The sequence below is a fragment of the Coregonus lavaretus genome (assembly GCF_964263955.1).
Source record: "Coregonus lavaretus genome assembly, chromosome: 27".
NCBI lineage: Eukaryota > Metazoa > Chordata > Actinopteri > Salmoniformes > Salmonidae > Coregonus > Coregonus lavaretus.
In genome coordinates this window covers 40,244,922-40,317,010 of record NC_140014.1, presented here as the reverse complement: position 1 = coordinate 40,317,010, position 72,089 = coordinate 40,244,922, and the positions used below count along the sequence as shown (strand labels likewise).

The 72,089-nt window shown below is 43.4% G+C and overlaps 1 protein-coding gene and 1 long non-coding RNA gene across 2 annotated transcripts; both read left to right on the top strand.

Annotated features, from left to right (window-relative positions):
* Positions 1-18,138: 18,138 nt before the first annotated feature.
* LOC311102335 (complement component C1q receptor-like) lies at positions 18,139-19,872 on the top strand (the record flags this gene model as incomplete). Its single annotated transcript, XM_084143643.1, has 1 exon — positions 18,139-19,872. One exon carries the CDS (start codon positions 18,139-18,141, stop codon positions 19,852-19,854), a length of 1,716 nt encoding a protein of 571 aa, XP_083999769.1. The 3' UTR covers positions 19,855-19,872.
* Positions 19,873-42,516: 22,644 nt separating this feature from the next.
* Positions 42,517-46,214, top strand: LOC311102485. The gene is made up of 3 exons (XR_014610016.1): positions 42,517-42,650; positions 43,476-43,589; positions 45,099-46,214. It is a non-coding gene; the product is annotated as an uncharacterized lncRNA (long non-coding RNA).
* Positions 46,215-72,089: the final 25,875 nt, after the last annotated feature.

Sequence of the window (72,089 nt, the reverse complement as noted above, 5' to 3'; positions counted from 1 at the left end):
GACTGTATAGAAACCTCTGTTACAGTCTCAGACAGTAACCTTCAGTGCAGTCAGCTAAACACCATGTCAGTAACCACCTAGCCTAGCCACTCCCTTCCAACCTCATGTCAGGAACCACCTAGCCTAGCCACACCATTCCAACACCATGTCAGGAACCACCTAGCCAAGCCACTCCCTTCCAACCTCATGTCAGGAACCACCTAGCCTAGCCACTCCCTTCCAACACCATGTCAGGAACCACCTAGCCTAGCCACACCATTCCAACACCATGTCAGGAACCACCTAGCCTAGCCACACCATTCCAACACCATGTCAGGAACCACCTAGCCAAGCCACACCATTCCAACACCATGTCAGGAACCACCTAGCCAAGCCACTCCCTTCCAACCCCATAAACCCCAATGTGCCCCAGGTTACATTTTCTCTCACTGCGTGTGGAGACATTTCGGCTCTACAGACCAGGGGTTACGAGCCACGTGTGTTGACATTTAGGCTCTACAGACCAGGGTTACGAGCTGTGGGTTATTTGTTTTATAGTTCTGAAAGAAACGGTTTCCTTCCCTCCCCCTAAGGATAAATAATCACAGTAATACACTTGGCAAATTGCAATATTAGTGGCTTGACTTGCAGCCACACAGGGAAACATTGTATTACATGCATAATGGATGAGAGAGAGCCCTATCTTACTGTGTAGTGTGGCTAGCAGCTTGCTTAGTGTAGTAGCTATAATACTATAATCTATGGTAGTTATCGGCCAAGTGGGTTTAGCTAGTGTGTTAGGCTCTTAATATCTCAAAGAGCTCCTTGGTTACCTTCTGTATAGCAGAACTGTGAGGGGAGTAGAATGGGGAAGTGGTTAACTGTGAGGAGAGTAGAATGAAGAAGTGGTTAACTGTGAGGAGAGTTAACAGCGAGAGGAAATGTTGTTCTCCGCTAACATCAAGGCGGTGACCCGATCCTGTAGGTTCATGCTCTACAACATTCGCAGAGTACGACCCTGCCTTACACAGGAAGCGGCACAGGTCCTAATCCAGGCACTTGTCATCTCCCGTCTGGATTACTGCAACTCGCTGTTGGCTGGGCTCCCTGCCTGTGCCATTAAACCCCTACAACTCATCCAGAATGCTGCAGCCCGTCTGGTGTTCAACCTTCACAAGTTCTCTCACGTCACCCCGCTCCTCCGCACACTCCACTGGCTTCCAGTTGAAGCTCGCATCTGCTACAAGACCATGGTGCTTGCCTGTGAGGGGAACGGCACCTCCGTACCTTCAGGCTCTGATCAGTCCCTACACCCAAACGAGGGCATTGTGTTCATCCACCTCTGGCCTGCTGGCCCCCCTACCTCTGCGGAAGCACAGTTCCTGCTCAGCCCAGTCAAAGCTATTCGCTGCTCTGGCACCCCAATGGTGGAACAAGCTCCCTCACGACGCCAGGACAGCGGAGTCACTCACCACCTTCCGGAGACACTTGAAACCCCACCTCTTTAAGGAATACCTGGGATAGGATAAAGTAATCCTTCTACCCCCCCTTACCCCACCCCACCCCCCAAAAAAACATATTGTAAAGTGGTTATCCCACTGGCTATAAGGTGAATGCACCAATTTGTAAGTCGCTCTGGATAAGAGAGTCTGCTAAATGACGTAAATGTAAATGTAAAATGTCATGCTCAACATGAGCTCCTGATTTATTTCTGTTTTTTTTGTTTTTAGAAAACTCAAATCTAAAAAGAATTCAAGACAAGAAGTGATGAACAACAACTGTATTAAATCAGAATAGAAAAAAAAGTAACTTTGCGCCTCAAATTAAGAAGTTTTGACTCTCGCTAGCTAGCTAGCTACACAACAAAAACCTAGCCAGCAGGCTAACAAGCCAGCCAGAAAATTTAGCTAGAAACAAACCTAGCAAGGGGAGTTAATACAACTACATCAAACGACCAAACTGAGTGAGTAAATCAAAAAGGAGCACGGACTCTAACTTTAAACATATCTTCTGTTTTTGTGTGTGAAGATTTTTCACTATTTTTCCTGGTTTTTGAGCTAAACAGGAGCTAGCTAGCAACAGCAGCAGACAAACAAAACTGGTTGCCATGGCAATGGTGCAGCAGAACAGAGCAGCAGCAGCAGTAGTAGCAGAGTCCACAGGCACCATGTCCCCACTCCCCCTCAGCGCTGAGTCCATTCTCTACCCTCCAGAGTCCAAAAATGACACAACGAGGAAAGCTTTTAAACAGAAACTACTAAAGGGGAGGCCAGAAACCCTTTTCACAGACCTCTACAAAAACGGTGATGTGAGTAATCTCATCTTTCTCACTGACCAGCCAAATGCATGGCGCTCAGCATTCTGCTCTCACTACCCATCCATAAAGAAAGAGGGAATCTGTAATGGGTGGAAGCTGAAAGTCAAAGAGACAGACGACCCTGACAGCACCATGATAACAATCAACCTCTACAAGACTGGGACTGTCATGGTGCAAGGTAACCTTAGGCTGTTTGAAACAGACTTTCAGACCATTAAGGAGAGAGCAGAGAGAGAGAAGGACACCACCAGTGACATGCCCTCCCACAAGACAAACTCCACCAGCACCCCCCTCAACCCCACTATCCCCACCCAAAAAGGCACATCCAGCACCTCTCTTCCCACCATAGTGGAGGACACGCCCCAGGAGGAGAGCGACCCCCTCAGTGCAGAGCAGGCTCAGGCCCTCCTCACCACCATGGCTGCCATGAAGGATCAGATCACCAAACTGGAGGGGGAGGTGGTCCTGCTCAGGGAGAGTGTGAGCAAACAGCAACCAGACATCCACACCTTAGAGGAGCTCCTAACCAAGGTGCGGACAGAGCAGGACAGCAGCCTTGCAACACAGCTGAAAGAAGTTCAGCAAGAGAGAGACGGACTCAAGAGAGAGCTGGCTGATCTAACAAAGGAGGTGAGAGAGCTCCAAAAAGACAGGCAGAGCAGTAATAACGAGCTGACCACACTAAGAGAGGAGCTGCAGGAGAGAAAGAGAACAGAGGACAGGCTGCAGGAGCAGCTAGGTCACCACTCGATGACCTTCCCTCACACAGCAGAGGAGCCCACCTCAACCAGCCAGGCCTCCCCAGCCCTGCCGGCTGCATGCCTCCCCCCCAGCCCACAGAACAGCCTCCCACTGACAGCGGAACTGGCACAGACCAGCCACACCCCAGCTCCAACACCCACCAACCCCAACCCTACCCCCTCCAGTCCAGAAGAAACACTGGCTGAGATTGTCCTGTTGATGGACTCAAATGGGAAGTTTGTTCAGGAGAATAAAAATTTCCTAGACACAAAACGAGAAAGGTGTGGTGCCCAACAACGCAGAGTGCCATGGCGCTGCTTGATAAGGCCCAGCTCGGGTTGCCAAGCCACATAATCATACACACCGGAAGCAACGACCTGTGTGCTCAGCAGGAGAGGGTGGCGACTTCACTACAGGGAGTGATTGAGAAGGCCTCCGCAATATTCCCCAACTCAAGAATCGTGGTGTCAACCCTACTACAGAGGAAGGACTTCCACTCAATGCCCACCACAGCCAGCGCAGCACAGACCACCCCAGCCCAGCTTCAGACCCACCCAGACGAGGCCTAACACCCCCATCCCCCCCACCGCAGACCCACACCTGGAGGAGCCACAGCCCGGCAGGCAGAGCTGTGCACAAGCTGTGAGAGGAGCAACTGGCCCAGCCCCCACCAACGAAATGAGTGACATCAAACAAATGCTGAATCTACTATGCTCACATGTGATAGGCCGAGGGTCATGGTAAGATGAGCACAATAACTCCACCATCCTCACACTACATCCACCCAAGTGGCATGACACAAATACTATCTTAAATGATAAACAAATCACATTTGCATAATAAGAGTTTACGTTAATTGAAAAATCATATTTTAATAGTTATTGTTGGATTGTGAGTGTTTATTTCATTTTGAAGGTAAAGAAAAAACAGTTATGAAATCTTTTTACGTTGCATGTTGGAATTTACAAGGCTTGCTTTTGGGCTAAAGAGGGCTAAAGAGCAGAAACCCAGACTTCCTTAAATAAATTGATGATGTTGATATTGTAGTACTACAGGAAACATGGTGCAGAGGTGATGTTTCCACTGGCTGTCCACTAGGTTATAGGGAGATAATCGTACCATCCACCAAATTAAAAGGAATCACACAGGGCAGAGACTCAGGGGGAATGCTAATATGGTATAAATCTGAACTAACTAATTCAATCGAATTGATCAAAACAGGATAATTCTTTATCTGGCTTAAAATCAACAAGGAGGCTATCTTAACAGATAAAAACATTTTCCTCTGTGCTACATACATTCCCCCCTCAGAGTCAACCTACTTCAATGAAGAGAGTTTCTCCATTCTAGAGGTGGAGATTAGTCACTTTCAGGCCCAAGGCAACGTGCTGGTCTGTGGAGACCTGAATGCTAGAACAGCAGAAGAACTAGACACTATTAACAGTCATGGGGACAAACACCTACCGGGAAGCAACAACCTTTCCCTCCTCACATACCCCCCCCCCCCAGAAACAACTATGACAAAGTGAAAAACAAAAATGGAGTACAGCTCCTGAAGCTCTGTCGAACACTGTCTGTACATAGTTAATGGTAGGCTAAGAGGGGACACTTTTGGTAGTTACACCTACAGCTCATCTGGATCTGGATGTAATTGAGGAATCCATAGAATCAAACCACTTCTGGGAGAATAGGAATAAATTAAACAAACCTCATAATGAGGAATTGGCTATCCAAAATGGGGATATGTGGAGAAATCACTTTGCAAACCTCTACAGCAATATAACAAAGAGCCCAGAACAACAAGGCCTGTGGTGCTGATGGTATTTTAAACGAAATGATCAAATATACAGAACACAAATACAAATTGGCTATACTCAAACTCTTCAACATTATCCTAACTGCAGGTATTTTCCCCGATATTTGGAACCAAGGATTGATCACACCAATTTATAAAAATGGAGACAAATTTGACCCAAATAATTAGAGAGGAATTTGCGTTAACAGCAACTTGGGGAAAATTATCTGCAGTATCATAAACAGCAGACTACATCATTTACTTGATGAACACAACGTCCTAAGCAGAAGCCAGATTGGATTTGTAAAAAAAAATTGTACAACAGACCACATGTACACTATCCACACTCTAATTGACAAACAAGTAAACCAAAACAAAGGCAAAATCTACTCGTGTTGTGTAGACTTCAAGAAAGCATTTGATTCAATTTGGCACGAAGGTCTTTTTTACAAACTAATAGAAAGTGGTATTGGAGGGAAAACATATTATGTTATTAAATCAATGTACACTAAAAACAAATGTGCGGTTAAAATCGTCAACAAGCAAACAGACTTCTCTCAGGGACGTGGAGTGAAACAGGGCTGCCCAATAAGTCCAACACTATTTAACATCTACATTAATGAATTGGCAAAAACATTAGAAGAATCGGCAGCACCTGGTCTCAACCTAGAAAACACTGAAATCAAGTGTCTGCTGTACGCAGATGACCTGGTGCTACTGTCTCCCACTAAAGAGGGGATACAGCAGCATCTAGATCATCTGCACAGGTTCTGTCAGACCTGGGCCCTGACCGTTAATCTAAAAAAAATGAATATGATGATATTCCAAAAAAGGTACGGAAATCAGGATGACAAATATAAATTATATTTGGACACAGTTCTATTAGAACACACCAAAAATTACACATATCTAGGACTAAATATCAGCAACACAGATAGCTTTCACATGGCTGTGAATGAGCTGAGAGACAAAGCAAGAAGAGCATTCTATGCCATTAAAAGGAATATTAAAATCGAAATTCCAATTAGAATCTGGCTCAACATTTTCCAATCAGTTATAGAACCAATTGCTCTATATGGCAACGAAGTTTGGGGTCCGCTCTCTTTCCCAAATGGGACAAACATCCAATTGAAATACTGCATGCAGAGTTTTGCAAGACTGTATTGCAAGTGCAATGAAAAACTCAAAGTAACGCATGTAGAACAGAATTGGGCCAATACCCCCTCCTTATTCGAATAGAAAAAAGAGCCATCAAATTTTACAACCATCTAAAAACAAGTGACCCCAAAACATTCCATCACACAGCTCTACTATGTCAAGAGATGAAACAAGAGAAGAGTCCCCTCAGCCAGCTGGTTCTGAGGCTCAGTTCACTAACCAAAACCAACCTCATAGAGCCTCAGGACAGCACTCAGAAAATCTGGCCCAACCAAATCATCACAAAGCAAAAAGAAAAATATATCACCTATTGGAAAGATACCACAAAAAATCTAAGTAAACTTCAATGCTATTTGGCTCTAAACAGACAGTACATGGTGGCAGAATATCTGACCACCGTGACTCCCGAGTGGCACAGTGGTCTAAGGTACTGCATCGCAGTGCTAGCTGTGCCACTAGAGATCCTGGTTCGAATCCAGGCTCTGTTGTAGCTGGCTGCGACCGGGAGACCCATGGGGCGGCGCACAATTGGCCCTGCGTCGACCAGGGTAGGGGAGGGAATGTACAGTGGGGAAAGAAAGTATTTAGTCAGCCACCAATTGTGCAAGTTCTCCCACTTAAAAAGATGAGAGAGGCCTGTAATTTTCATCATAGGTACACGTCAACTATGACAAACAAAATGAGGAAAAAAAATCCAGAAAATCACATTGTAGGATTTTTTATGAATTGATTAGCAAATTATGGTGGAAAATAAGTATTTGGTCAATAACAAAAGTTTCTCAATACTTTGTTATATACCCTTTGTTGGCAATGACACAGGTCAAATGTTTTCTGTAAGTCTTCACAAGGTTTTCACACACTGTTGCTGGTATTTTGGTCCATTCCTCCATGCAGATCTCCTCTAGAGCAGTGATGTTTTGGGGCTGTCGCTGGGCAACACGGACTTTCAACTCCCTCCAAAGATTTTCTATGGGGTTGAGATCTGGAGACTGGCTAGGCCACTCCAGGACCTTGAAATGCTTCTTACGAAGCCACTCCTTTGTTGTCCGGGCGGTGTGTTTGGGATCATTGTCATGCTGAAAGACCCAGCCATGTTTCATCTTCAATGCCCTTGCTGATGGAAGGAGGTTTTCACTCAAAATCTCACGATACATGGCCCCATTCATTCTTTCATTTACACGGATCAGTCGTCCTGGTCCCTTTGCAGAAAAACAGCCCCAAAGCATGATGTTTCCACCCCCATGCTTCACAGTAGGTATGGTGTTCTTTGGATGCAACTCAGCATTCTTTGTCCTCCAAACACGACGAGTTGAGTTTTTACCAAAAAGTTCTATTTTGGTTTCATCTGACCATATGACATTCTCCCAATCCTCTTCTGGATCATCCAAATGCACTCTAGTAAACTTCAGACGGGCCTGGACATGTACTGGCTTAAGCAGGGGGACACGTCTGGCAGCGTAGTGTGTTACTGATGGTAGGCTTTGTTACTTTGGTCCCAGCTCTCTGCAGGTCATTCACTAGGTCCCCCCGTGTGGTTCTGGGATTTTTGCTCACCGTTCTTGTGATCATTTTGACCCCACGGGGTGAGATCTTGCGTGGAGCCCCAGATCGAGGGAGATTATCAGTGGTCTTGTATGTCTTCCATTTCCTAATAATTGCTCCTACAGTTGATTTCTTCAAACCAAGCTGCTTACCTATTGCAGATTCAGTCTTCCCAGCCTGGTGCAGGTCTACAATTGTGTTTCTGGTGTCCTTTGACAGCCCTTTGGTCTTGGCCATAGAGGAGTTTGGAGTGTGACTGTTTGAGGTTGTGGACAGGTGTCTTTTATACTGATAACAAGTTCAAACAGGTGCCATTAATACAGGTAACGAGTGGAGGAGAGAGGAGCCTCTTAAAGAAGACGTTACAGGTCTGTGAGAGCCAGAAATCTTGCTTGTTTGTAGGTGACCAAATACTTATTTTCCACCATAATTTGCAAATAAATTCATTAAAAATCCTACAATGTGATTTTCTGGATTTTTTTTCTCTCAATTTGTCTGTCATAGCTGACGTGTACCTATGATGAAAATTCCATTCAACTCCTCCCATCTATCTCTTAACACCATCCATATAGAATTTATATTTGCCATATATATTTCAACTGGACTGTGATGTCTTACAAAAGTTCTAAACCTTTCTATTCTCATTGTTTCTAAAGATTGTGAATTCAAAATAAACATTTTTGATAAAAGTATTATTATATTATTGATCGATTGACTATGACTTTTCAGATCACCCGGTAAAGCTATCTGCAAGGTTAGCTCCAGGTAAATATTGCAATCCTTTAGCCATTCCTGGACCTGTGTCCAAAAACCAGCTACAAATGGACAGTACCAAAACAAATGATCTAATGATTCTGTCTCTTCGCAGCAAAATCTGCAGAGCTGGGAAGATTGTATCCCCCATATAAATAACATTCTATTGGTAGCAAGAATTTTATATAAAAATTTAAAGAAAGATTCTAAGTTTTGAATCCAGTGTCGTTTTGCGTATCAGTTCATAAACACTATTCCATGGGATCGGTACGTCAAAAATCTCTTCCCAACTATTTTGCAGTCTGTATGGTACGGCTGTCAATCCTTTGGTCCTTAAATGAAACTGATATACTTTTTTATTTATCACAGTTTTCCTTAACCAATTATGTTCTTTAATGCAAGGCCGACAGATAAGTTCCTTACTTTCTCCCCCTTCCACTTTCCTCTTCCAATTTTGGGTAGAGCAGACATTTCCATATGTTTTTGTTAGCTGCATGTGCAACAAAACTCCACCAGTCCTACCGATGATATCATTTACGAAGGTTATACCTTTTTTAAACATGTCAAAAAAATAAGTTTTTTTGTCAATTAGTATATTTGAGTTTAACCACAATATTTGTAGCATTATTTGTTCTGTCGTTTCTGGAGGATTAAATTGAAATTGCAAACAACTTTCTATGGCTTGTTTTAGAAATAGTTATATTTGGGAGATTATTTCCTTTTCAAATAACAGAAAGTGAGTGGTTGTAATCTGAATAAAGGGAAAAAGGCCATTCTTGAACATTGGGTGAGACAATCATACTAATTTGCTAGAGAACCAGTTCGGATTTAAGTATAACTTTTGTATGACTGAAGCTTTTAGTGATACGTCTAATGCTTTAATATTTAATAATTTATGTCCTCTGAATTCATATTCATTATATAAATAGGCCCGTTTAATTTTGTCTGATTTGCCGTTCCAAATAAAGTGGAATATTTTTTTCTCATATAATTTTAAAAACTGTTCGCTAGGCGTAGGCAAGACCATAAGCAAATAGGTAAACTGGGATAATACTAAATAGTTAATCAGGGTGATTTTTCCACAAATTGACAGGTATTTTCCTTTCCATGGTAGCAAGATCTTATCTATTTTTGCTAACTTCTATTAAAATGTATTGAAGTGAGATCATTTATTTCCTTTACATTTTAGTCATTTAGCAGACGCTCTTATCCAGAGCGACTTACAGTTAGTGAATACATATTTTTTTTATACTGGCCCCCCGTGGGAATCGAACCCACAACCCTGGCGTTGCAAACGCCATGCTCTATCAACTGAGCTACATCCCTGCCGGCCATTCCCTCCCCTACCCTGGGCCAATTGTGCGCCGCCCATGAGTCTCCCGGTCGCAGCCATCGGCGACAGAGCCTGGATTCGAACCAGGATCTCTAGTGGCACAGTTAGCACTGCGATGCAGTGCCTTAGACCACTGTGCCACTCAGGAGTCCTTCGGGATATGTATTCCGAGTATATCCACATCACCATCAGACAATTTTATTGGTAAACTACATGGGGGGACCTAGTGAATGACCTGCAGAGAGCTGGGACCAAAGTAACAAAGCCTACCATCAGTAACACACTACGCCGCCAGGGACTCAAATCCTGCAGTGCCAGACGTGTCCCCCTGCTTAAGCCAGTACATGTCCAGGCCCGTCTGAAGTTTGCTAGAGTGCATTTGGATGATCCAGAAGAGGATTGGGAGAATATCATATGGTCAGATGAAACCAAAATATAACTTTTTGGTAAAAACTCAACTCGTCGTGTTTGGAGGACAAAGAATGCTGAGTTGCATCCAAAGAACACCATACCTACTGTGAAGCATGGGGGTGGAAACATCATGCTTTGGGGCTGTTTTTCTGCAAAGGGACCAGGACGACTGATCCGTGTAAAGGAAAGAATGAATGGGGCCATGTTTCGTGAGATTTTGAGTGAAAACCTCCTTCCATCAGCAAGGGCATTGAAGATGAAACGTGGCTGGGTCTTTCAGCATGACAATGATCCCAAACACACCGCCCGGGCAACGAAGGAGTGGCTTCATAAGAAGCATTTCAAGGTCCTGGAGTGGCCTAGCCAGTCTCCAGATCTCAACCCCATAGAAAATCTTTGGAGGGAGTTGAAAGTCCGTGTTGCCCAGCGACAGCCCCAAAACATCACAACTCTAGAGGAGATCTGCATGGAGGAATGGGCCAAAATACCAGCAACAGTGTGTGAAAACCTTGTGAAGACTTACAGAAAACGTTTGACCTGTGTCATTGCCAACAAAGGGTATATAACAAAGTATTGAGACACTTTTGTTATTGACCAAATACTTATTTTCCACCATCATTAGCAAATAAATTCATTACAAATCCTACAATGTGATTTTCTGGATTTTTTTTCAAGCAAAGAGCCACTGAGTTTGAAGGTAGGCCTTGAAATACATCCACAGGTACACCTCCAATTGACTCAAATTATGTCAATTAGCCTATCAGAAGCTTCTAAATCCATGACATCATTTTCTGGAATTTTCCAAGTTGTTTAAAGGCACAGTCAACTTAGTGTATGTAAACGTCTGACCCACAGAATTGTGATACAGTGAATTATAAGTGAAATAATCTGTCTGTAAACAATTGTTGGAAAAATTACTTGTGTCATCCACAAAGCAGATGTCCTAACCGACTTGCCAAAACTATAGTTTGTTAACAAGAAATTTGTTGAGTGGTTGAAAAAACGGGTTTTAATGACTCCAACTTAAGTGTATGTAAACTTCCGACTTCAACTGTAGGTAAGTCTTTATTTAGGTTGAGGGCATGACGTTGAAAAATTGACATTGATTCAAACATACATTTTACTATCAACATTGAAACAAGGTCAAATAAAATATGTCCAATCAAATGTGAAATTCAACATAATTTCAACCACCCAATATATATTGAATACAGGATGAAAACTAGATGTTGATTAAACAGTGGGAATATGCAAAAATGTGAACATCTAAAATATGATGAAAATGTGACATGGATCTGATGTTGCATGTTCAAAGTATTTACAACACCACATGACATGAATTGTGTTGCAATTTCCCACTAGATTCTACAACGACATTTTTAACCATTTTACGTGGAATTTTCAACGCAATTTCAACATAGTTCTGATGACTACATTGAAATTATACTGAACAAAAATATAAACGCAACATCCAACAATTAAAACTATTTTACTGAGTTACTGTTCATATGAAGAAATCAGTCAACTGATATAAATTCATTAGGCCCTAATCTATGGATTTCACATGACTGGGCAGGGGTGCAGCCATGGGTGGGCCTGCGAGGGCATAGGCCCACCCACTTAGGAACAAGGCCATCCCACTGGGGAGCCAGGCCCAGCCAATCAGAATGATTTTTTCCCCCACAAAAGGGATGTATTACAGACAGAAATACTCCTCAGCACACCCCAGGTGAAGAAGCCGGATCTGGGCCTGGGCTGGCGTAGTTACACGTGGTCTGCAGTTGTGAGGCTGGTTGGAAGTACTGCCAATTTCTCTAAAATGACATTGGAGGCGGCTTATGGTAGAGAAATGAACATTCAATTCTCTGGCAACAGCTCTGGTGGAGATTCCTGCAGTCAGCATGCCAATTGTACGCTCCCTCAAAACTTGAGACACCTGTGGCATTGTGTTGTGTGACAAAGCTGCACATTTTAGAGTGCCATTTTATTGGCCCACGCACAAGGTGCACCTGTGTAATGATCATGCTGATTAATCAGCTTCTTGATATGCCATACCTGTCAGGTGTTTGGATTATTTTGGCAAAGGAGAATTGTTCACTAAGAGGGATATAAACAAATTTGTGCACAACATTTGAGAGAAACAAGCTTTTTGTGCATATGGACATTTTCTGGGATCTTTTATTTCACCGTATAAAACATGGGACCAACACTTTACGTTTATTATTTTTGTTCAATAGATTGTTGTCACAACCAGTTGGTCAGGTTAAGTCATTGTATTGAAGTTAAAGTTTTACCCTCATTTCAATGTTTGCAAAGCTGGTTGAAATTATAAGACAACGGTACTGGTAACTGTTTGCAAATCAAAATGTGTTTAAAACTAAGATTCAACGTCACAATAGGCCGATGTTGACAAATGACGTTGAAACAACGTTGATTCAACCAGCTTGTGTCCAGTGGGTAGTTTCTTCAAAGGACTATGATGAATAATATTACCTATGGGAATCATATCAAATAATAACATGCCATTTAGCAGACGCTTTTATCCAAAGCGACTTACAGTCATGCGTGCATAATTTTTTTTTGTGTATGGGAGGTCCCAGGGATCGAACCCACTACGTTGGCGTTACAAGCGCCGTGCTCTACCAGCTGAGCTACAGAGGACCACCAAATCTATGCCTTTACTTTTCTCCACCATATAAAACCATAGACACGTAACAATAACAGAATATGCACAGCAAGATAGCTAATAGCGCTAACATTATGGAACACAATCACATACAGACATATTGAACATCTGTCAATGTTTGGTTCAAATCAGTTACACAGATAACAAAAACAGAAATGCCCCTCTGTCTGCCAAGTGTCAAAACAGGGTTAGATTGGCTGAGCGTGGTGAGACTGGCTGAGCTTCCATCAGTAGCCCTCAATAATTGCATGACAATATGGCCCCATCCTGTACACACACAACCTGACCCATGAATTTCCCCACCCTGCCTTTATTGTTTTGGGTATTGTGGGGCTTGTGAAGCTAACGCCCCCACTTAAATCTTCAACATACTTCCTCTTATTATTATTATTATTCTTTAGCACTCAACTCCTTCTACACCATTTAAGCTAGAAACGCTGTTTGAACTTTAAAATGTGTAGACTGATCTGGGTTGAGTTGCTTGTATTCAACTTTTTGATATCTTTTATACTTTTTAAGTTATACATTTTTTTTTGTTCTTCTTTTTGTCAGTCTTTATTCACTTTCATGGAATTTCCTCAACATTCTAAAGCTCCCCATTGTGACATCACTTCCAACATTCCATTCACTGTAAATTCAATAATGCAACTTTTGACACAAATCAGCTACTTTGACCACATCAATAACTAGGGTGCGGGTACGGCTTGGGTATCACTAAATTGATCACTAACATTTTGGACCTGAGTTATTTGCTCTGCTGCGCAGTACAGTTATATCTGACTAAGATCAAAATATGGTGTCAGAAGTGCTTCAACCTCGTCAGGAGAGATTATTTCACAGAAAATAATATTGTTCCCTGAGTTTTGTCGGAGTTTAGAGTAATGAAAAGTAGCTAACAGCTAACTGCTCTCTCATATCTCTACGTTGAGCAGAGCAGCGGAAGCGAAGCCGTTGCTGTGGAAACTCCCACACTCAGCGCCGCCATGAGCAGAGTGTATGCAGAGCGAGCTGCCTATGTGCAGGGAGTGATCGAGGGACAGACAGAGAGGAGCAGCTAATGGATTTGCTAACTGAGGAAGTTATTTTTGATTTCGGGTTTCCGGCAGGGCAGGGCCTTAGATTGGGCAGAAGCCATCTGGCCTGGGTTGGCAGCCTGGTCTCATACACTAGACGTAACATAGTACATGTAAATCCGGGACACTGAAATTAGTATGATATGTTCCATTTGGTATGGTTACAGAAGACAGAAGGTTACTTAAGGCAAAATCAAAAGGAGGGTGGTTGGTCAGGGTGGGTGGGCGTATAACGTGAACGTCTAGCAACCCAAAGGTTGGGTGTTTGAATCTCATCACGGACAACTTTAGCATTTTAGCAACTTTTTAACTACTTACTACTTTTTATCTGCTTTGCAACTACTTAGCATGTTAGCTAACCCTTCCCCTAACCCTAACCCTAACCCTAACCTTAACCCTAACCTTAACCCTTTAACCTAACACCTAACCTTAACCCTAACTTTAACCCTAACCTTAACCCTAACCTTAACCCTTTAACCTAACACCTAACCTTAACCCTATCCCCTAGCCATAGACGATAGACACATAATAATAACATAATATGCACAACAAGTTAGCTAATACATATCGTACTAATTGGAGTGCATACAACTACTGAACCACACAACTACTAACCACAACTACTGACCACAACTACTGACCACACAACTACTAACCACAACTACTGACCACAACTACTGCCCACAACTACTGACCACAACTACTGACCACAACTACTGAACCACACAACTACTAACCACAACTACTGACCACAACTACTGACCACAACTACTGACCACAACTACTGACCACAACTACTGAACCACACAACTACTAACCACAACTACTGACCACACAACTACTGACCACAACTACTGACCACAACTGCTGAACCATACAACTACTAACCACAACTACTTACCAAAACCACATACCTACTGACCACAACCACACAACTGCTGACCAAAACCCCACAACTACTGACCACACAACTACTGACCACAACTACTGACCACATCTACACAACTACTGACCACAACTACTGACCACAACTACACAACTACTGACCACAACTACTGAACCACATACAGTGAGGGAAATAAGTATTTGATCCCCTGCTGATTTTGTACGTTTGCCCACTGACAAAGACATGATTAGTCTATAATTTTAATGGTAGGTTTATTTGAACAGTGAGAGACAGAATAACAACAGCAAAATCCAGAAAAACGCATGTCAAAAATGTTATAAATTGATTTGCATTTTAATGAGGGAAATAAGTATTTGACCCCTCTGCAAAACATGACTTAGTACTTGGTGGCAAAACCCTTGTTGGCAATCACAGAGGTCAGACGTTTCTTGTAGTTGGCCACCAGGTTTGCACACATCTCAGGAGGGATTTTGTCCCACTCCTCTTTGCAGATCTTCTCCAAGTCATTAAGGTTTTGAGGCTGACGTTTGGCAACTCGAACATTCAGCTCCCTCCACAGATGTTCTATGGGATTAAGGTCTGGAGACTGGCTAGGCCACTCCAGGACCTTAATGTGCTTCTTCTTGAGCCACACCTTTGTTGACTGGGCCGTGTGTTTTGGATAATTGTCATGCTGGAATACCCATCCACGACCCATTTTCAATGCCCTGGCTGAGGGAAGGAGGCTCTTACCCAAGATTTGACGGTACATGGCCCCGTCCATCGTACCTTTGATGCGGTGAAGTTGTCCTGTCCCCTTGGCAGAAAAACACCCCCAAAGCATAATGTTTCCACCTCCATGTTTGACGGTGGGGATAGGCAGCGGGGTCATAGGCAGCGTTCCTCCTCTTCCAAACACGGCGAGTTGAGTTGATGCCAAAGAGCTCGATTTTGGTCTCATCTGACCACAACACTTTCACCCAGTTCTCCTCTGAATCATTCAGATGTTCATTGGCAAACTTCAGATGGGCCTGTATATGTGCTTTCTTGAGCAGGGGGAACTTGCGGGCGCTGCAGGATTTCAGTCCTTCACGGCGTAGTGTGTTACCAATTGTTTTCTTGGTGACTATGGTCCCAGCTGGCTTGAGATCATTGACAAGATCCTCCCGTGTAGTTCTGGGCTGATTCCTCACCGTTCTCATGATCATTGCAACTCCATGAGGTGAGATCTTGCATGGAGCCCCAGGCCGAGGGAGATTGACAGTTCTTTAGTGTTTCTTCCATTTGCGAATAATTGCACCAACTGTTGTCACCTTCTTACCAAGCTGCTTGGCGATGGTCTTGCAGCCCATTCTAGCCTTGTGTAGGTCTATAATCTTGTCCCTGACATCCTTGGAGAGCTCTTTGGTCTTGGCCATGGTGGAGAGTTTGGAATCTGATTGATTGATTGCTTCTGTGGACAGGTGTCTTTTATACAGGTAACAAGATGAGATTAGGAGCACTCCCTTTAAGAGTGTGCTCCTAATCTCAGCTCGTTACCTGTATATAAGACACCTGGGAGACAGAAATCTTTCTAATTGAGAGGGGGTCAAATACTTATTTCCCTCATTGAAATGCAAATCAATTTATAACATTTTTTACATGTGTTTTTCTGGATTTTTTTGTTGTAATTCTGTCTCTCACTGTTCAATTAAACCTACCATTAAAATTATAGACTGATCATTTCTTTGTCAGTGGGCAAACGTACAAAATCAGCAGGGGATCAAATACTTTTTTCCCTCACTGTATCTACTTACCAAAACCACATACCTACTGACCACAACCACACAACTGCTGACCACAACCCCACAACTACTGACCACACAACTACTGACCACAACTACTGACCACAACTACACACTACTGACCACAACTACTGACCACAACTACTGACCACTACTACTGACCACAACTACTGACTAAAAACTATTGACCACTTCTGACTAGGGATGGGCATTTGAAATGATTTCACTATTCAAATAATATAATTAAAGTAAAACTGGTAACAATTTACTTGACACCCAGTGTCATAACACCTCATGACAAAGTCATAACCATGTCATAATATGTCATAACAGCTGACATAACTTGTCATAACCTATCATAAAATGGTCATAACACTGTCATGAAGACACATATATTTAGACCTGTTGTGACATATATTGGGTTATTTTATGGCTGGTTATGACACCTACATAAGAGTGTCAAAGCCCACAAAACCTACCACACAAGGCAAAACGTTCCATTACACCATGGCCTACTCGTCAACAGTATGTTAAGTGTATTTTCTGCAGGTCACTTAAAATATGATGGAGAAGAAAAAAAAAACATGACTGTAAATAATTAATTACAACAACAACAAAGGACTTAAGAAACAAACTTTCAGATGAAAGGAAACTTCTTGGCAGGGAAAAAACACATTTGAATAAATGTGGGTTTTGACACACTTACTGGAGGTAGGTGTCATAACCAGCCATAAAATAACGCAATATATGTCACAACAGGTGTAAATATAAGGGTCATAACAGTAATATGGCCATATTATGACAGGTTATGACAAGTTATGGCAGCTGTTATGATATATTATGGCATGGTTATGACCATGTCATAATGTATTATGATGCTGGGTGTCAAGTAAAGTGTTACCATAAAACTTTTTTTAACTTCCACTACCACAAAAAAATAACCTTTAAAAGAGCTTTAGCAAGCCCCACAACTTTACTTGTAAAGTTACCATCTAGTTAAGTATTGTGATTTTTCCGGTCTCTCATTTCAGCAGAGCTTTTTAATGAGTTAAGAAGGTTGTCAGGAAAAGGCCTTGTTCTCTGCAACAAATTGGGACCAAATTCTTGAATTATTTCTATTTGGGAAGCCGTTTTTTCTGTCCACTTGGCATTTTTAATGAAGGCTTATTTCTGTAAACTGAAATGTAGCCTAATAAATTGTTCAACATAACTAAATAAATAATCAAATCAACAGCTATCGAAATGAATTAAATAAATATGATAGGCTATGAAAAATTATTACAAACAAATTGTTACTTTCATATGTGAATTGATTTAATACATTGTGAAATCATTAAATGCTATGTTTTTGCGTTTGAAATTCATCATAGGCTAAAATTGGTGTAGGCTAAACAAGCAGTCTGTCATGTTTACTAAGCACGGAGCCATCAGGAAAACAAGTCAAAACAATGAGGATGCTGCTATTGTTTTTGGTTTCCACAACGGAACTTGCTTCTGCAGGAGACAAAAATCTGCTGCAAAATTGTTTTTTCCGTTTTAGGTTTATATACAAACCCGGATGCAGGAGCTTGAATGTACAGTCCAAATTCGCACCACTTGTATTTTGGCAGGGAATAGGAAACCTAATTTGTCATCCGTTTGCGATCAAGGCCTAAATGTAGCCTATAATATATTAAATAAATGATTGCTGTTGGTTTATTGGATTATGTGGGAATGATGCCGTTGTTACTGTTACTGCAATTCTCTATCTGGGGAGCAACTGGAGCAGACACCGGCGGAGAGCCAACTGTGTGTACATCCAAAGCCTGTTTCACTATTCACACGGAGGAGGTCAGCTTCGAAGACGCTCGAGTGAAATGTGAAGATGACGGAGGTTACTTGGTAACAACTAAAGACAAGAGCGAGCTAGCAGAACTTCAATCAACCCTTTCACAGATCGACGAAAGCCATTGCAATGTGGACTTCAAATTTTGGATAGGACTGAAATTGCATAAAGGGGACTGCATTGTAAGGGGCATGAGTCTCAACGGTTTTAAGTGGGTATCTGGGAGTGAATATTCCCAATATTCCAACTGGGAGAAGGAACCTCGCAGCACCTGCACAGAGGAGCGTTGCGTGTTGGTACATTATTCTTTATCCAGTCGCAATGAATTAAAATGGACGGATGGATCTTGCAAAGACAAGGCTTTTTACTTGTGCAAATTCTATTTCAAGGGAATGTGTAAACCTTTGTTGTTGGCAGAAGGAGAGCAAGTGAATTACATGCTCCCATTCTCAGCAAATCCATTAAATGGGGATAATAACATGACTGCATTCCCATTTGGAACATATGCTGACATAAGATGCAATGACAATGATCACTTTTCAATTTGTAAATTAATGGATGGTGTCTATGGTTGGACTATCCCCGGTCCGTTTTGCGGCTCTGATAAACAGAGCTGTGGCTATAAAAACGGCGGATGTGATCATTTGTGTGTTGATAGTGACGCCGGTGGTGTCCATTGTGGATGCAAGGACGGTTATGTGTTAGGACAGGACAGAGTATCATGTGGCCTAAAGGAATATTGTCACAGTTCTCCATGCCAGTACCAATGCGTAACAGGACCAACGGGCTTCTCGTGCGTATGCCCAAACGGCTTCCAATTGGATAAAGACCAATTTGGTTGTATTGATGTTGATGAATGCCAAATTAATGCCTGCGATGGTCATCATTGCATCAATACCCAAGGTAGTTACACATGTAGGTGCAAGGAAGGCTACACAATGGTCGAGGGCAAATGCCACGATGTAGACGAGTGCACTGAATCTAGATGTCCCCAAAGATGTCTTAACTCTCAAGGATCCTTCTCCTGCCATTGCATCTCCGGGTTCACTGCGTCTGAGGACGGCCATACATGTATAGACATAGACGAATGCCTCATTCATCGATGCGAAGATAGGTGCACGAACACCATTGGTAGTTTCAGGTGTTCTTGCCATCGGAACTTCCGGTTACAGCCTAATGGAATGACCTGCATTCGAGATGTGACTGTTGTCTCCACTGCGGAGACGTCACGTGATCATAGAGACACCGACCAACACTACAAGACCATTGACACTGTAACCATCTCTACGGTTGAATTACAAAACGAGCCTCAGTTCACCGACGGACCACCTCAAGACACTATTAGGCACGACATTACGCATGATATTACGCAGGAAAGGCCGTCCTTCAAAACCATTGGAATGAGTGGACCAACGCACAATTACAATTTTTTTAGCTCTTGGCTGTTTATTTGCGTTATTGGTTCTGTTGTTCCACTAGTTCTTGTCATTGCAGTAACCTCTGGTATTGTCATATTTCGATGTAGTCATTCAAAAAAAAGAAAAGAGGAAGAAGAAAATGACCACTGCTGACAGTTATTGTTGGGTGGCTTCCGGTTTAGAGACTCGGTTAGAAGAATGTGATGGGTCACTTGAAACACAGCTTGAAATTGCGTGAAATCAAAATAATATTCTGACATTGCATTACCTACGAATATATAAATAAAACGTGTTCATATTGAAGAATCTGAATAACCTTTTATTTTTTTTATTTTTTTTACAGCATGTCTGAGACCATTACCTGTACTTCAACAAAGCACAAGTCCAATTTTCTATATGATTTATTCATAATGGTTTAATAATGTTATTTCATCGTCATACACTCAAAAAAATGCCGGGTTGCTTTTTACTCCTTTCCTGAGTTATTGTTATTCATGTATTTTTGACCCAGCAGTGGGTTATTTCTTACTTTATTGCTGGGTAATCATTATTTATATTTTTTTGCTATACTCCTATACAGTCTATTGTTGTGTGCAGGAAGTTAGTCCAGTCACTTTGGGCGTGGTTTATAGACCTCAGTCGGGGTCTCAACTTACTGTTGAGTTAGAATAATAGAATACACAAGGTGCAATTTCGAAACTTGGTTGTGCATCAGCAGTTTTCCTCTTGTTATAGCCTATGTCATTCACTGACAGTCACTCAATTAACCCCATGTCAGTTAGCATTTTTTAGATTGGTAATTTAGTCTAGTTAGTCTAGCCAGCTATCTGAATTTGTAGTAATCATAGCTGAATTACCGTGCATGTGCCCCATTGATTTTGTTAGTCACTGTCACTCATGGCAAAATGTGTAGAATTGCAGGAAATTAGCTTTTAAACCTGCAACAATGTCTCCCCACCCCATGGCAAAATGTGTAGAATTGCAGGAAATTAGCTTTTAAACCTGCAACAATGTCTCCCCACCCCATGGCAAAATGTGTAGAATTGCAGGAAATTAGCTGTAAAACTGCAACAACAAACAAAGTTCTGTAAAGCAAACGTAATTGTTAACCTTTTCTTAATAAGATACTGTTTTTGCTAACAGATCTTTATGTAGTTTTTAAATTGTAGTTTTTAATCCCTGTAATGTGTAGCGGGTAATTGTATATAATAGGCTATGTGTTTGTGGATCAACTGAGGTGAATGAAGTTACAGTAACCATTGGCTGGATAATGGCTGGATAAAATGTTGTTTGTTTTTGCTGTTCTCCAAATAGCATTTATTTTTTATTTTTTTTATTGTATAGAAATGCAGTAAATGAGCTACTACTTTCTCAAAATCCCCCTTCGAAAAGTAGCTAATTCCACTCAGCGCCAGGTGCATTGGTAGAAATGCTACAGCAGTAACAGTCCTTATTTATGAGCTTGCCGGATCACTTTCGATCTTCTGGATTTGGCGGGAGAATTAACCCACCCAATGGGTCATATCTCAATAACCCAACATCAAAAACCCAGCATCAACAACCCAACCTTGCTCTTTTTCAAGAAAACAACCCAACTAAGTGACCCAATGCCTGCAACCCAGCAAATGGGTCATCCAAACAACCCAGCATTTTTTATTTATTTTTTAGCGTAAGAGTTGCTTCATGTTCACAGACTACATCTTATTGATTACATCTGCAATTTTATAAGCCTAATTTACTTGAATACTTCAAGTTTGAATTTGCTCCAGGGGCGCAATACTACTATGTCTGTCCCTCTTTTTCTTGTCTTTTTCCTTTCACTGATATCCAGACATTTCTGACAGCATGCCAATGACTCACAAATACGCATTGGATAGGAGCGTAACACACACACACACACACACACACACACACACACACACACACACACACACACACACACACACACACACTTAAATGCAAAACATCTATGTTATATTTTTTATAATATTATTATATTACACTGACGAATTGCAATGAATTAAGGCTTATCGAGGAATGATTAGAATTGAACATTGAAATTGAAATATGAATACAAATAAACGAAAACGCCTTGTATGCCAAAGGTGCGTGCAACTTACCCATGCATGATTCTGCCTTCAATATTTGAGGAAGGGAAGTCAATTCAAATCTGCTTATTGACAATAAATGATCACTTTAAAAAGTGAAATATTAGAACATATGACTTTTGTAGTAAATACTGTCCATGCAGGGTTTATTCATTCCAAAATTCACGTGGTTAAACTTTCACTTGTGGTTGTGGGAAACAGTTAATATTTTAAAACTAAAGTCACATGTATAATCGGATATCTATGCCATAAAGGTGACAGGCTAAGACCGCATAACTCTAGAACAAAATATCCATCCAAAGTTTCCATTTCCTTCCTTCCTCAAATCTTTTATGTCCCGAGGGTTTTTTCCTTTCATGGTTTCCTCAACATTCTGAACGGATTGTGTTCCCCACGAATCCTCCTGTCAAGATAAGTCAGTTAAAGTTATAGTCTAATTTATTCGCGATCATGGCAAGGAGAACGAATCCTTTTGTTGGTTCGATAACCGTAATTATTATAATTATGTTAATGCTAAAGGTAGGAGGGGAAAGCATTGACTCCTCTACCTGCGTGTGCAAGGGGGACATTTGCCACGCTGTAACCCTCGGTGCTGTCGATTTCCAGACATCGGAACAAATGTGTCAAAAGATGAAAGGAGAATTAATGACGGTTCGATCTGCAGCATCAGCCGAAATAATAGGAGATTTGCTTGTACGGGTAACCGGATACTTCTGGATCGGATTGCGCCTACCAGATGACCAATGCAGCAACATCGAATCGAAATTGAGAGGATACCAGTGGACAACTGGATTTCAAATCGCAGATTTCAGCAACTGGAAAGACAACGTAAATGTCTGCGCTCCACGGTGTGTGTCCGTTTCTACCGATCGAATGTGGACAGAACGACCTTGCCAGGAAAAAGTGGATGGATTTTTGTGTCAGAATGTTCATAAAAGCACGTGCCAAACACCGCATATGGAGGCTCAAGAGTTTTCTCATCAAGGAGATGTCATCTATAGTAATGAAGGATGCGCTGGGGCTCCTTGCGAACATACATGCACGGATGTGCCAGGGGGCTACAAATGCTCTTGTTTTGAAAGATATATTCCAAGGAGCGAAAACCCCAATATGTGTAAAATGCACTGTTCTTCGGCCAACTGCCCAGTAATATGCGACAGAAACAGCGCTGGGACACAATGTAATTGTCCTGGTGGTTTCCTAAAGAGTGATGATTATTGCCAAGATATTGACGAATGCGAGAATGGATTTTGTGATCAACTTTGTGATAACATGTTTGGAAGTTTTGTTTGCTCATGCAGAGCTGGATTTTCCCTTCAAAATGTGGTTAAATGTGTCAAAACAGATGGACATGAAATTGTTCCCTTAACAACCCCTGTCTACAGCGACTTCTTAACGCCAGGTTTTAACTTCACAAGTAATGTATCATCAGCAACAACGGGGATATTTCTTTGGGTGTGGATTTTCATTGCAGCGGCGGTCATAGTACTGATACTTGTTGTTCGGTATTGTGTTTCTAAGCGTCATGAGCAGAACGTTGACAGCCAACAGAGATGTAATGATGAGGTGCTATAGATTACATTGACTGCCACATTAAGGAATGAGCAAAAGCTATTCAAGTTGGGGAGGGTATTTTAAGGCTACTGTTGTTCAATATTACTTCTATAGCCTGTAGCTCAGTTGGTAGAGCATGGTGCTTGCAACGCCAGGGTTGTGGGTTCGTTTCCCACGGGGGGCCAGTATGAAAAATGTATGCACTCACTAACTGTAAGTCGCTCGGGATAAGAGCGTCTGCTAAATGACTAAAATGTCATGTAAAATGTTATAAATGTTATGAAACCTAAATAAAGCTGTCTAAATAAAGCTGTTTGAAAGAAACAACGAATGACATATAGCATTTCCATTAGTAGAAAATTCTCATCATGGTTGATAAATAATTATAAACGATTTATGAATAGTAATAAAAAAAAAGCAATTCATATTTCGTTCATGGATACCCTACAAATGATGCATGCACATTTTCAGACAAGGGCAAGGCTAGGGTTTGAATTTGTGTTTTAAGCATATGGTTCTTTAAAGCAAATTAATATAACAATTGGTTGCTTAATGACACTGACCATCATTGATGCTTTTGATACTATTAATGTAGTCTAATTATTATAACGTTATTGTTTTCAATTATTACTACATTATGAATTGTCAATATTTACAAGCTGAAAAAGGAGGTCCTGAGCCATGATGTGGAGGTCAGATTTGGCTATAATCACTTTTTTCTACCCTGTTGTTATTATCAGTATTGTCGAATGAAGCCCAAACAAGATCCATTAGGGACACAATTTGTTACTTTATTTGGTGAAATAAAAATATGTATCCTGAATACGGTAGTTTCTGTCTCAATATTTGCAATGACCTCAATTTGTCAAAACAAATGTACAAACAAATCAACCTGTTAATTTCAATTGGCCCCCTGACTAGTCAACGTATACATGTAGATGTGGTGAACTAACATCACCACATATTTTACAGTTAAGAAAATGCAATGAACATTCCATTTTATGAGTATTATTTAGGAAGAGGATATGACTGTTCCTTTGTCTACCATTAGAACCAAAATACAAAAGACACAGACTAACTGTTACAGGATGGGGTCGCATTTCCGGAGCGACACATTAGGTGTCCTCCTCCGACAACCTTAGGCACCTCCTCAACTAACGTGATAGGTTAGGAGAACTAACGTGATAGGTTAGGAGAACTAACGTGGTAGGTTAGGAGAACTAACGTGATAGGTTAGGAGAACTAACGTGATAGGTTAGGAGAACTAACGTGATAGGTTAGGAGAACTAACGTGATAGGTTAGGAGAACTAACGTGGTAGGTTAGGAGAACTAACGTGATAGGTTAGGAGAACTAACGTGGTAGGTTAGGAGAAGTAACGTGGTAGGTTAGGAGAACTAACGTGATAGGTTAGGAGAACTAACGTGATAGGTTAGGAGAACTAACGTGATAGGTTAGGAGAACTAACGTGATAGGTTAGGAGAACTAACGTGATAGGTTAGGAGAAGTAACGTGATAGGTTAGGAGAACTAACGTGATAGGTTAGGAGAACTAACGTGGTAGGTTAGGAGAACTAACGTGATAGGTTAGGAGAACTAACGTGATAGGTTAGGAGAACTAACGTGGTAGGTTAGGAGAAGTAACGTGATAGGTTAGGAGAACTAACGTGATAGGTTAGGAGAACTAACGTGATAGGTTAGGAGAACTAACATGGTAGGTTAGGAGAAGTAACGTGATAGGTTAGGAGAACTAATGTGATAGGTTAGAAGAACTAACCTGCCAATTTAGCATAATTAAAGTGGTAGGTTAGGTGAATTAACGTGTCATGTTCGGATAATTAACGTGGCAGGTTGGCAGAATTAATGTGTCAGGTTAGGATAACTAACCTGCCAATTTAGGAGAATGAAAGTGGTAGATTAGCATAATTAGGTTAAGGTTAGGAAAAGGGTTGGGGTTAGTCTCAGCTAAAACGCTACAAGGAAGAAGCGAACAGCAACGCAAAACGTTCTTGAATGGCAACAAATCTGCCCAATTAGCTGTTAGGTTTCCATTATATTGATCCTCCCACTAATTTCGCAACGCCCACTTTCAGACACACTCCACGTAAGCAGTTACCCATAATTCCACGAGTGGGCCATTTGTGTCAGTACAGTGATTTCCATCTCGCCTAAGCCGGCTCATGGAATTACCTTTTCTGTTGAGGCGGAGTTCCTGCATCGTCTTTCTCCACCACTAACTGTCCTGTCTTTCTCCACCACTAACTGTCCTGTCTTTCTCCACCACTAACTGTCCTGTCTTTCTCCACCACTAACTGTCCTGTCTTTCTCCACCACTAACTGTCCTGTCTTTCTCCACCACTAACTGTCCTGTCTTTCTCCACCACTAACTGTTCTCTCCTAGAGGTTTATACCTTCACCGTGCCACTGACTACCTGATCTAGGCAGCAACAAATAAGTCACTGGTCCTCAGTATAATGCACACAACAATGGTGACTACTAGAACAAGATGATGCTATCTCCTTCTCCTCCTTGATCTTTAGGTTTACGAAACACAATCGGTTAATTTGTACATATACTGTGGAACTCTCCTCAGGTTAGTCTGAAACAGACCCCTGTAGCTTTGTGTGTTGGGTCTAATGGTAGAGTGGGGAAAAAAAGTATTTAGTCAGCCATCAATTGTGCAAGTTCTCCCAATTAAAAAGATGAGAGAGGCCTGTAATTTGCATCATAGGTACACGTCAACTATGACAGACAAATTGAGAGAAAAAAAATCCAGAAAATCACATTGTAGGATTTTTTATGAATTTATTTGCACATTATGGTGGAAAATAAATATTTGGTCACCTACAAACAATCAAGATTTCTGGCTCTCACAGACCTGTAACTTCTTCTTTAAGAGGCTCCTCTGTCCTCCACTCGTTACCTGTATTAATGGCACCTGTTTGAACTTGTTATCAGTATAAAAGACACCTGTCCAAAACCTCAAACAGTCACACTCCAAACTCCACTATGGCCAAGACCAAAGAGCTGTCAAAGGACACCAGAAACAAAATTGTAGACCTGCACCAGGCTGGGAAGACTGAATCTGCAATAGGTAAGCAGCTTGGTTTGAAGAAATCAACTGTGGGAGCAATTATTAGGAAATGGAAGACATACAAGACCACTGATAATCTCCCTCGATCTGGGGCTCCACGCAAGATCTCACCCCGTGGGGTCAAAATGATCACAAGAACGGTGAGCAAAAATCCCAGAACCACACGGGGGGATCTAGTGAATGACCTGCAGAGAGCTGGGACCAAAGTAACAAAGCCTACCATCAGTAACACACTACGCCGCCAGGGACTCAAATCCTGCAGTGACAGCCAGACGTGTCCCCCTGCTTAAGCCAGTACATGTCCAGGCCCGTCTGAAGTTTGCTAGAGTGCATTTGGATGATCCAGAAGAGGATTGGGAGAATGTCATATGGTCAGATGAAACCAAAATAGAACTTTTTGGTAAAAACTCAACTCGTCGTGTTTGGAGGACAAAGAATGCTGAGTTGCATCCAAAGAACACCATACCTACTGTGAAGCATGGGGGTGGAAACAACATGCTTTGGGGCTGTTTTTCTGCAAAGGGACCAGGACGACTGATCCGTGTAAAGGAAAGAATGAATGGGGCCATGTATCGTGAGATTTTGAGTGAAAACCTCCTTCCATCAGCAAGGGCATTGAAGATGGAACGTGGCTGGGTCTTTCAGCATGACAATGATCCCAAACACACCGCCCGGGCAACGAAGGAGTGGCTTCGTAAGAAGCATTTCAAGGTCCTGGAGTGGCCTAGCCGGTCTCCAGATCTCAACCCCATAGAAAATCTTTGGAGGGAGTTGAAAGTCCGTGTTGCCCAGCGACAGCCCCAAAACATCACTGCTCTAGAGGAGATCTGCATGGAGGAATGGGCCAAAATACCAGCAACAGTGTGTGAAAACCTTGTGAAGACTTACAGAAAACGTTTGACCTGTGTCATTGCCAACAAAGGGTATATAACAAAGTATTGAGAAACTTTTGTTATTGACCAAATACTTATTCTCCACCATAATTTGCAAATAAATTCATTAAAAATCCTACAATGTGATTTTCTGGATATTTTTTTCTCATTTTGTCTGTCATAGTTGACGTGTACCTATGATGAAAATTACAGGCCTCTCTCATCTTTTTAAGTGGGAGAACTTGCACAATTGGTGGCTGACTAAATACTTTTTTTCCTCACTGTAGAAAAATTAGCACAGTCATATCCTGTTACTATACTGAACAAAAATATAAACGCAACAAGTAAAGTGTTGGTCCCATGTTTCATGAACTGAAATAAAAGATCCCAGAAATGTTCCATATGCACAAAAAGCTTATTTCTCTCGAATTTTGTGCACAAATTTGTTTACATCCCTGTTGGTGAGCATTTCTCCTTTGTCAAGATAATCCATCCACCTGACAGATGTGGCATATCAAGAAGCTGATTAAACAGCATGATCATTGCACAGGTGCACCTTGTGCTGGGGACAATAAAAGGCCACTCTAAAATGTTCCGTTTTGTCACACACAGATGTCTCAAGTTTTGAGGGAGCATGCTGACTACAGGAATGTCCACCAGAGTTGTTATCAGATAATTTAATGTTCATTATTCTACCATAAGCCGCCTCCAACGTCATTTTAGAGAATTTGGCAGTACGTCCAACCGGCCTCACAACCGCAGACCATTTATCATTTATCTGTTTACCCAATGGAGTTGATGGCCATACTCTTGGCTGCAGAGTGTGTGGAGGAGGTGAAGCCAGATAGGGTAGTCATCTGCTCTGACTCCTGTGCAGCACTGATGAGTCCAGGTGAGTCTCATGAGGCGCAGGTGCACGTAACGATGGTGACAGGTGTGCGTAATAATCAGCAGACTGGCGACCTCGAGCGCCGGAGGGGGAGTATACGTGACAACACCCAAAAAATACAGTTATACTAATTCTAGAATGCCAAAAAAATGCCATGCCAACCGCAATTATTTTTTAATACAGCCAAGCTATTATTTCAATGATTTTCTTTTTTCAGAAGACTCCCTGATGCAGGACCTACAGGAGCTGATGGGGGTGTTTCACTGGGACAGATTGTCATGTAAGCCCAAAGGTGACATGGGCAGAGAGGCAGGCCTTATGCACACAAAAGTGGGGGGAAAAGAGAGAGTCTTTGGTGGTCAATGCTCTCTGCTGAAGGTACTGTGTTGGGCCAGTGTCAGTATTGCAACAGTGAGGATGCTGTTGTGCGGTGCAGAGATTGGCTGCCCAGGTATAATGTGACTCAGCCACCCATAGCTCCAAGGTTTTGCAGAACAGGGAGTCTCTGTTTGAAGGGTTTAAGGGCGCTACATCCTGTCCCTTCCTGCTCTGAACTGCTCAGGGTGTCTGAGACATTGGACAGTGGGGCTGGACGAACTTGTAAAGAGTGGCTACTGGCCAGCCACCGTGACTCACCAGATGATCTTCACAGTGGACCTCTTCAAATCATGTGAAGACGTGAAGGTGTTGGCCCCAGGATGCTCCCGGCAAAGGGATGCTTGACGGAAGAACAAAGCACTTTGGCAGGGTAAGTGTGTGTGTGTGTGTGTGTATATATATATATATATATATATATATATATATATATATATATATATATATATATATATATATATATATATATATATATATATATATATATATATATATATATATATATATACAGTACCACTGACAAATAAATCACCAGTCTATAATTTTAATGGTAGGTTTATTTGAACAGTGAGAGACAGAATAACAACAACAAAATCCAGAAAAACGCATGTCAAAAATGTTATAAATTGATTTGCATTTTAATGAGGGAAATAAGTATTTGACCCACTCTCAATCAGAAAGATTTATGGATCCCAGGTGTCATTTATCCAGGTAATGAGCTGAGATTAGGAGCACACTCTTAAAGGGAGTGCTCCTAATTTCAGTTTGTTACCTGTATAAAAGACACCTGTCCACAGAAGCAATCAATCAATCAGATTCCCAACTCTCCACCATGGCCAAGACCAAAGAGCTCTCCAAGGATGTCAGGGACAAGATTGTAGACCTACACAAGGCTGGGGCGGCAGGTAGCTTAGTGGGTAAGAGCATTGTGCCAGTAACCGAAAGGTCGCTGGTTCTAATCCCCGAGCCGACTAGGTGAAAAATCTGTCGATGTGCCCTTGAGCAAGGCACTTAACCCTAATTGCTCCTGTAAGTCGCTCTGGATAAGAGCGTCTGCTAAATGACTAAAATGTAAAATGTAAATGGAATGGGCTACAAGACCATCTAAAGCAGCTTGATGAGAAGGTGACAACAGTTGGTGTGATTATTCGCAAATGGAAGAAACACAAAAGAACTGTCAATCTCCCTCGACCTGGGGCTCCATGCAAGATCTCACCTCGTGGAGTTGCAATGATCATGAGAACGGTGAGGAATCAGCCCGGAACTACACGGGAGGATCTTGTCAATGATCTCAAGGCAGCTGGGACCATAGTCTCCAAGAAAACAATTGGTAACACACTACACCGTGAAGGACTGAAATCCTGCAGCGCCTGCAAGGTCCCCCTGCTCAAGAAAGCACATATACAGGCCCGTCTGAAGTGTGCCAATGAACATCTGAATGATTCAGAGGAGAACTGGGTGAAAGTGTTGTGGTCAGATGAGACCAAAATCGTGCTCTTTGGCATCAACTCAACTCGCCGTGTTTGGAGGAGGAGGAATGCTGCCTATGACCCCAAGAACACCATCCCCACCATCAAACATGGAGGTGGAAACATTATGCTTTGGGGGGGGGAGGGGTTCTGCTAAGGGGACAGGACAACTTCACCGCATCAATGGGATGATGGACGGGGCCATGTACCATCAAATCTTGGGTGAGAACCTCCTTCCCTCAGCCAGGGCATTGAAAATGGTCGTGGATGGGTATTCCAGCATGACAATGACCCAAAGCACACGGCCAAGGCAACATTTACATTTACATTTACGTCATTTAGCAGACGCTCTTATCCAGAGCGACTTACAAATAGGTGCATTCACCTTATAGCCAGTGGGATAACCACTTTACAATGTTTTTTTTTTTTTTTTTTGGGAGTAAAGGGGGGGGGGGGGGTAGAAGGATTACTTTATCCTATCCCAGGTATTCCTTAAAGAGGTGGGGTTTCAAATGTCTCCGGAAGGTGGTGAGTGACTCTGCTGTCCTGGCGTCGTGAGGGAGCTTGTTCCACCATTGGGGTGCCAGAGCAGCGAACAGTTTTGACTGGGCTGAGCGGGAACTATGCTTCCGCAGAGGTAGGGGAGCCAGCAGGCCAGAGGTGGATGAACGCAGTGCCCTCGTTTGGGTGTAGGGACTGATCAGAGCCTGAAGGTACGGAGGTGCCGTTCCCCTCACAGCTCCGTAGGCAAGCACCATGGTCTTGTAGCAGATGCGAGCTTCAACTGGAAGCCAGTGGAGTGTGCGGAGGAGCGGGGTGACGTGAGAGAACTTGGGAAGGTTGAACACCAGACGGGCTGCGGCATTCTGGATGAGTTGTAGGGGTTTAATGGCACAGGCAGGGAGCCCAGCCAACAGCGAGTTGCAGTAATCCAGACGGGAGATGACAAGTGCCTGGATTAGGACCTGTGCCGCTTCCTGTGTAAGGCAGGGTCGTACTCTCCGAATGTTGTAGAGCATGAACCTACAGGATCGGGTCACCGCCTTGATGTTAGCGGAGAACGACAGGGTGTTGTCCAGGGTCACGCCAAGGCTCTTCACACTCTGGGAGGAGGACACAACGGAGTTGTCAACCGTGATGGCGAGATCATGGAACGGGCAGTCCTTCCCCGGGAGGAAGAGCAGCTCCGTCTTGCCGAGGTTCAGCTTGAGGTGGTGATCCGTCATCCATACTGATATGTCTGCCAGACATGCAGAGATGCGATTCGCCACCTGGTTATCAGAAGGGGGAAAGGAGAAGATTAGTTGTGTGTCGTCAGCGTAGCAATGATAGGAGAGGCCATGTGAGGATATGACAGAGCCAAGTGACTTGGTGTATAGTGAGAATAGGAGAGGGCCTAGAACTGAGCCCTGGGGGACACCAGTGGTGAGAGCACGTGGTGCAGAGACAGCTTCTCGCCACGCCACTTGGTAGGAGCGACCGGTCAGGTAGGACGCAATCCAAGAGTGAGCCGCGCCGGAGATGCCCAGCTCGGAGAGGGTGGAGAGGAGGATCTGATGGTTCACAGTATCAAAGGCAGCAGACAGGTCTAGAAGGACAAGAGCAGAGGAGAGAGAGTTAGCTTTAGCAGTGCGGAAAGCCTCTGTGACACAGAGAAGAGCAGTCTCAGTTGAATGACCAGTCTTGAAACCTGACTGGTTTGGATCAAGAAGGTCATTCTGAGAGAGATAGCAAGAGAGTTGGCTAAAGACGGCACGCTCAATAGTTTTGGAGAGAAAAGAAAGAAGGGATACTGGTCTGTAGTTGTTGACATCGGAGTGTTGGTTTTTTGAGAAGGGGTGCAACTCTCGCTCTCTTGAAGACGGAAGGGACATAGCCAGCGGTCAAGGATGAGTTGATCAGCGAGGTGAGGTAAGGGAGAAGGTCACCGGAGATGGTCTGGAGAAGAGAGGAGGGGATAGGGTCAAGCGGGCAGGTTGTTGGGCGGCCTGCCGTCACAAGTCGCAAGATTTTATCTGGAGAGAGAGGGGAGAAAGAAGTCAAAGCATAGGGTAGGGCAGTGTGAGCAGGACCAGCAGTGTCATTTGACTTAACAAACGAGGATTGGATGTCGTCAACCTTCTTTTCAAAATGGTTGACGAAGTCATCCACAGAGAGGGAGGGGGGGGGGATTCAGCAGGGAGGAGAATGTGGCAAAGAGCTTCCTAGGGTTAGAGGCGGATGCTTGGAATTTAGAGTGGTAGAAAGTGGCCTTAGCAGCAGAAACAGATGAAGAAAATGTAGAGAGGAGGGAGTGAAAAGATGCCAGGTCTGCAGGGAGTCTAGTTTTCTTCCATTTCCGCTCAGCTGCCCGGAGCTCTGTTCTGTGAGCTCGCAATGAGTCATCAAGCCACGGAGCTGGAGGGGAGGACCGAGCCGGCCGGGAGGATAGGGGACATAGAGAGTCAAAGGATGCAGAAAGGGAGGAGAGGAGGGTTGAGGAGGCAGAATCAGGAGATTGGAGGGAGAAGGATTGAGCAGAGGGAAGAGATGATAGGATGGAAGAGGAGAGAGTAGCGGGAGAGAGAGAGCAAAGGTTGCGACGGCGCATTACCATCTGTGTAGGGGCAGAGTGAGTAGTGTTGGAGGAGAGGGAGAGAGAAAAGGATACAAAGTAGTGGTCGGAGACTTGGAGGGGAGTTGCAGTGAGATTAGTAGAAGAACAGCATCTAGTAAAGATGAGGTCAAGCGTATTGCCTGCCTTGTGAGTAGGGGGGGACGGTGAGAGGGTGAGGTCAAAAGAGGAGAGGAGTGGAAAGAAGGAGGCAGAGAGAAATGAGTCAAATGTAGACGTAGGGAGGTTGAAATCCCCCAGAACTGTGAGGGGTGAGCCATCCTCAGGAAAGGAACTTATCAAGGCGTCAAGCTCATTGATGAACTCTCCAAGGGAACCTGGAGGGCGATAGATGACAAGGATATTAAGCTTAAATGGGCTAGTGACTGTGACAGCATGGAATTCAAATGAGGAGATAGACAGATGGGTCAGGGGAAAAATTGAGAATGTCCACTTGGGAGAGATGAGGATTCCTGTGCCACCACCCCGCTGACCAGATGCTCTCGGGGTATGCGAGACGAGGAGAGAGCAGCAGGAGTAGCAGTGTTTTCAGTGGTAATCCATGTTTCCATCAGCGCCAAGAAGTCGAGGGACTGGAGGGTAGCATAGGCTGGGATGAAGTCTGCCTTGTTGGCAGCAGAACGGCAGTTCCAGAGGCTGCCTGAGACCTGGAACTCCACGTGGGTCGTGCGTGCAGGGACCACCAGGTTAGAGAGGCAGCAGCCACGCGGTGTGAGGCGTTTGTGTAGCCTGTGCGGAGAGGAGAGAACAGGGATAGGCAGAGGCATAGTTGACAGGCTGCAGCAGATGGCTACAATAATGCAGAGGAGATCGGAATAAAATGAACTAAACATCTGGGAAAGGAGAGAGCGGGGCCTCCCTCACCACAACTCCCAAATATAACTCTCCCAACTTCCACCTCAGAAACTATAATTGTTGTAAACTACAGCGGTTCAATGTTTTCTAGGAATAGACTAACCTAGTTTATTCAGCTAGCTAACTAGGTGCAGTATTATTCCGTGAAAAACGTCCGGGCACCACGTCATAAGACGCCACAGCCAGCTAGCATGCCGGTCTCCAGCAGCAGGGTTTAGCGCCAATACTCAGCCACAACAACCACCAGTGTATCAACACACAAGCAGATCGTTCATGTCCGTGTCTAACGTTGTGGGTTAGTCCCGACAGCTTGAGTGAGTCCGTCGTCAACTTATTCAGCCAGTTAGTTAGCTAGAATAGTTAGCAAACTAGCTAGCCATTGCTTTCAGACAAAGAAGAACCCCTCCTTTCACGGCACGAACACACAGAGAGAGCCAAACTAACGTTAACTAGTCACCCATGTCCCGAATTCCTTGAGCGACTCGGGCTATCAATATGTAAAAAACAAAACACAAGTGTAGGTTATGACTACCCCTAGCTACTGTTAGCTAGCCAAGTGCAAAGCTAGCCACTGAATTGACTCAGCCAGTTCGCGTCTGTTCGCTCGGTCGTTCCAGCTATTGTTTACAAGTAGCTATCCAGGTTGCAACAAGCTTGCTAATTTTCAAGCACAGTAGCCACTTGCTACCTAACGTTAACGGTTCAGACAATGAGGTTAGAAAACAGCTGAATGGTAGGCAGTTATTGTATGTAACTATTGTAGGCAGCCAGCTGGCGTAATTACAGGCACTCTCAGGCGTGAAACAACTATACCGTTGCTAATAGCTACTCGCCAGCTAGTCCAGGTGGTGAGTTAGCTAGCTAGCTAGCTTCGTGCTACACCCGGCACCGCCGAATACAATACTAACCTACAATAATTACATACAACAACTACCTACAACAACCCACGATACCTACCTACAATACCTAACTACAATCTAAATACATAGTTTAAGCCTTACTCGACAAAGCCCAAGCTATGTATAAAGCCAAACTTACCCGACGCCAAGCTTACCCGACGACCTCCTCCCACATGATTCCATATGTGTTATATGTGCAACAAAGGAGTGGCTCAAGAAGAAGCACATTAAGGTCCTGGAGTGGCCTAGCCAGTTTCCAGACCTTAATCCCATAGAAAATCTGTGGAGGGAGCTGAAGGTTCGAGTTGCCAAACGTCAGCATCGAAACCTTAATGACTTGGAGAAGATCTGCAAAGAGGAGTGGGACAAAATCCCTCCTGAGATGTGTGCAAACCTGGTGGCCAACTACAAGAAACGTCTGACCTCTGTGATTGCCAACAAGGGTTTTGCCACCAAGTACTAAGTCATGTTTTGCAGAGGGGTCAAATACTTATTTCCCTCATTAAAATGCAAATCAATTTATTACATTTTTGACATGTGTTTTTCTGGATTTTTTTGTTGTTCTTCTGTCTCTCAATGTTCAAATAAACCTACCATTAAAATTATAGACTGATCATGTCTTTGTCAGTGGGCAAATGTACAAAATCAGCAGGGGATCAAATACTTTTTTCCCTCACTGTATGTGAAGGGGGGGGGGGGGGGGGGGGGAGAGTATCTGCTTATATCTGCTTTCTCATTCTTGTTTATCTATTTCTACATGTCTGATCTTCTGTCTGCTTTGTGTTATTTTTACTAGTAGAAAAACATCAGGACGACTGTATAAAGTCAAATCTTCTAGTGGGATTCACTTGAAACATGTGAACCTTCACCTATGTTATTCCTTAATTGAATTGTATTTTTTTCAGAATGCCAAAAGACTGAAGGAGGAGACCAGCCTCCTTCAAGAAAAGCGGGCAGAGCTGCACATCAAAGACGCTGTGCTTCAGTAGTGTGTTGCTGAGGTTCAGGGCAGAGCTGGACATCAACGACGCTGTGCTTCAGGAGTGTGTTGCTGAGGTTCAGGGCAGAGCTGGACATCAACGACGCTGTGCTTCAGGAGTGTGTTGCTGAGGTTCAGGGCAGAGCTGGACATCAACGACGCTGTGCTTCAGGAGTGTGTTGCTGAGGTTCAGCAGTGGCCTGAACGTATGTTAGGTTCTGAACAAATAGAGCACAAACTCAAACGGACAACCAGAAAAAGCTAAAACCAAGTTTATTCAACCCAGAAGCATATATTTATACCTTCCAACTGGGCAGAGCCTTGCATGTCTAAGATAAACAACCCTTCTCTGTTGTTAGGCAGAAACACAGCATGTTCCTCTCACTGCCTAAGTCTATGTCACACCCTGGCTCTGGGGACTCTTTAATGTTGAGCCAGGGTGTTAGTTTCTATGTTTAGTTTTCTAGGTTTATGTTCTAGATCGTGTGGATCTATGTTGGCCAGGGTGGTTCCCAATCAGAGGCAGCTGATTCTCGTTGTCTCTGATTGGGAACCATACTTAGGCAGCCTGTTTGGCACAGTTAATTGTGGGATCTTGATCTGTATAGGTTTGTGGTGTTTAACCTTTAGACTTCACGTGTCGTTTTGTTGTTTTGTTGTTGGGTTAAAGTACTCATTAAAAGATGTGCGCCTATCACGCTGCGCCTTGGTCCGGTTCTTACAACGATCGTGACAGTCTAGGACCCTCATGGGTGTGGAAGTGTGTGTGTGGGATAGGACTGTAGTCAGATGGTCTTCGGGGTGGGCCTCTATGTCCCCCCCCCCCCCCCCCGTGCCAGCAGTGTCTTCTCTCTTCAGCTGTTGACTAGTGTCGAGTTGAGTTCCACATCCCTCATGGGCCTGGTTCCACATCCCTCATGGGCCTGGTTCCACATCCCTCATGGGCCTGGTTCCACATCCCTCATGGGCCTGGTTCCACATCCCTCATGGGCCTGGTTCCACATCCCTCATGGGCCTGGTTCCACATCCCTCATGGGCCTGGTTCCACATCCCTCATGGGCCTGGTTCCACATCCCTCATGGGCCTGGTTCCACATCCCTCATGGGCCTGGTTCCACATCCCTCATGGGCCTGCCTTATCAGGAACTGAATCCAAGCTTCCACCCTTTGCCTCCTTCCTTAGAAATATGAATATTCAGAAACAACATGTTTGAACAGAATATGAACTTTCTGTACTTCCCCTTTTGTCACTCAGTAACTTTCCATGTACAAAGTTCCTATTCACCCTTCACTGACCCCTATCATGTACATTTCTTATACATGTAAAGTAATCAATACGTTCTACGATGACAGGAATAAGTACATTTCAAGCCAGGTAGAAAAGTGAATGTTTCTCTGTCTCTCAACTTCAAAATTGCATTGATGTCAGTGGAGTCATATGTTTGTAACTTACCTTATGTTTGACAGCCACACTTCAAGATAGTCAGACAGGGCAGACGGGGCATCTCCAGAAGAAGACTGAGGGGCTTCAACCTCAGTGTGAAACAGAGGAAACACTACCTATACCGTACAGTAAAACTGATTTGTCAAAGAAAATGCATTAGTCATACACATCAGACCATGTTTATGATCAAATGTAGGCATGACCTATGTTATTAGTTAATCTAATTTTTAAAACATTTAATTAAACTGAGAAATTACGTAACCATAAACAGCCGAGTACCTTGTGAGCCACAACTCTGCATGCCTTGTATAATGTTATAACTGCATGACAACAAATGCTTTAGAAATGAGTTGATTGCTTTGTGCTCTCTTTGTTTGTGCCTCTATGGTAGCTTTGTAACTTATAGTCATGTAATATATATCTCAATATACAGTCCATCTAATCACCCCTTTTTTTATCAGACGGCAACTAGAGGAAGCATCAGATTCAGATAAATTGTTTAGGACAAGGTGGCCTTGACAGCTGCCATTGTTCAACTTCACGAGCAGCAGGCTGAGCTCAGGCGCCCCACAGTGGATGAGCTGCTCAATACTGACAACTCTGTGTGGCCATGGGAGAGACTTGGAAACATTAAGTACATGATTGCAGAAGGTATCTATTGTGATTGAAGAGTTTACCTTCAGCGTAGGGCTGCAATCATTGCTGTTGTTCTGTTATATACCTCTGTGAGTTTACATATCACAGGCAACTTGCCATCTTGCCATCAAAAAAGGTGATCTTGGACAGACTGATGTTGGTGAACAGACTGCAGGAGGAAGAGAGGATCCTGGTGCAGGAGGAAGAGAGGATCCTGGTGCAGGAGGAAGAGAGGATCCTGGTGCAGGAGGAAGAGAGGATCCTGGTGCAGGAGGAAGAGAGGATCCTGGTGCAGGAGGAAGAGAGGATCCTGGTGCCGGAGGAAGAGAGGATCCTGGTGCAGGAGGAAGAGAGGATCCTGGTGCAGGAGGAAGAGAGGATCCTGGTGCAGGAGGAAGAGAGGATCCTGGTGCAGGAGGAAGAGAGGATCCTGGTGCAGGAGGAAGAGAGGATCCTGGTGCAGGAGGAAGAGAGGATCCTGGTGCAGGAGGAAGAGAGGATCCTGGTGCAGGAGGAAGAGAGGATCCTGGTGCAGGAGGAAGAGAGGATCCTGGTGCAGGAGGAAGAGAGGATCCTGGTGCAGGAGGAAGATAGGATCCTGGTGCAGGAGAGGCCCACAAAGAGCAGCAGGAACTACAGCTGCAAGATCAGAGAAAGTTGAGGTTTATACTATTAATAATATATAATAATATGCCATTTAGCAGACGCTTTTATCCAAAGCGACTTACAGTCATGCGTGCATACATTTTTGTGTATGGGTGGTCCCGGGGATTGAACCCACTACCTTGGCGTTACAAGCGCCGTGCTCTACCAGCTGAGCTACAGAGGACCACGATTGACATACCTGTCCTCATACAACTTTCATAAACAGAGAGAGAGAGAGAGAGAGAGAGAGAGAGAGAGAGAGAGAGAGAGAGAGAGAGAGAGAGAGAGAGAGAGAGAGAGAGAGAGAGAGAGAGAGAGAGAGAGAGAGAGAGAGAGAGAGAGAGAGAGAGAGAGAGAGAGACATTTCTGGACTGGACTTTTTGTCTTGCTTTACAAATATCCTCCACACTTTTTTTGTGTAGTGGAATTGTAAATAATTTACTGCTTTACATGTAACTATTAGGCAATGCAGTGGAGTTGTCAGAGGGAGGGAGGAATGGCCTACTCTGCCTCCCGAACAGAAGATTGAGTGAACGGACACAAGATCAAGAAAAAACAGGAACATCTACCACGAGCTGATTCTGGGAGAAGGGGATATTTTTGATGACTCTGATGAAGATGAGAACTCAGATGAAGATAGATGTCCTATTGCTGAGAGCTCAGATGACGACTGCTATGCTTTCTGAAATCATACACCACCCCTACCTCTTTCTCTCGGTCTCGCTCTCTCCCGCAGGAGATGGAGAAGGCCGCAACCACCTCCCTTGGGAGCAGCCTGGTATCCCGACGTTGACCCCTGACCCATCACCTTCTGAACCCATCTAGGGAAATGTAATTTGCCTGATGACGCGCTAGTGGAGAAGGAATGTCTCATTTCAACGTATTTGTTGCCATGTTTCCTCTCCTCTCCTCCGTTTCCTCCGGTCCTAGACTATGGTGACATCATCAGCAACTCAGAATGTTGGTTGAGGACCTCTTTACTGAGGAATGTTGGTTGAGGACCTCTTTACTGAGGAATGTGGTTGAGGACCTCTTTACTGAGGAATGTGGTTGAGGACCTCTTTACTGAGGAATGTGCTTGAGGACCTCTTTACTGAGGAATGTGGTTGAGGACCTCTTTACTGAGGAATGTGGTTGAGGACCTCTTTACTGAGGAATGTGGTTGAGGATCTCTTTACTGAGGAATGTGGTTGAGTACCTCTTTACTGAGGAATGTGGTTGAGGACCTCTTTACTGAGGAATGTGGTTGAGGACCTCTTTACTGAGGAATGTGGTTGAGGACCTCTTTACTGAGGAATGTGGTTGAGGACCTCTTTACTGAGGAATGTGGTTGCTCTTCATGATTGTGTTGTTTGCTGTTGTATTTTCTATGCTGCTGTGATTGTGATTTTTGTGTAATCTTGAGTTGCAAAAGAGTCCTTGGTCTCAATGGGACTGTTAAAATACATCAATAAAATAAAGAGCTTAGTAAATAAATGCATTAAGCACTAACCGCTCTGTGTGTTTTTCAATCGATTACATAGTATGAATTAATTATTTTTGCTGTGTTGGTGCAGCATGCTGTAAGACATTGCTGCCCCTTGCAACATTGTAAGTACAACATCACCTTTCTAAAATGTCACTATCCAAATGTAACTGTAGCCTATCACACGTTTTTATGTTAGACTTTAAATCAGTTAGCGGTGTATCAATGAAGATCTGATATTGACTTTAAATCAGTTAGCGGTGTTTCAATGAAGATCTGATATTGACTTTAAATCAGTTAGCGGTGTTTCAATGAAGATCTGATATTGACTTTAAATCAGTTAGCGGTGTTTCAATGAAGATCTGATATTGGGTGGAATGTACTGTTGCCCAACCCATATATTTCAGCAATGCATTGTACCATACACCACCATTTCAAATGGTAAGACATAGGAGCTCTTTCCATGTGTCCTACTGAAGCTTACTGGCTGATGAAGGACATTAACAATCCCTATTTACAGCCGCATGTGATTTGACAGTTTTACCTAAATTCATTGATGTCAATTGATATGTTTATGGTATAAACAATATATAGTGTACAGTTCACAAACTATAGCCTACTAAGATAGGCACCTGCCACAATGCTGATTGATATACTGTAGGTTACGAGCAGTGGATTGGTCTGAACAACTTTAGCAGGCCTAGTGATTTTCTTGTGAGTAATGAGAAAAAAAGAATCAAAAGTGATGGGAATATTGCATTTTGAAAAGCTTAAGATTGAATATGTAGGCAAATTCCGACATCAGTGGACATGCGTGAGGGGTGTCATGAATAATTAGGGCGTTTTGAAGGGGCTGATACAATGTTGCACATTTTAGGCCACACAGGGCTACTGTTACCATTGTAACAGGGAACAACTTATTAGGATATAGCTTATTATATTGCCGACGCATATAGCCCTACGCAGTATAGGGCTATATGCGATAATAAGCGCATCTTCATAGAGGAGTTTATTATAGGCCTATAATAAGCTAGGTGTAGCTATAGATTAAAATACATATAGACCCACGTGTATATCACCATAGTTGATATGCTGTATATATAACCTACCATGCTGTTATGTTCATTACCTTACGTGGATTCTTTCTGTAGGCTAACACTGCATCATATTGACATGCGGCATGTTTTGCAACAGGTGCATTTATCTGCTTGGGTTAGCAGAGGGATGCTACTTGACAGAGGGATGTATTTTCTGAAGGTGAAAGCCAAATCATGGCTCAGCTGCTCTATTTGGATAGGCAGTGAGAATTCAGTGCATAATTGTCTTGCTTATCAGAAATATGCTGTGCCGAAGACCATGGCAATAGAGGTGCAGTTATGGCCATTATGCGAATAATGGGTATAGGGTGCATAATATTTTAATAGTATATTTCCGAGGTTCTCAAGGCTCCAATATCAATATAAAACAGTTTTTCTAAAAACGTTTACATGCATACACTTGTTTTCTGCCATAAAGCTCTATACACCTCTAGAAAACCTTATATTTTAACAAGCCATGTCTGGTCATGGAATCCCAAAAATTATATTTTTTGTTTTTCGTAGCTCTGGGATGAATCGGACATATTCCTGAAATCCCATAACCCTGGTGTTCAGTAGCACCCCCCAAAGGTGCAATTTCTCCAAACTTGAATGATTTGTAAGTCAAGAACAGATGAACATATCCAAACACTTACTTGTATTTTTTATTACTCTAACACATACAGGCCAATAAATAAACTAGCTACACGATGACAGATCTAATTAAAATGCGAAATACAATTGTTTTATTCTATTATAGTAAATGATGCAGAGTAATTGTTTTTTCTTAAGTTTGGTGCAGAATACAACATAATTTAGTTGATTAATTATATGGTCAGTTCCGAGTGAATGGAAACGACACGCGGATGCTTCACATTTATATGTCCAGTGAAATATATGTCTCATTGTTCTGTCTGTGGTTCAATGGTAGGCGACAGTAGCTCATTCCGCTCATTATTGTATATTTTCACCCGCAAAACCCCTCTCCGATTTCATCTTGGGGGGACAATAACGAAAACCTGAGAAGGTATTATATCATGCCCTGCGATGCACACTCCCGCACACAGGTGGCGTACGTCTATGTCTGTGTAGTTTGACGAGCCTATTCTGTCGAAAAAGAAGATGCGCAAATTGCGGTCGCGGTTTGTTTTTATATTTTTTAGAGGAGAAATTAAGAAATAAATAATACTTAATCCAGGCTACAAAAAGCATTTCTGGTTCCGTTTTAGCGAAGCAAGGCCTCAGGTAAGAACCCCCTCTCCAGGAGTCTGTTGCAGGGTAAATGGCCAGGCAAGGCCTAGTCAAGTGAATTTGAATAAAAGCGGTGTCCCTTCTAGACAAAACCGCAAGGCCTGGCTAATGTTACTCAACTCTTTGCTAAAGTTAACAATCAATTGGAAAACAAATGCCATCACACACTTTATCAAAATAGGGAAATATGTAGCTAACTGACGTTAGCTAAACCAAATATTATATAGCTAACGTTAGCTAGCTAGCTAGTTTAGCAAGAAATTGTGGCTAAACCCAAACAATATCTATTTAGCTAACGTTAGCTACCTACCTTGCTATTTGAGAATTTATTACGTAGCTTAGCCAGCCGAGACCCGGTACAGGTAACTAAATTAGCGTAGCAACATTGATTAAATTACTGTCTACATCAGAAAACAATGGATGTGTGCGCTAACTAGAGAACAAGCCACCAAATGACAAAACAGTCCTGCATTTCATACAGGCTTTTCGTTTACAGGTTGTTTATCTGGTCTTTACTCAAGGACAGTGAGGATAACCAGCCAGCCGCTCTCCACACAAACTGAGCCAAAGCCTATACTGACTGGGTCCTGATTGTGACAAAGGAGTTCCCTGGGCAACGCAGGAGAGATGGCATCAGTGAAAGACAGCAGTCAAACACTCTTGCTGAATATCATCACGAAAGATAAAGAGGAGGAAGTGAAGATTTGGGAATGTGATGATTACCCAGGTAAGAGAGCAGGTTTTATCAACAGCGTTTACAACCAAGGTAATAGAGAAGGGGTGTATTCGTTAGTCGAAGAATGTAGCAAAACCTTGGTCTATTGCAAAAATTTTACACCAGAAACCGTTTACCATGTAAATACGAGTTTTTATTGGACACATTCAGGTAGGTCCCTTCCTGTTTCGTTCCTTTTGCTTCTGTTTGGTTCCTTGCATATGTCCATAAGGTCTTGTACTGTATATAGAATACTGTTTTCTCTACATGGCTCATTCTAATATTTCTACTACTGTTCATTGCATTGTGTTACTTTTATACACACTGCATATTTATTTGTACCTTTTACATTTTAGTCATTTAGCAGATGCTCTTATCTGCCTTGCTTGCTCAAGGGCACATCGACAGATTTCTGTCACCCATCTAGTCGCCACGGGGATTTGACTGCGACCTTTCGGTTACCGGCCAAACAGTTTGCTACCGTGTGCATTTTAAGATTACACCCCAGGTTTTATCAACAGCAGGTCCTCGAGGACCACAGTGCCAGCTGGTTTTCATACTTGCCTTTTAGTCAAAGACTGATTGATTACAAGATAATTTTTAAGACCCTATCCTATGTTTCACTTAGGATACCTGGGGCTGTTGTTGATCGAGCCAGGCAGATTTAAAGTACATACTTGGGTTATTTAGATGCTCGCCAACCACTTTGTTACATGGTTTTAGTATTTATTTTATTCCCTCAAGTCAATGCAAGATGACACAGTTTCAATACTATAGTTTAGACGCAATGCATTTTTCACCTTTTGACACGTTTTTTTTCTATTCTCATTTACACAGGAGAGAGTCCAGAGATGGCATCGGTGGAGCCGTCAGAGAGCAGTCAAACACTGGGCCTGAATGTCACCATGAATGAAGAACAAAAGGAAGACATTGGCGAATCTGCTGATCATGGTAAGAGCAGGTTTTATGTAGTATTATTAGGACTGTCAGATGATCCAGGAACACATTAGTTGATTTAACGGTTCAAAGGCCCACTCCAGCTATCTTTGAACTTTTCCAGTTGAAAAAAGTATATTCCAAGTATAAATACAGTAAAGTACACACACACTTAAGGGTGAAATAATATGTTTTGATCTACAACAACAAAAATGTTTTAGACACAATTACGAAATTCAAGGGTTTAGCAATTCAAGGCGTTGCATGCAGGAGCAATAGAGGAGCAATAGAGGAGCAATAGAGGAGCAATAGAGGAGCAATAGAGGAGCAATAGAGGAGCAATAGAGGAGCAATAGAGGAGCAATAGAGGAACAATAGAGGACAAAAGAGCCCCCCCCACCATCAGAGTTGTAAATGTAATGTCAGAGGACACCTAGAGGTTGACACAGGAGTGAAAATTAATTCCTGTCTTGTCCTGGCAAGTTTTTTTTCCTGTATTGTCCTGATCCCGCAACAGTTCTGTAACCCTTTCCTGTCCCTTCCTGATAAAATCACTCCCATCTCGTGCTAATTTTTTGCACGAAGAAATATGTTGGCTATTGTGTTGGTTTACCAAGTATTTAAAATAATTTCAGTAATGCAATATGCGACTGTGATGTGTTTGTGTTTACCTATTTGAGTTAAATGCACTGACTGTAAGCCCAAGTCGCTTTAGATAAGAGCCTATTCTAAATGACCTAAATGCAGATGGATGGAGGATGAGGACAGAGACCCTCTGCACAACACTGAGCACATAACACTGTAGCCTACAGCTGAGCACTGAGCACATAATGCTGTAGCCTACACTTGAGCACTGAGCACATAAAACTTAATGTTAGTGATGGGTCCTTGGCTGCAACAAGACGTTGCAAGAGTGAGCCGACGGAAGGGGGAGGGTGGAAATGACCTTTATTTTTTCAGACGTTTTTATTAAGTAAACTATATTAGGTCTATCCTACGCAGGTGTTTTCTATATGAAATGCTCCACACATGACATATTTCCACCCAAAAAACTATATTTATAACAGTTTCTTTACTGCCCTGTTCCTGTGGACTGTTGATCCTGTCCCAAACTTGACTCTAGAATTTCACTCCCATTCCGTCCAGAATCCCACAAAACCCGCTGAATTCCTGTTCCTGTGTTAAGCTCTAACCTGGACCACCCATTGAGATGTGCCTTTTGTTAAGTAAATCGGGTGATAAATGAGGTGGTAGGAAGGCTGGAGTGGGTCTTTTAAAGATGCTCACCAGTGGTATTGTCACTTAGAAAAGAAGACAGAGCGAATGTTGCATTAGTTCCAAGCAGACACACCTACATTTACATTTAAGTCATTTAGCAGACGCTCTTATCCAGAGCGACTTACAGTTAGTGACAGTATGTAACTCATTTTCATTAATGCTTTATCGGGCACATTTCTTTCTTTTAATTTGATGCAAAGATTATTCATGTGTGCTTCACCTGTTGTTCTGTTGTCATTCACCCAGGAGATACCCCTAACTCCTCTGACCAAGTTGAGACATTTCCTGCACCAGGGAAGCAACATCAGAAAGGGAGAAAAGCTAAAAAGTCTCACCACTGCCCGCACTGTGAGGAGAGTTTCCCATTCCTATCATATCTTGAAAGACACCTGCGAAAACATTCTGGAGAGAAGCCTTATTCCTGCTCTGTCTGTGGGAGGAGTTTCTCTCAACTGAGTGGCTTGAACGTGCACCAGCGAACACACACGGGAGAGAAGCCTCACCACTGTCCTCACTGTGAGGAGAGTTTCCCATTCCCATCATATCTTGAAAGACACCTGCGAAAACATTCTGGAGAGAAGCCTTATTCCTGCTCTGTCTGTGGGATGAGTTTCTCTCAACTGAGTGGCTTGAACGTGCACCAGCGATCACACACTGGAGAGAAGCCTCACCACTGTCCTCACTGTGAGAAGAGTTTCCCATTCCCATCATATCTTGAGAGACACCTGCGAAAACATTCTGGAGAGAAACCTTACTGCTGCTCTGACTGTGGGAAATGCTTCACAACATCAAGTCATCTAACCTCTCATCGGACAGTTCACACAGGGGAGAAGCCTTACTCCTGCTCTGACTGTGGGAAGAGTTTCCCATTCCCATCGTATCTTGAACGACACCTGCGGAAACATGCTAACCATTGTCTTATATGAAGGTCATGTGGTGGCAACCAGAGCTGAACAATACATTTTGGGGCAGAAGTCAACCCAGCCGGCCAGCAGTCAACCCAGCCAGCCAAACCTTACACTGTTTCTTGTTCACCGGAATCGTCATTAAGTAGAAGAGGAATCGGTTCAAGGCGTAAAGTCAGAATAGATTATCCTTTCCTCCAAAACATATAAATCCCATATCATATGTTTATATGTGCCAAGTGTATTGAGGGGACACAGGTTACAGTTTGGGCTTAAAGCCTGTTTTGTATGAAATCTTATAAGTGGTGTCCAGGACGATCTATGACAAAGCTTTCAATTAATGAATTGATGGTTTGTGTTCTTGGAGTGAAGTTATATTCTTCCAGACGTTCTCCCAGTCAATAGCCTCATCATCAGTAGACAAAGCCTTTACCCGTGATTAAACCATTGGAAGATCTTTCTGCTTTAGTAATTGAAGATGAGCGTTAATAACATACACAAACCTCTGGACAAGTTCCTCAAATTTGTACCCCATGGGACACCATAGGCGGAAGTGCTGACCGTAGACTAATATAAAGAAGTTCCTGGAAACTAAGGAGACCCTCTGAGTTAAATATATCCCCTAGATTATTGACCCCTTCTGCAGACCAGGCTTTTGACTCAAATGGTTTATTACCGGAAGTAATAGCCTTGTTATGCCATAGAGGGGTATAGAGATGCTATTTCCAGTTACCAACTTCATAATCTCTCGTGGACAGATTTATGTAAACATAACTGGTACCGTATAATCTGTCGGGAAGGAATAGGATGCGTGGGATAATGAGCAGCAGTTTTTCCTCTCTGGTTATTTGGAAATTATTTCGCAGGTGTTAGGGTCTTCCGAATTTCGGAAGGGGAGGGGACATTCGATTCGTCACTTGTAAAGAGAGGGGGTGGAGCTCCTCATCTTCTAGAATCTCTTAACACATATGGACCCAGAATTTAGTCGTGCAATTGACCAATTACACAACACTTTAGTTCTGGATTAACCGAGTTGACCATTTACACACTTCTCTACATTCCTACAATTCTCTATTCTATTAGAGATAACAGGGCCAGAATATAGTGGAACATGCATTTCTTATTAGTTATACTAGAAAAAGAACACCTCTTCAATCTAATAGGGGAAACTACACTGCTCAAAAAAATAAAGGGAACACTTAAACAACACAATGTAACTCCAAGTCAATCACACTTCTGTGAAATCAAACTGTCCACTTAGGAAGCAACACTGATTGACAATAAATGTCACTTGCTGTTGTGCAAATTGAATAGACAACAGGTGGAAATTATAGGCAATTAGCAAGACACCCCCAATAAAGGACTGGTTTTGCAGGTGGTGACCACAGACCACTTCTCAGTTCCTATGCTTCCTGGCTGATGTTTTGGTCACTTTTGAATGCTGGCGGTGCTTTCACTCTAGTGGTAGCATGAGACGGAGTCTACAACCCACACAAGTGGCTCAGGTAGTGCAGCTCATCCAGGATGGCACATCAATGCGAGCTGTGGCAAGAAGGTTTGCTGTGTCTGTCAGCGTAGTGTCCAGAGAATGGAGGCGCTACCAGGAGACAGGCCAGTACATCAGGAGACGTGGAGGAGGCCGTAGGAGGGCAACAACCCAGCAGCAGGACTGCTACCTCCGCCTTTGTGCAAGGAGGAGCAGGAGGAGCACTGCCAGAGCCCTGCAAAATGACCTCCAGCAGGCCACAAATGTGCATGTGTCTGCTCAAACGGTCAGAAACAGACTCCATGAGGGTGGTATGAGGGCCCGACGTCCACAGGTGGGGGTTTTGCTTACAGCCCAACACCGTGCAGGACGTTTGGCGTTTGCCAGAGAACACCAAGATTGGGAAATTCGCCACTGGCGCCCTGTGCTCTTCACAGATGAAAGCAGGTTCACACTGAGCACGTGACAGACGTGACAGAGTCTGGAGACGCCGTGGAGAACGTTCTGCTGCCTGCAACATCCTCCAGCATGACCGGTTTGGCGGTGGGTCAGTCATGGTGTGGGGTGGCATTTCTTTGGGGGGCCGCACAGCCCTCCATGTGCTCGCCAGAGGTAGCCTGACTGCCATTAGGTACCGAGATGAGATCCTCAGACCCCTTGTGAGACCATATGCTGGTGCGGTTGGCCCTGGGTTCCTCCTAATGCAAGACAATGCTAGACCTCATGTGGCTGGAAGAAGGCATTCCTGCAAGAAGAAGGCATTGATGCTATGGACTGGCCCGCCCGTTCCCCAGACCTGAATCCAATTGAGGCCATCTGGGACATCATGTCTCGCTCCATCCACCAACGCCACGTTGCACCACAGACTGTCCAGGAGTTGGCGGATGCTTTAGTCCAGGTCTGGGAGGAGATCCCTCAGGAGACCATCCACCACCTCATCAGGAGCATGCCCAGGCGTTGTAGGGAGGTCATACAGGCACGTGGAGGCCACACACACTACTGAGCCTCATTTTGACTTGTTTTAAGGACATTACATCAAAGTTGGATCAGCCTGTAGTGTGGTTTTCCACTTTAATTTTGAGGGTGACTCCAAATCCAGACCTCCATAGGTTGATACATTTGATTTCCATTGATCATTTTTGTGTTATTTTGTTGTCAGCACATTCAACTATGTAAAGAAAAAAAGTATTTAATAAGATGATTTCATTCATTCAGATCTAGGATATGTTATTTTAGTGTTCCCTTTATTATTTTTAGCCATGTAGTTCCTTCTCAATAACTCCCTAGAGACTGGTGTAGACTGATGAACCATAACTCCCTAGAGACTGGTGTAGACTGATGAACCATAACTCCCTAGAGACTGGTGTAGACTGATGAACCATAACTCCCTAGAGACTGGTGTAGACTGATGAACCATAACTCCCTAGAGACTGGTGTAGACTGATGAACCATAACTCCCTAGAGACTGGTGTAGACTGATGAACCATAACTCCCTAGAGACTGGTGTAGACTGATGAACCATAACTCCCTAGAGACTGGTGTAGACTGATGAACCATGATATAGGTGATATAAGTCCAAAATGATGGCGTCCGCATGCTTCCCAGCCTAAACAGGTCCTTGTAGTACCGCAAACCGGATATTTGCCATTCCAAAGGTATTTATGTACACCTTTTATTGAGTATGTTTACATGCACACACAACATTTGATATTATGGCAGAAGGCCGAGTATGGCACTAGTCATGTAAACACCTTACTCTGCTTATCTTAATAGGCGTAAGGGAATATAAGTAAGCCGATTAAAACACCTCAGTTTTCTGAGAAATCTTTCGAATTGTTAGAATTTGTAAACCGGTGTATTTGATCTGTGCATGTGCCAGCACCGGCTGGTGCAAACCTTGGTGGGTGATTGGGAACATCATGTTTAGGAAATTAATAGACTTGGTCCTGATTGTGACAAAGACGTTCACTGGGCACCACAGGAGAGATGGCATCAGGTGAAAGACCACAAACATTCCTGCTGAATGTCATCACGAAAGAGGAAGTGAAGATTTTTGGAATATGATGATTACCCAGGTAAGCGAGCAGGTTTTATAAACAGCGGTTACACCATCGGTGCACGCTCTGGTCCTTGAGGGCCAATGTTTCTGATAATAAAGGCTTTACCCTGAATTCAAATTTTGTCCCTCTGGATAAATCTCAACAGATCTTAAAAGTGTCTCTAAAAAGTAATTTCCCCATATGAGTAACACTCCAGCCGCAAGGTGGCAGCATACATCTCAATTTGTATTGGCCCGCTAGACATTTGGGAAATCGTTTTGTCTAGAAGGGATGGAGCTTTTGTCAAAATTAACTTTTCATTAGATTAAGGTTAGGTTTGGTTAAAGTGCCATTTTCTAAAACGTTTGACGTCTAGTTGACAGACAGTATACCATCTAGGCATGGTGGGGGGAAAAAGGTGTGCTGTTATAAGTAAGACTTGGATGCCACCTGCTGGTATGGTGCTAAACTGTTAGGTTATAGACCCGATGCTATTGTTCAACGCGCAGTATATAGAAATTGTTACACGCTGGCTAAGGCACGGTTGGCTTCTTCAATAAAACTACATGAAACACGTGCTATCCGGGATCCCTACCCCACTGAATTTGACATTTTAAAATGGTTAAAGTAAAGGTCAAGGGGCCAGGGTTCCGGTGTAAAAGCACGGTTTCGACTACTACAGTTTTGCTTCGGTACTGCAGTTTAACTGACGCCGGGCCCAGAAAGACAATTTCCAAAGAATTCCAATAACACTCTTTAGTCATCACATGTGTGTACAAAACAACCATTGAATTATTTCAAATATTGTCGCTGAGGATGTTTTTTTTGTCATCACCGAACATATTAACATTTGATATTCATTCATGTCTGCCATGTTTTTTGGACGTCACCGCAAGCGCGTGTGATGTTGGTCCATAACTATAAACCCGATGCAACCCGGATATAGACGGTCCATGAATTGGCTCGGCGTTTGCGAACGTGAGTAAATTACCATAAAAACAATGGTCAGACATCTTGGACGCAGTCTCCCAGTTCTTATTATAAACTGGGTGGTTCGAGCCCTGAATGGTGATTGTCTGACAGCCATGGTATATTTAAGCAATAAGGCCTGAGGGTAACCAGTTTATAATAGCCATAAGGCACTGTGGTATATGGCCAATATACCATGTCTAAGGGCTGTATCCAGGCATAAGAACAGCCCTTAGCCACCCCCTCGGGCCTTATTGCTTAACTATACCTCCCTCAGTGCTTAGGGTTTAGGGTAGGGACGTTCCAAAGATCCCAGATAGCACTGACCGTTGAAAAGGCACCAGCTTCATCAGTCTTATTTTAATTTTATTTTATTTCACCTATTAAAAACAATGGAATAAACAAAACGTACTGTCAATAACACAATAGAAAATCTATATACAGTGTGTGCAAATGTAGTAAGTTATGGAGGTAAGGCAATTAATAGGCCATAGTGCAAAATAATTACAATTTAGTATTAACACTGGAGTGATAGATGTGCAGAAGATGATGTGCAAATAGAGATACTGGGGTGCAAATGAGCAAAATAAATAACAATGTAAATAACAATATAGGGATGACGGCCAAAGCAGGTGTTGGCTTTGGGGATGACCAGTGAGATATACCTGCTGGAGCGCAGACTACGGGTGGGTGTTGCTATGGTGACCAATGAGCTAAGATAAGGCAGGGATTTGCCTAGAAGTGATTTATAGATGACCTGGAGCCAGTGGGTTTGGCGACGAATATGTAGTGAGGGCCAGCCAACGAGAGCGTACAGGTCACAATGGTGGGTAGTACAGTTGAAGTCGGAAGTTTACATACACCTTAGCCAAATACATTTAAACTCAGTTTTTCACAATTCCTGACATTTAATCCTAGTAAAAATTCCCTGTCTTAGGTCAGTTAGGATCGCCACTTTATTTTAAGAATGTGAAATGTCAGAATAATAGTAGAGAGAATGATTCATTTCAGCTTTTATTTCTTTCATTACATTCCCAGTGGGTCAGATGTTTACATACACTCAATTAGAATTTGGTAGCATTGCCTTTAAATTGTTTAACTTGGGTCAAACGTTTCAGGTAGCCTTCCACAAGCTTCCCACAATAAGTTGGGTGAATTATGGCCCATTCCTCCTGAAAGAGCTGGTGTAACTGAGTCAGGTTTGTAGGCCTCCTTGCTCGCACACACTTTTTCAGTTCTGCCCACACATTTTCTATAGGATTGAGGTCAGGGCTTTGTGATGGCCACTCCAATACCTTGACTTTGTTGTCCTTAAGCCACTTTGCCCCAACTTTGGAAGTATGCTTGGTGTCATTGTCCATTTGGAAGACCCATTTGCGACCAAGCTTTAACTTCCTGATTGATGTCTTGAGATGTTGCTTCAATATATCCACATAATGGATATATATGCTTCAAGCCACACCTCGCCAAACCCACCAAACAAGAGCAAACGTACCGAAAAGTCTGTTCAAGAACGTTTTGGGGAAACATGTCGTTCAGTACAAAACGGATGGATTTTTTTTTCTCATTTTGTCTGTCATAGTTGACGTGTACCTATGATGAAAATTACAGGCCTCTCTCATCTTTTTAAGTGGGAGAACTTGCACAATTGGTGGCTGACTAAATACTTTTTTCCCCCACAAGTTCAAACAGGTGCCATTAATACAGGTAACGAGTGGAGGACAGAGGAGCCTCTTAAAGAAGAAGTTACAGGTCTGTGAGAGCCAGAAATCTTGCTTGTTTGTAGGTGACCAAATACTTATTTTCCACCATAATTTGCAAATAAATTCATTAAAAATCCTACAATGTGATTTTCTGGATTTATTTTTCTCAATTTGTCTGTCATAGTTGACGTGTACATATGATGAAAATTGCAGGCCTCTCTCATCTTTTTAAGTGGGAGAACTTGCACAACTGGTGGCTGACTAAATACTTTTTCCCCCCACTGTATCTATCACATCCACAACCGTTATGGATATCATGAGGCTGAAAAAGGACTGCCAATGAAAAGAGAGAAACCAATAGACCATATTAAACCTTGATGAAAGTTAGCTTTAAGGAGAAAGTTTCAAGATGATCCGATGTAAGGCGCCTGTTCTAGAAAAAACATTTATTAATTATTTTTTTATGGATGTTACATAATACAGAGTGTCTGCTTTTCCCTGACCTAATGGTCCAGAAGCTTCTGCACGCGTTTCTTTACCTCTACTTTACACATAGGTTTTTTTGTGGGCTATTTCCCTTCACATTTCTCAATCATGAACGATAATTCACGTTTTTCCAGTGAAACGTCCATGCAGCATCTGCATACCAACCCTTTTGATCTCAATCAGTTTCATATTCGTTTAGATCTTCTTGAGTTATACAGTGTTGTTTCGAAGTAGCCTACAGTGTTGATGTACAGTGAGCGAATTCTAGAGCAGATTGTGTTTAACTGTAGCATGGCCAACCTGTGTATTTTGCCCAGTGGCGCTCGCTGTTGAGTTTTGGCCACGTGAGAGAAAAATGTAGTGGTGTTTTAGTCTTCCAGTAGCCTAACATTATACTATGCTATTATATAATAGGTTCTGTTATGTAGAACACTATCATTATGTGATCTTAGACATTGATTCAGCTTAGATCTAACTTCATTAAACAAGCACCAACCTGCGTTCAGTACGTTTTTATACAATGCTGTACAGCAGGGATTCCCAAACACGGTCCTGGGCCCTGCTTCAAGCCACACCTCGCCAAACCCACCAAACAAGAGCAAACGTACCGAAAAGTCTGTTCAAGAACGTTTTGGGGAAACATGTTGTTCAGTACAAAACGGATAGATATTTTTTTCTCAATTTGTCTGTCATAGTTGACGTGTACCTATGATGAAAATTACAGGCCTCTCTCATCTTTTTAAGTGGGAGAACTTGCACAATTGGTGGCTGACTAAATACTTTTTTTCCCCCACTGTATTTATATATTAATAGCTTATAATAATAATAATAATAATAATATGCCATTTAGCAGACCTTGTTGCATTCACCACATTTTGTGTGCTTGTTCTGAGATGTAGGCTATCCTTCAGAGTTTTACTGAAGAAATTGTTGATATCTTGAAAATGATTGTGTTCTAGCTAAGATTCTCTTGGAAAATATAAAATATATAATAAAATATAAAATGCTGAAATACATTTCTCATACATGGCAGTACTTCTTTTTTTTATCGAAAGATGAGAGAGTGTTAATCAACAATCTGCCTTGGAGTGTATTTTTCCAATTAAAGCCCCTCGAAAATATACTGACTTCATCCAGTGTCCAGAAAAGTGGATTGGCAGTATAGACACGTTTGTCTGATTTTCATATTTTGTTAAGATACACTATATATACAAAGGTATGTGGACATCCCTTCAAATTAGTGGATTTGGCTATTTCAGCCACACCCGTTACTGACAGTTGTATATAATTGAGCACACAGCAATGCAATCTCCATAGACAAACATTGGCACCAGTGACTTTCAACGTGGCACCGTCATAGGATTACACCTTTCCAACAAGTCAGTTCATCACATCTCTGCCGTGCTAGAGCTGCCCCAGTCAACTGTAAGTGATGTTATTGTGAAGTGGAAACGTCTAGGAGCAACAACGGCTCAGCCGCAACGTGGTAGGCCACACAAGCTCACAGAACGGGACCACTGAGTGCTGTAGCGTGTATAAATCATCTGTCCTCGGTTGCAACACTCACTACCGACTTCCAAAATGCCTCTGGAAGCAACGTCAGCACAAGAACTGTTCGTCGGGAGCTTCATGAAATGGGTTTCCATGGTCGAGCAGCCACACACAAGCCTAAGATCACCTTGGGCAATGCCTAGCGTCGACTGGAGTGGTGTAAAGCTCGACGCCAGTGGAAAAGCGTTCTCTGGAGTGATGAATCACGCTTCACCATCTGGCAGTCCGACGGACTAATCTGGGTTTGGCGGATGCCAGGAGAACGCTACATGCCCGAATGCATAGTGCCAACTGTAAAGTTTGGCGGAGGAGGAATAATGGTCTGGGGCTGTTTTTCATGGCTCGGGCTAGGCCCCTTAGTTCCAGTGAAGGGAAATATTAAGGCTACAGCATACAATGACATTCTAGATGATTATGTGCTTCCTACTTTGTGGCAACAGTTTGGGGAAGGCCCTTTGCTGTTTCAGCATGACAATGCCCCCGTGCACAAAGCGAGGTTCATACACAAATGATTTGTCGAGATCGGTATGGAATAACTTTACTAGCCTGCACAGAGCCTTAACCTCAACCCCATCGAACACCTTTGGCCTGCGAGCGAGGCCTAACCCAACATCATTGGCCAACCTCACTAATGCTCTTGTGGCTGAAAGGAAGCAAGTCCCCACAGCAATGTTCCAACATCTAGTGTAAAGCCTTCCCAGAAGAGTGGAGGCTGTTATAGCAGCAAAGGGGGGGCCCATCTCCATATTAATGCCCATGATTTTGGAATGAGATGTTCGACAAACAGGTGTCCATATACTTTTGGTCATGTAGTGTGTTTCAGAAAAGTTGTAATACAAAACCATCTCATATTTGTGTCTACACTCAACTGGTAAATGTTAATTTTGATATATATTGATGGGTTCTAAACTTGAAATATAAAATATCCTAATTCATGTAACTGAGGGAGAGAGGGGAATGCAGAACGTTTACATTCTGTCAGAACATGGTATTGTTAGACATCAGGTATCCTATGGACAGGAGAAGGGCCACAGTCTGGGTTCAGTTGTTGGCTTGTCATTTGAAATACTTGATACACCTGAAGTTAATGGTTATATGTAGTAGTATTAGTGAGGAATGGGGGCCGAGGTCAGGTCACATGAAGGGGAAGGAACAGTTTATTACCCACATCACTTAACTTCCTGTCTAGCAACAAAGATGTAATGTTTAGAGAAAAGGAGGAGACTCCTCCTGAAGTGGGGTATATAAACAGTGAGGGAAAAAAGTATTTGATCCCCTGCTGATTTTGTACGTTTGCCCACTGACAAAGACATGATCAGTCTATAATTTTAATGGTAGGTTTATTTGAACAGTGAGAGACAGAATAACAATAAAAAAATCCAGAAAAAATATGTCAAAAATGTTATAAATTGATTTGCATTTTAATGAGGGAAATAAGTATTTGACCCCTCTGCAAAACATGACTTAGTACTTGATGGCAAAACTCTTGTTGGCAATCACAGAGGTCAGACGTTTCTTGTAGTTGGCCACCAGGTTTGCACACATCTCAGGAGGGATTTTGTTCCACTCCTCTTTGCAGATCTTCTCCAAGTCATTAACGTTTCGAGGCTGACGTTTGGTAACTCGAACCTTCAGCTCCCTCCACAGATTTTCTATGGGATTAAGGTCTGGAGACTGGCTAGGCCACTCCAGGACCTTAATGTGCTTCTTCTTGAGCCACTACTTTGTTGCCTTGGCCATGTGTTTTGGGTCATTGTCATGCTGGAATACCCATCCACGACCCATTTTCAATGCCCTGGCTGAGGGAAGGAGGTTCTCACCCAAGATTTGACGGTACAAAGATTTCCCTTTGATGCGGTGAAGTTGTCCTGTCCCCTTAGCAGAAAAACACCCCCAAAGCATTATGTTTCCACCTCCATGTTTGACGGTGGGGATGGTGTTCTTGGGGTCATAGGCAGCATTCCTCCTCCTCCAAACACGGCGAGTTGAGTTGATGCCAAAGAGCTCGATTTTGGTCTCATCTGACCACAACACTTTCACCCAGTTCTCCTGTGAATCATTCATTGGCAAACTTCAGACGGCCCTGTATATGTGCTTTCTTGAGCAGGGGGACCTTGCGGGCGCTGCAGGATTTCAGTCCTTTACGGCGTAGTGTGTTACCAATTGTTTTCTTGGTGACTATGGTCCCAGCTGCCTTGAGATCATTGACATGATCCTCCCGTGTAGTTCTGGGCTGATTCCTCACCGTTGTCATAATCATTGCAACTCCCCAAGGTGAGATCTTGCATGGAGCCCCAGGCCGAGGGAGATTGACAGTTATTTTGTGTTTCTTCCATTTGCGAATAATCGCACGAAATGTTGTCACCTTCTCACCAAGCTGCTTGGCGATGGTCTTGTAGCTCATTCCAGCCTTGTGTAGGTCTACAATCTTGTCCGTGACATCCTTGGAGAGCTCTTTGGTCTTGGCCATGGTGGAGAGTTTGGAATCTGATTGATTGATTGCTTCTGTGGACAGGTGTCTTTTATACAGGTAACAAGCTGAGATTAGGAGCACTCCCTTTAAGAGTGTGCTCCTAATCTCAGCTCGTTACCTGTATAAAAGACACCTGGGAGCCAGAAATCTTTCTGATTGAGAGGGGGTCAAATACTTATTTCCCTTATTAAAATGGAAATCAATTTATAACATTTTTGACATGCGTTTTTCTGGATTTTGTTGTTGTTATTCTGTCTCTCACTGTTCAAATAAACCTACCATTAAACTTATAGACTGATCACTTCTTTGTCAGTGGGCAAACGTACAAAATCAGCAGGGGATCAAATACTTTTTCCCCTCACTGTAACTCCACTACATGACCAAACGTATGTGGACACCTGCTATTTGAACATCTCATTCTAAAATCATGGGCATTAATATGGAGTTGGTTCCCCCTTTGCTGCTATAACAGCCTCCACTCCTCTGGGAAGGCTTTCCACTAGATGTTGGAACATTGCTGTGGGGACTTGCTTCCATTCAGCCACAAGAGCATTAGTGAGGTCGTTCACTGATGTTGGGGGATTAGGCCTGGCTCGCAGTCGGCGTTCCAATTCATCCCAAAGGTGTTTTATGGGGTTGAGGTCAGGGATCTCGACAAACCATTTCTCACCTTTGGTATCGTCTGAGACCAGTCACCCCGACAGCTGAGTATTTTTGTCTGTAATAAAGCCCTTTTGTGGAGAAACTCATTTTGATTAGCTGGGCCTGGCTCTGCAATGGGTGGGCCTGGCTCCCACTTGGGCCCCTGCCCAGTCATGTGAAATCCATAGGTTAGGGCCTAATTTATTTATTTCAATTGACTGATTTCCTTATATGAACTGTAACTCAGTAAAATCATTGAAATTATTGCATGTTGCGTTTTATATTTTTGTTCAGTATAGATCAAATAAAAATTTATTTGTCACATACACGTGTTTAGCAGATGTTATAGCGGGTGTAGCGAAATGCTTGTGCTTCTAGCTCCGACAGTGCAGTAATATCTAACAAGTGATATCTAACAATTTCACAACATATACCCAATACACACAAAACTAGTAAGGAATGGGATTTAAGAAGAAATACATATATGGACAAGCAATGACAGAGCGGCATGGACTAAGATACAGTAGAATATTATAGAATATAATGCAGTATATACATATGAGATGAGTAGTCCAAGATATGTAAACATTATTAAAGTGACTAGTGTTCCATTTCTTAAAGTGGCCAGTGATTTCAATAGGCAGCAGCAGCCTCTAATGTGCTAGTGATGGCTATTTAACAGTCTGATAGCCTTGAGATAGAAGCTGTTTTTCATTCTCTCGGTCCCAGCTTTGATGCACCTGTACTGACCTCGCCTTCTGGATGATAGCGGGGTGAACAGGCAGTGGCTCAGGTGGTCGATGTCCTTGATTATCTTTTTGGCCTTCCTGTGACATCGGGTGCTGTAGGTGTCTTGGAGGGCGGGTAGTTTGCCCCCAGTAATGCGTTGGGCAGACCGCACCACCCTCTGGAGAGCCCTGCGGTTGCGGGTAGTGCATTTGCCATACCAGGCTGTGATACAGCCGGACAGGATGCTCTCAATTGTGCATCTGTAAAAGTTTGTGAGGGTTTTAGGTGCCAAGCCGAATTTCTTCAGCCACCTGAGGTTGAAGAGGCTCTGTTGCGCCTTCTTCACCACACTGTCTGCATTGGTGGACCATTTCAGTTTGTCTGTGATGTATACGCCAAGGAACTTGAAGCTTTCCACCTTCTCCACTGCGGTCCCGTCTGCTGTTTCCTGAAGTCCACGATCATCTCCTTTGTTTTGTTGACGTTGAGTGAGAGGTTATTTTCCTAGCACCACACTCCCAGAGCCCTCACCTCCTCCCTGTAGGCGGTCTAGTCATTGTTGGTAATCAAGCCTACTACTGTTGTGTCATCTGCAAACTTGATGATTGAGTTGGCGGCGTGCTTGGCCACGCAGTCATGGGTGAACAGGGAGTACGGGAGGGGGCTGAGCACACACCCTTGTGGGGCGCCAGTGTTGAGGATCAGCGAAGTGGAGATGTTGTTTCCTACCTTCACCACCTGGGGGCGGCCTGTCAGGAAGTCCAGGACCCAGTTGCACAGGGCGGGGTTCAGACCCAGGGCCTCGAGCTTAATGATGAGCTTGGAGGGTACTACGGTGTTGAATGCTGAGCTATAGTCAATGAACAGCATTCTTACATAGGTATTCCTCTTGTCCAGATGGGATAGGGCAGTGTGCAGTGTGATGGCGATTGCATCGTCTGTGGATCTATTGGGGCGGTAAGCAAATTGAAGTGGGTCTAGGGTGACAGGTAAGGTAGAGGTGATATGATCCTTGACTAGTCTCTCAAAGCACTTCATGATGACAGAGGTGAGTGCTACGGGGCGATAGTCATTTAGTTCAGTTACCTTTGCTTTCTTGGGTACAGGAACAATGGTGGCCATCTTGAAGCATGTGGGAATAGCAGACTGGGAAAGGGAAAGATTGAATATGTCCGTAAACACACCAGCCAGATGGTCTGCGCATGATCTGAGGACGCGGCAAGGGATGCCTTCTGGGCCGGCAGCCTTGTGGGAGATAACATGCTTAAATGTCTTACTCACGTCGGCCACGGAGAAGTGGCCACAGTCCTTGGTAGTGGGCCTCGTCGGTGGCACTGTGTTATCTTCAAAACAGGCAAAAAAGGTTTTTAGCTTGTTTGGAAGCGAGACGTCGGTGTCGGCGACGTGGCTGGTTTACATTTTGTAGTCTTGGATTGTCTGTAGACCCTGCCACATACGTCTTGTGTCTGAGCCGTTGAATTGCGACTCCACTTTGTCTCTATACTGATGTTTTGCCAGTTTAATTGCCTTGCGGAGTGAGTAGCTACACTGTTTGTATTCTGCCATATTCCCAGTCACCTTGCCATGGTTAAATGCGGTGGTTCGCGCTTTCAGTTTTGCGCGAATGCTGCCATCTATCCACGGGTTTCTGGTTAGGGTAGGTTTTAATAGTCACAGTGGGCACAACATCACCTATACACTTCCTGTTGTCATTCTGCTAGGGACCTGTTTTCAGCGTATTAAGTCTCCAGTCAATAACCGGTGCAGAGTGTGTGTTTATCCTACGTTCCTATTTAATTAGCTAGTAAATAAATAATTAAACCAATTTGTGTAGTACTGAATCATGCTCGGGTTTTTGCAGATGCAAGGAGGTTACGACTGTTCAGAATGATGATATGATACGCGGTTATGATTAATACGTTGACTGTTTATAGATGTGATTGTCACGCCCTGGCTCTGGGGACAATGTTATGTTGAGCCAGGGTGTGTAATTCTATGTTTGATTTTTCTATGTTGGTCTGAGTGACTCCCAATCAGAGGCAACGAGTGTCAGCTGGGTGTCTCTGATTGGGAGCCATATTTAACTGTCTGTCTTTCACGTTGTGTTTGTGGTTTCTTGTTCGTGTTGGTGTGTGTTTAACCATAGACGTCACGTTTTTCGTTTGTTGTTTGGATCGTGTGATCATTTAATAAATATAATATGTTCACCCGCAACGCTGCGCCTTGGTCTCTCCATGACGATCGTGACAGAAGAAACCACCTGAACCAGACCAAGCAGCGTGTCCAGGAGCCATCGCTGGCAGATCTCCGTGGCAGCCTCGACTGGGTCAAGCCTAGTGAGGAGCAGAGAGGGTGGACTTGGGACCAGTTGAGGAGGAGCTTCGACTGGGTCAAGCCCATTGAGGAGCTGAATGGCGAGAGTTGGAGACAGAGGAGCGAGAGTTGGGCGAGAACGATGGAGGCCTGGCCCACGGGGAGGAGAGACCCCCAGAAATTTTTTAGGGGGGGGCTCACGACGTCGGGGCAGCAGGAGGCCGCGATAGAGCGGTCCAGCGGGTTGGCAGAGGAGGCCGCCAGGTTACGGGAGTCACTGGTCACCAGGGGGAAGGAGGTTGTAGAGGCACGGCGAGAGGTACTGGCGTGTGTTGCCAGTCCGGTCCGGCCTGTTCCTGATCCTCAAGTAGGGCCAGTGGTGTGTGTTCCCAGTACGGTCCGGCCTGTTCCTGCCACTCCCACCAAGTCAGTGGTGCGTTTCGTCAGCCCGGCGCGGCCCATTCCTGCTCCCCGCCCCAAGTCAGTGGTGCGCGTCGTCAGCCCGGTCCGGCCCATTCCTGCTCCCCGCACCAAGTCAGTGGTGCGCGTCGTCAGCCCGGTCCGGCCCATTCCTGCTCCCCGCACCAAGTCAGTGGTGCGCGTCGTCAGCCCGGTCTGGCCCATTCCTGCTCCCCGCACCAAGTCAGTGGTGCGCTTCGTCAGCCCGGTCCGGTCCATTCCTGCTCCCCTCACCAAGTCAGTGGTGCGCTTCGTCAGCCGGTCCGGTCCATTCCTGCTCCCCGCACCAAGGCAGTGGTGTGCTTCGTCAGCCCAGTCCGGCCTGTCCCTGCTCCACGCACCAAGCCTACGGTGTGCGTCGTCAACCTGGTAAGGCCCGTTCCTCCTCCACGCACCAAGCCAGGGGTGTGCGTCGTCAGTCCAGCACAACCCGTGCCTGGGTCATGTCCGGAGCCGGATCCGCCGCCTAGGCGGAGTGCCCACCCGGTCCCTCCCCTGTGGGATTTAGTTGGCGCGGTCGGAGTCCGCGCCTTTAGGGGGGGGTACTGTCACGCCCTGGCTCTGGGGACAATGTTATGTTGAGCCAGGGTGTGTAATTCTATGTTTGATTTTTCTATGTTGGTCTGAGTGACTCCCAATCAGAGGCAACGAGTGTCAGCTGGGTGTCTCTGATTGGGAGCCATATTTAACTGTCTGTCACGATCGTCATGGAGAGACCAAGGCGCAGCGTTGCGGGTGAACATATTATATTTATTAAATGATCACACGATCCAAACAACAAACGAAAAACGTGACGTCTATGGTTAAACACACACCAACACGAACAAGAAACCACAAACACAACGTGAAAGACAGACAGTTAAATATGGCTCCCAATCAGAGACACCCAGCTGACACTCGTTGCCTCTGATTGGGAGTCACTCAGACCAACATAGAAAAATAATAATAAAATAATAATATGCCATTTAGCAGACGCTTTTATCCAAAGCGACTTACAGTCATGCGTGCATACATTTTTTTTGTGTATGGGTGGTCCCGGGGATCGAACCCACTACCTTGGCGTTACAAGCGCCGTGCGCTACCAGCTGAGCTACAGAGGACCAAATCAAACATAGAATTACACACCCTGGCTCAACATAACATTGTCCCCAGAGCCAGGGCGTGACAGTCGGTTAGGACATCTACTTTGTGCATGACACAAGTAATTTTTACAACAATTGTTTACAGACAGATTATTTCACTTATAATTCACTGTATCACAATTCCAGTGGGTCAGAAGTTTATATACACTAAGTTGACTGTGTCTTTAAACAGCTTGAAAATGATGTCATGGCTTTAAAAGCTTCTGATAGGTTAAATGACATAATTTGAGGTGTACATTTTACATTTTTGTCGACACTCTTAACCAGAGTGACTTACTGGAGCAATTAGGGTTAAGTGCCTTGCTCAAGGGCACATCAACAGATTTTTCACCTAGTCGGCTCGGCAATTAGAACCAGCAACCTTTCGGTTACTGGCATAATGCTCTTAACCACTAAGCTACCTGTGGATCTATTTCAAGGCCTACCTTCAAACTCAGTGCCTCTTTGTTTGACATCATGGGAAAATCAAAAGAAATCAGCCAAGACCTCAGAAATTGTAGACCTCCACAAGTCTGGTTCATCCTTGGGAGCAATTTCCAAACGCCTGAAGGTACCACGTTCATCTGTACAAACAATAGTACGCAAGTATAAACACCATGGGACCACGCAGCCATCATACCGCTCAGGAAGGAGACGCGTTCTGTCTCCTAGAGATGAACGTACTTTGGTGCCAAAAGTGCAAATCAATCCCAGAACAATAGCAAAAGACCTTGTGAAGATGCTGGAGGAAACAGGTACGAAGGTATCTATATCCACAGTAAAACTAGTCCTATATCGACATAACCTGAAATGCCACTCAGCAAGGATGAAGCCATTGCTCCAAAACCACCATAAAAAAGCCAGACTACGGTTTGCAACTGCACATGGGGACATAGAACGTACTTTTTGGAGAAATGTCCTCTGGTCTGATGAAACAAAAATAGAACTGTTTGGCCATAATGACCATCGTTATGTTTGGAGGAAAACGGGGGATGCTTGCAAGCCGAAGAACACCATCCCAACATTTTACATTTACATTTACATTTTAGTCATTTAGCAGACGCTCTTATCCAGAGTGGCTTACAGTTAGTGAATGCATACATGTTCTTTATTTATTTTTTCATACTGGCCCCCCGTGGGAAACAAACCTACATCCCTGCTGGCCAAACCCTCCCCTACCTTGGACGACGCTGGACCAATTGTGCGCCGCCCATGGGCCTCCCAGTCGTGGCCGGCTGCGACAGGGCCTGGACTCGAACCAGGATCTATAGTGGCACAGCTAGCCTTAGACCACTGCGCAGGGGGGTGGCAGCATCATGCTGTGGGGGTGCTTTGCTGCAGGAGGGACTGGTGCACTTCACAAAATAGATGGCATCATGAGGAAGGAAAATTATGTGGATATATTTAATAACATCTCAAGACATCAGTCAGGAAGTTAAAGCTTGGTTGCAAATGTGTCTTCCAAATGGACAATGACCCCAAGCATACTTCCAAAGTTGTGGCAAAATGGCTTAAGGACAACAGTGTCAAGGTATTGGAGTGGCCATCACAAAGCCCTGACCTCAATCCTATAGAAAATGTGTGGGCAGAACTGAAAAAGCGTGTGCGAGCAAGGAGGCCTAGAAAACTGACTCAGTTACACCAGCTCTGTCAGGAGGAATGGGCCAAAATTCACCCAACTTATTGTGGGAAGCTTGTGGAAGGCTACCCAAAATGTTTGACTCAAGTTAAACAATTTAAAGGCAATGCTACCAAATACTAATTGAGTGTATGTAAACTTCTGACCCACTAGGAATGTGATGAAAGAAATAAAACCTGAAATAAATCATTCACTCTACTATTGTTCTAACATTTCACATTCTTAAAATAAAGTGGTGATCCTAACTGACCTAAGACAGGGAATTTTTACTAGGATTAAATGTCAGGAATTGTGAAAAACTGAGTTTAAATGTATTTGGCTAAGGTGTATGTAAACTTCCGACTTCAACTGTACATATTACCTCAATTACCTCAACTAACCGGTGCCCCCATCACATTGACTCAGTACCGGTACCCCTGTATATAGCCTCTCTACTGTTATTTTATTTTACTGCCGCTCTTTAACTAGACAGTTCTTGGAGCTTGCTCATGCACAGAGTAATTTACGACCTGATCTGTTAAGGTCTCAGCCTGGCAGATTCTCACACAAGGCTGGAGAGAGAAGGTGCCATAAATCTTGAACCTTTGTCAATCCATGTAATTAGTTTCTCTCTCTCTCCAAGAAGGGAATGTTTAAGTTTATATTTATATATTTATAGCCATGTAGTACAGTGCCTTGCAAAAGTATTCATCCCCCTTGGCGTTTTTCCTATTTTGTTACATTACAACCTGTACATTTCATGTAATGGACATACACAAAATAGTCCAAATTGGTGAATGGAAATGAAAAAAGTGGAAAAGTGGTGCGTGCATATGTATTCACCCCCTTTGCTATGGAGCCCCTAAATAAGATCTGGAGCAACCAATTACCTTCAGTAGTCACATAATTAGTTAAATAAAGTCCACCTTTGTGCAATCTAAGTGTCACATGATATGTCACGTGATCTCAGTATATTTACACCTGTTCTGAAAGGCCCCAGAGTCTGCAACACCACTAAGCAAGGGGCACCACCAAGCAAGAGGCACCATGAAGACCAAGGAGCTCGCCAACCAGGTCAGGGACAAAGTTGTGGAGAAGTACAGATCAGGGTTGGTTTATTTAAAAAAATATCTGAAACTTTGAACATCCCACGGAGCATTAAATCATTAAATCCATTATAAAAAAATGGAAAGAATATGGCACCACAACAAACCTGCCAAGAGTGGGCCGCCCACCAAAACTCACGGACCAGGCAAGGAGGGCAAATAATCAGAGAGGCAACAAAGAGACCAAAGATAACCCCGAAGGAGCTGCAAAGCTCCACAGCGGAGAATGGAGTATATGTCCATAGGACCACTTTAAGCCATACACTCCACAGAGCTGGGCTTTACGGAAGAGTGGCCAGAAAAAAGCCATTGCTTTAAGAACAAAATAAGCAAACATGTTTGGTGTTTGCAAAATGGCATGTGGGACACTCCCGAAAGATATGGAAGAAGGTACTCTGGTCAGATTAGACTAAAATTGAGCTTTTTGACCATCAAGGAAAACGCTATGTCTGGCGCTAAACCCAACACCTCTCATCACCCCGAGAACACCATCCCCACAGTGAAGCATGGTGGTGGCAGCATCATGCTGTGGGGATGTTCTTCATTGGCAGGGACTGGGAAACTGGTCAGAATTGAAGGAATGATGTTGGCGCTAAATACAGGGAAATTCTTGAGGGAAACCTGTTTCAGTCTACCAGAGATTTGAGACTGGGACGGAGGTTCACCTTCCAGCAGGACAATGACCCTAAGCATACTGCTAAAGCAACACTCGAGTGGTTTAAGGGGAAACATTTAAATGTCTTGGAATGGCCTAGTCAAAGCCCAGACCTCATTCCAATTGAGAACCTGTGGTATGACTTAAAGATTGCTGTACACCAGCGGAACCCATCCAATTTGAAGGAGCTGGAGCAGTTTTGCCTTGGTGAATGGGCAACAATCCCAGTGGCTAGATGTGCCAAGCTTATAGAGACATACCCCAAGAGACTTGCAGCTGTAATTGCTGCAAAAGGTGGCTATACAAAGTATTGACTTTGGGGGGGTGGGGGATGAATAGTTATGCACGCTCAAGTTTTAATTTTTTTAGTCTTATTTCTTGTTTGTTTCGCAATAAAAAACATTTTGCATCTTCAAAGTGGTAGGCATGTTGTGTAAATCAAATTATACAAACCCCCCAAAAAATCTATTTTAATTCCAGGTTGTAAGGCAACAAAATAGGAAAAATGACAAGGGGGTGAATACTTTCGCAAGCTACTGTACAAGGACAGAGAGCTGTTTGGCATCTGTGTTGGCTCTAAGATCATTTACTACTTTAACTAAGGCGGTCTCTGTGCTGTGGTGGCCACGAAAACCAGATTGGATTTTTCAAAAATATAGTTGGCACTTCAGAATTTTGCTTAAGAATGGAAAGTTGGAGATTGGCCGAGAATTGCTAAGAGCTGAAGAATCTAGAAGGGGTTTCACCATAGCAGTCTTTAGTGCAGTGGGGAAAGTGTCCGTGAACAGGGAGTGATTAACAATAGCTTGCACTTCTTCAGATATGCAATTAAAAACTGTTTTGAAGAAGTCAGGATAGGATTGTGAAGGCCAGTAGAAGGCTTAAGTTGTGATATCATTTTCCTGAGCGTGTCTGTGTCAACGTGGTAGACTAGGGTACATATCATCAACCTTCTCATCAGCTCTTGCTTCACTGATACTCATCTCATCACATCTAGATGTGGAGGAAAGTTCACGTGGGTTTGAGGGGGCAGGATTTTATCAGGCCATCAATGGTCGTCAAATGATAGTGATCAATTTAGAAAAATTAGCCCTTCTGGCATTTCTAATTGCCTTGTTGTATATGCCAAGTTGCTCTCTCGGAATATCATAATGCACCTGCAACTTTCTCCACTTCCGCTCTGCCTTTCTGCAATTTCTCTTTCATTTATTAGTTTCCTCACTCATCCAAGGGGCTCTCTGTATGGATGTGACCTTTTTCAACTTTACTGGAGCCATGGCATCAATGGTTGCCCTTCATTTGCTATTAAAAGTTATCAACGAAATCATCCCAAGAGGAAGGCAGAATAGGTGATGGTGTATTGTTCATGCGTTCAACAAATTATTTAGCAACTTCAGAGGTAAGATAGCGTTACTTAATAATGTGTTCAGTATTACCCCGTGCTATGGGCAACAAGGTAGTAAAAAATACACAGTGGTGATCAGATAAAGCAACATCAACAATATGCATAGTTACTTTAATTTTGTGTAAGTCCCTCTCTCTCTCTCTCTCTCACACACTCTCTCTCTCACTCTCTCAATTCAATAGACTTTATTGACATGGCAAGTTAAATTACTTTAATTGTCAAAGTATACATATAACAAAAATGGCTGGACCAACAGCAATAATAATAGTAGAAGTGGAAATGGGATTACCATTAACAGCAACTACAACAATATTAATGTCACGAACGTTGAGAGACGGGTCGGACCAAGGTGCAGCGTGAAAAGCGTACATGTTTATTACCTCAATAAACATACAACAAAACAAGAAACAACGTAACTTGAAGTCAAAAGGGCTATACACATACCAGACTGACAGGAACAAGATCCCACAATACACAGCAGGCAACCAGGCTACCTAAGTATGATCCCCAATCAGAGACAATGAGCGACAGCTGCCTCTGATTGGGAATCATACCCGGCCAGACATAGAAACAGAATAACTAGAACCTAAACATAGAATATACAACATAGATATCCACACCCTGACTCAACAAACAAGAGTTCTATAGGTCAGGGCGTGACAATTAATGAGAATAACCAGGGGTGCACATAACTGGTACGCAGGTACGCAAGCGCGACAAAAATCAGGAATGCGTAATGCCACTTGTGTTACTACGCGCCTTTGCGTACTTGACCGATCTTCTCATCTAACCTTACACATGACATGTTGCTTGTCAACTACTGTCAGGGATGTCCAAAAAGCAACAGACATTAAGCAGCTTCTTTGGCGTTTCGCCACCTACAAAGAAACGCCAACTGGAGCCAGAGCCGAAGAAAATACTTTTTTCGGAAAAGTGGCTCCAAGATGTGCAGTGGCTTGAAGCTAACGATGAGCGCACTGAAATGTGGTGCAAGATTTGCCACTCAAATCCACATCTAGCAGACAAAACAGGTGCATTTTATAAAGGCTCAAAGAATTTCAACCATCCTTTATTTGACAAACATGAAAAGAGCAAGGAGCACACGAATGTAGCGCAAGCCATTGCTAAACAAGCTAGCCAAGAATAAATGTCCAGTCGCCCACTTGCCAGATGGCGAGACAAGCTGAATGAAGAACAGCGGCAAGCTCTGTTTAATATTTTTCTCCTCGCCTTCCATAAAGCTAAACACGCACGTCCCATGTCTTCCTATTCTGAGGATGTTCCTTTACTGAAGCGGCTAGAAGTAAATGTCGGATGTGCATATCATTCACGTGAAGAGGGCACACGGATCATGCAGAGCATCGCTCACGCCATCAGCGGGGAGTTACGAGCCAAGTTGCAGTCTGCTGAATTTTGGGGGCTGCTTTTTGATGGATCTGAGGACATCACAAAAACTGAGCAGGAAATCGTTTACAGTGTGTCTGTGTCCAGCAACGGAGAGTTTACTTCGGACTTTATTGGACTGATTGAATTGGGTGCTGACCAAACCGCACAGGCCATAACAGACGGACTTGTGAGACTTTTCCAGGACACAGGCTTGGATGACTGGACAACAAAGTTGGTCGCTGTGTGCACAGACTGCTGCTGTCAACGTGGGTATCTACAACGGCGTTGTGCCAAAACTCCGGCAACTTTCTGCGGTTGGAGACTCCCTTGTGCACATTCTGTGCACCGCACACACACTGGAGAATTGCGCGAAATCAGCTGATCGCAACGTTCCTTACTGTGAGACATTTAATCGCTCTGTGGTCAAGCTGCTGCAGTTTTATTTACAAAAAGGTGGAGCAAAAAAAACTGCTGCACTGAATAAGCTATGTGAAGAAAATGGGCTCTCCTTTGTGAAACTGGGTAAGTTTCATAATATCAGATGGTCTGCATGGAGGCATGAAACACTGTTAAAAATATAAAGACTATTGCCAGCCATTAAAATGCAACTGGTTACGAGTGATAACAGTGACTTGCAGCATATCTGCACAGAGCGTTTTCAGTGCTTTCTGTCAAACATGCTTGACATTTGCAACATTTTGAACACCACATCCATTAGGTTTCAGAAGGAAAAGCTGACCATTGGAGAATGTAAGGATGAACTCATGGTGGCCATTGGACAGTTCACACTTCTGCTTGATGGTGAAAGCCATAGGGCACACACTGTTTCCAATGCTGATGCTGACAGAGACAATACTCAGGGGGTTAATTGAAGAGTTTGAAATCAGATATGACTACCTCAAGTCATGTGATCATTTCTTAGTATTTGATCCTTCAACATGGCCTCAGGAAATGCAAGACCTCCACAGTTTTGGAAACACAACAGTTTGCAGCATTCTCAATAAATATGAGGCCACCTTGCAACTTGACAAAGATACCACTGTGACAGAATGGATGCGCTTAAAGTAGGCAGGAAAACGCCTGGGAGCCTCTTCTGTGTATGACTTGGTCCAAATAGTAAGTACAAGTAACCCAGATGCTTATTCCAACATCAACAAGGTGGTTAAGCTGTCTCTTACACTGCCTTTAAGCAGTGCAGCTTGTGAGAGGGGATTCTCACATCTCAACATTATAAAAACCAAGTACAGATCTTGTCTGTCACATGCTCGTCTCTCAGCACTGATGCACATTCACCTGTCAAAGCAGACCACAGAGACATTTGACCCAAAGCCTGCTGTTGACCTGTGGATGGAGACAGCTAATCGGAGGCTCAACCAAGGACAGGGAGGTGCATCTGCAGCATCTTCATCATCTACCATGCAGGAAGCTGAAGCAGAGGACAGTGGTGGTGGCACTGAGGAGGACAGTGGTGGTGGCACTGAGGAGGACAGTGGTGGCAGCACTGAGGAGGACAGTGATGGCAGCACTGAGGAGGACAGTGGTGGTGGCACTGAGGAGGACAGTGATGGCAGCACTGAGGAGGACAGTGGTGGCGGCACTGAGGAGGACAGTGAAGAAGACTGCACTTATTAAGACCACGCTACATATATGGTGAGTACCAAACACCATCTGCTGGTACTCACCTGAGTAACTCACTGAAAAAGTTATGTGCACCCCTGAGAATAACAATACATTAAAGCAATAGTAGTCGACCAGTCTCAACATGACTGAGAAGACACATGACAAGGTATGAAAGCCAAAACAAAACAGGAAATATTATTGACATTACATTACACTTTTCACTGGCTGTCCCTCAGGTTGTGGCAGCAGGACACATATTTGGCTGCCAAAAGTGCACATTTTTGCTTTTCACCGAATACATATTAGATTTTTTCTTCCGCTTTTATAGTTTCAAATTCTTTGTACTGAGTGATAATTTTGGGAAAGAAAGATTCTCTGAGGTCTGAGTATTTGTCACAGTGTAGTAGGAAATGTAGCTCTGTCTCTACCTCTCCCCGGGGGCAGAGTGAGCACAGCCTGTCCTCTCTGGGCAGCCAGGTTTGCCTGTGACGACCAGTCTCTATAGCCAGACTGTGCTCACTGAGTCTGTACCTAGTCATTGTTTTCCTCAGTTTTCTATCAGTCACAATTTAGTCATTTAGCAGACACTCTTATCCAAAGCGACTTACAGTTAGTGAGTGCATACATAATTTTTTTCATACCCCCCATGGGAATCAAACTCACAACCCTGGCGTTGCAAACACCATGCTCTACCAACTGAGCTACATCCCTGCTGGCCATTCCCTCCCCTACCCTGGACGACTTGTGCCCCGCCCCATGGGTCTCCCGGTCGCGGCCGGCTACGACAGAGCCTGGATTCGAACCAGGATCTCTAGTGGCACAGCTAGCACTGCGATGCAGTGCCTAAGACCACTGTGCCACTCGGGAGTCACGGTGGTCAGATAGTCTGCCACCATGTACTGTCTGTTTAGAGCCAAATAGCATTGAAGTTTACTTTGATTTTTTGTGGTATCTTTCCAATAGGTGATATATTTTTATTTTTGCTTTGTGATGATTTGGTTGGCCCAGATTTTCTGAGTGCTGTCCTGAAGCTCTATGAGGTTGGTTTTGGTTAGTGAACTGAGCCTCAGAACCAGCTGGCTGAGGGGACTCTTCTCTTGTTTCATCTCTTGACATGGTAGAGCTGTGTGATGGTTGTAAAATTTGATGGCTCTTTTTTCTATTCGAATAAGGAGTGGGTATTGGCCCAATTCTGCTTTACATGCGTTATTTTGAGTTTTTCATTGCACTTGCAATACAGTCTTGCAAAACTCCGCATGCAGTATTTCAATTGGATGTTTGTCCCATTTGGTAAAGAGAGCGGACCCCAAACTTCGTTGCCATATAGAGCAATTGGTTCTATAACTAATTGGAAAATGTTGAGCCAGATTCTAATTGGAATTTCGATTTTAATATTCCTTTTAATGGCATAGAATTCTCTTCTTGCTTTGTCTCTCAGCTCATTCACAGCCATCTGAAAGCTACCTGTGTTGATGATATTTAGTCCTAGATACGTGTAATTTCTGATGTGTTCTAATAGAACTGTGTCCAAATAGAATTTATATTTGTCATCCTGATTTCCGTACTTTTTTTGGAATATCATCATATTCGTTTTTTTTAGATTAACGGTCAGGGCCCAGGTCTGACAGAACCTGTGCAGATGATCTAGATGCTGCTGTAACCCCTCTTTAGTGGGAGACAGTAGCACCAGGTCATCTGCGTACAGCAGACACTTGATTTCAGTGTTTTCTAGGTTGAGACCAGGTGCTGCAAATTCTTCTAATGCTTTTGCCAAATCATTAATGTAGATGTTAAATAGTGTTGGACTTATTGGGCAGCCCTGTTTCACTCCACGTCCCTGAGAGAAGTCTGTTTGCTTGTTGATTATTTTAACCGCACATTTGTTTTTAGTGTACATTGATTTAATAACATAATATGTTTTCCCTCCAATACCACTTTCTATTAGTTTGTAAAAAAGACCTTTGTGCCAAATTGAATCAAATGCTTTCTTGAAGTCTACAAAACACGAGTAGATTTTGCCTTTGTTTTGGTTTACTTGTTTGTCAATTAGAGTGTGGAGGGTGTAAATGTAGTCTGTTGTACGAACATTATTTACAAATCCAATCTGGCTTCTGTTTAGGACGTTGTGTTCATCAAGTAAATTATGTAGTCTGCTGTTTATGATACTGCAGATAATTTTCCCCAAGTTGCTGTTAACGCAAATTCCTCTGTAATTATTTGGGTCAAATTTGTCTCCATTTTTATAAATTGGTGTGATCAATCCTTGGTTCCAAATATCGGGGAAAATACCTGCAGTTAGGATAATGTTGAAGAGTTTGAGTATAGCCAATTTGAATTTGTGGTCTGTATATTTGATCATTTCGTTTAAAATACCATCAGCACCACAGGCCTTGTTGTTCTGGGCTTTTTGATATATTGCTGTAGAGGTTTGCAAAGTGATTTCTCCACATATCCCCATTTCGGATAGCCAATTCCTCATTATGAGGTTTGTTTAATTTATTCCTATTCTCCCAGAAGTGGTTTGATTCTATGGATTCCTCAATTACATCCAGATCCAGATTAGCTGTAGGT